At 29.2% G+C, this 55,300-nt stretch overlaps 5 protein-coding genes across 8 annotated transcripts in view; 3 read left to right on the top strand and 2 right to left on the bottom strand.

Annotated features, from left to right (window-relative positions):
• Window positions 1-12,534: 12,534 nt before the first annotated feature.
• LOC106681340 (uncharacterized) lies at window positions 12,535-17,367 on the top strand. The gene is made up of 3 exons (XM_014421614.2): window positions 12,535-12,699; window positions 12,798-12,927; window positions 16,998-17,367. Exons 1-3 carry the CDS (start codon window positions 12,567-12,569, stop codon window positions 17,242-17,244), a joined length of 510 nt encoding a protein of 169 aa, XP_014277100.1. The 5' UTR covers window positions 12,535-12,566; the 3' UTR covers window positions 17,245-17,367.
• Window positions 17,368-22,439: 5,072 nt separating this feature from the next.
• Window positions 22,440-30,542, top strand: LOC106681582 (protein adenylyltransferase SelO). 2 transcript variants are annotated; one of them, XR_010843759.1, is made up of 10 exons: window positions 22,440-22,537; window positions 22,620-23,066; window positions 23,142-23,272; window positions 23,507-23,712; window positions 25,016-25,273; window positions 26,688-26,809; window positions 26,936-27,174; window positions 27,771-27,886; window positions 29,724-30,107; window positions 30,198-30,542. XR_010843759.1 is itself a non-coding variant. In XM_067048649.1 (9 exons), exons 1-9 carry the CDS (start codon window positions 22,518-22,520, stop codon window positions 29,844-29,846), a joined length of 1,662 nt encoding a protein of 553 aa, XP_066904750.1. In that variant the 5' UTR covers window positions 22,440-22,517; the 3' UTR covers window positions 29,847-30,176. The 2 variants fall into 2 exon arrangements, 1 of the variants encoding a protein (XP_066904750.1); XM_067048649.1 differs by lacking the exon at window positions 30,198-30,542 and having other exon boundaries at window positions 29,724-30,176.
• A 559-nt stretch (window positions 30,543-31,101) lies between these two features.
• LOC106681575 (WD repeat-containing protein 91) lies at window positions 31,102-44,850 on the bottom strand. 2 transcript variants are annotated; one of them, XM_014421949.3, is made up of 14 exons: window positions 44,540-44,850; window positions 44,339-44,462; window positions 42,159-42,299; window positions 41,066-41,181; window positions 40,813-40,988; window positions 39,610-39,722; window positions 38,499-38,580; window positions 38,300-38,441; window positions 37,666-37,787; window positions 36,373-36,546; window positions 36,177-36,291; window positions 35,388-35,615; window positions 34,182-34,340; window positions 31,102-31,727 (listed from the first exon to the last, which is right to left on the bottom strand). In XM_014421949.3, the coding sequence occupies exons 1-14, from the start codon at window positions 44,657-44,659 to the stop codon at window positions 31,575-31,577; spliced, it is 1,965 nt and encodes a 654-aa protein (XP_014277435.1). In that variant the 5' UTR covers window positions 44,660-44,850; the 3' UTR covers window positions 31,102-31,574. The 2 variants fall into 2 exon arrangements, with proteins under 2 accessions (XP_014277435.1, XP_014277444.1); XM_014421958.3 differs by having other exon boundaries at window positions 38,300-38,423.
• Window positions 44,851-45,101: 251 nt separating this feature from the next.
• On the top strand, window positions 45,102-51,623 carry Pbp49 (proximal sequence element A Pbp49). The gene is made up of 6 exons (XM_014421547.2): window positions 45,102-45,361; window positions 46,712-46,910; window positions 47,533-47,811; window positions 49,927-50,168; window positions 50,914-51,021; window positions 51,106-51,623. The coding sequence occupies exons 1-6, from the start codon at window positions 45,168-45,170 to the stop codon at window positions 51,248-51,250; spliced, it is 1,167 nt and encodes a 388-aa protein (XP_014277033.1). The 5' UTR covers window positions 45,102-45,167; the 3' UTR covers window positions 51,251-51,623.
• Window positions 51,624-53,543: 1,920 nt separating this feature from the next.
• The window catches only part of LOC106681374 (centrosomal protein of 120 kDa), a 16,213-nt gene continuing 14,456 nt past the window's right edge, over window positions 53,544-55,300 (bottom strand). The window contains exons 17-18 of one of the 2 annotated variants that reach the window (XR_001343233.2): window positions 53,984-54,118; window positions 53,544-53,819 (exon numbers count right to left, since the gene is read on the bottom strand). The gene's annotated coding sequence lies outside the window, so the exon portion shown is untranslated. The remainder of the gene's footprint in view (window positions 53,820-53,983; window positions 54,119-55,300) is intronic. The other variant, XR_001343239.2, reaches the window with a different exon arrangement.

The following is a 55,300-nucleotide window of genomic DNA, read 5'->3' as shown; positions in this document are numbered from 1 at the left end:
TGACAATTTTTAACATAAAAAAGCGAGTTTTTAGTCATTCCTTATTAAAAACTAAAAAGAACTTCTACTTTCAGTATGTTAAAATTTCAGATCCTACTAACAGCACTTTTGCATTAAAGAGCACACATAAAAAATTAACTTTGTGAAGGGAAAGCATACACTTCATCCAGCTCATCAGTTATAACCCAATATACACTGATTTTTACTACAAAATAAAAACTTAACTCAGTGAAACCATAAATTGTTTATCTAAATCATCTAAAATGTATATATTAAATATCGTCAGTAAAAATGATTCAAGTATAATACATTTCTAACCAAAAAAAGTAATGATAGTGTATCGATCAAAGATTACATATTAAAAAATTTGTTTATTTTTTTTTATTTGGCGTTTAAGGTCCTTCTGTTAATCAACATAGCATAGAAAAGAGGGCTTGTACTCCTGGTTACTAACCTATTCTAGCCAGAGTGGAAAAGTCGAGGTTTATTTCGTGGGCCCGCAGAATAAGTTGACCCGCCCAGGGCGGTTTCGAGTAGGAACTTCTGAGAAGAATGCTAAGTTTGTGGCTTAACTCGCTCAGTCATCCACGGCCTAAGTAAATTATTTATGATTTATTTATTTAAAGTAATACAGATTTTTAATGTTCTCCGCGGTGGTTTCTTTCGATGTAGAACAGCCTTTTGGTCGAATCTGGCACCCGGAACTGCTTTACAAGATTCGTAAATTCCTACCCCCTATTTATTTTCTCATTATCCGTTCTTATCTCACTGACTGATTACTTCAAGTAAATCACAACAGCGCTTATTCATCCCTCTATTCTCATCCGCTGGTGTCCCTCAAGGTAATATCTTCGAATCTATCCTCTTCACCGTCTTTACAGTTGACATCCCAACCAATCCTAACACTATCCTCACCACCTACGAAATGTGTGTGCTCGCAGCCAATGATAACCCTTTAATTGCATCACAAACTCTACAATACCATGTCACCACGCTCGAAGAATGGTGCCATAATTGGAGGAGGATCAAAATAAATACCATCAAATCACCTTTACCCTTCGTCGTAAACCTAGTTACTGCCCTACATTATCCTTTAATAATACTACTCTTACTCCTTTAGAACAGAACGATTAACCTGGAATCCTCACAAAAGACTGAAAAGAAACTGCACCTCGATTTCGACTATTACAGCTCTTACTGGACATACGGTTTAAACTTCCAATTCATTACAAAGACTGATCTACATGTCTGTAATAAGGTCACGGAGTTGAGCTTTGACTGAAAAGAAGATTTCACGAGACCTGCTAATGTAAAAACGTCATTAGAGTGCTACCAATGGGTAGTTTCTCTACACGCCTGTATCACTCCATTATAACTAAGATCAAATTGATCCATATGTAACCGACCTAGCCCGAACCAGATATCAATCCTTTCATTATAAACTCCCTAACAATCAAAAGGGTTTCTAACCTTCCTTCTTCTTCTATTCCTGACAATACTCCGAGGTGTCTGAAAAGAAGATGGACTCGAAACCTTCTGGTGTAGAAATATGAGTGCTACCAATGGGTAGTTTCTCTACACGCCTGTACCACTCCATTATAAGTAAGATCAAATTTACTGTATTTATAATATGATATACAGTTGTAAATAGATATTTAAAAAAAAAAAAACAACAACAGTTTTTTTGTACAATATTCATAACCTAAAAATGGATAAAACATGACTTTTTTTTTTATTAATTTTAATTTGAGACAATAATAGGATAGACCGTCTCCTTCAACAAAAGCACCTGTGATGAGCCCGACAACCTCATCTGAAACGTTAGTACGAAATAAAAAAAAACAATTTACTTATTTGAGTGTTAGAATGCAGAACATCTTAAAATATTCTTAAACTATCCAAAAAAATGTCTGACCTATCAGAAAAAAAATGTTTAAATAAAAACTGAAACTTCATTCAGTTCTTATATTTCCAGAATAGATTCTAAAGCCTCGTATACCTTAGCACATCGTATCATGTCATAGGTGATTTATGTTTGCACTTACGGAAACCAGCTTTTTCACAACGCACACACGGCTTCCGAATGTCGTAAGAAAGGAACATTAAGAGATTCGGGAAAGTCCAATTTTTTTTAATGGGATCTATGACATTTGGAGGATTTTATCTTGAAAAGGGTTGCCTGACCTTTTCCTAAGCCGGCCATCCGCACCTCAGGAATACTCCGCGTTGATTTATGATGACCTCACAGCAAAGGCCTTATGGATTGATCCCAATTAGAAAGCCCAAAACGTATGCTTATTTAAAATCGCAAGGGTCAGAGCTGTTCCATCATTTTTCGCGTTTCACTTCCTTTCCACTTATCGGCAACACTAACACAAAAAATATCTAGCATTATATTTTTGAAGAACAGACCAATGGAAATCGTTTTGAGGTTTATTACCATGGTTATAACTGTGATTTGTATTACCATGATTAATGTCTGGTAATTCATTTTTCAAATTATTATATCTTTATAATAAATAACATTTAAATAAAAATATATGTTCATTCTTATATATTCCTTATATAAATCATAAAGTGTTGAACAAAAAAAAAAATGTACTTAAAATTACGAGAACGATAGATTACTTCAAAAATTAAAAACAGGTATTTAGGTGAACTATATGATTCAACTTTCTAGCTAAATTCGACTTACTGGAAGTCTCGCTTCATAACACGATCCAAAATGTTTTCGACTCGGTAATCTTTTTAGTGCTGGGCAAAAAAAGATGTGCCAATATGAAGATAACCGGCAAATTTCACAATATTACGAGAGTTTGGAAAAAGGCTCATCAAAACCAAATAAAAAAACAAAATTTACATAATTCAAAAAGCAGTGTGTTAAGGGAAAAATAGAGAATCAAATCAATGACAATAATTTTTTAATATTCATTGAAAGTTATATAAATAAAAAAAGCATAAATGATCATAAAGAAAATAAAAATTCTCTCTTACAAAAACTATTTGCACATATGTTGAAAAGTCATTTTTTCATCATGACTTCAGATAGACAATTTATTACAAAGGACATACTTTGGATTTTCAATATATTTTGTAACAAAATAAATAATATTGCTAAAAAAATAATAACTCCAAAGTACAAATGACTTTATCTCTTACAAAATAAGTAATTGTTATAGGTAATAAAACATTGCTGAAACAAAATTATGTTATCATAAATATATTTAATAATATATTCGACCATTCGCTTTTATACAAATAGATAAGATCTAAATAAAAATATATTTTCTTTCTTACATATATTTTCTGATTCTTCAGCAAGAGACAGATCGATTGGTACGTGATAAACGTATACTTTCTGAGCTACGCATCAAAAATCCTTAATTTTGTACATAACTTTTTACATATCTGAAAATTCAGGGATTTTATTATCTTTAAACGTTACCATGGCGACAGGGAACATTTTGAAAAAAACTGTACGTAATTCGGTCCAGTAATTCAAAAGTTTATTTTAGACAAAGATTCGCCATTCCCTTTTATATATGTAGATAAGATTTAAATAAAAATATATTTTCATTCTTTTATACAATGTGAATATTTTTAAATTATTATTTCAACTTTCCTTATATAAGTTGTAAAGTTTTGAACAAAAAAATAAAAATTGAACTTAGACTTAACGAGGTCAGTAGATTGCTTCGAACATTTAATACTAAGTATATACTTTGTAGCAAAATAAATAATATTATGCAAAAAAAAAAAATTAATAATAACTCTAAGATACATGATAAGCGCAGGAAATATTATCTATTACGAAATAGGCAGTTGTTATAGGTTATGTTATCGTAAATATATTTGAACGATAAGTCACATTTTTATTTATTGTTTTACGTTTTTGTTGAGCTAATTTTTTATTTAATTCTCTCGTAGTGAAATTAGACCTTTTATTATACTAATTTATTTTAAGATAGAGTTCTCGAGCGAGAAAAGTAAAGCGCTACAATAGTACAAGAGCCCAAGAGGAGAAAAAAGTCAGTCATTTCACCCCAATTTTCGATTACCTTAATGAAAACTAGGTATAATTACTAGTCAAAATTGATGAGTCGGCCAAGTATAGGTAGGGGGAATAAAAAATAGCGACTGTTTCAAAACGTTAAAAATAATTAATTTATCATTCGGAGCTCTATATCTATAAACTACCAACATCAATAGAAAAACTAAGAAAACATTATTTAAAGTAGAGTAAATTTGCTAAAATAAGAGCCCTAATTTACGTTCAAAAGTTCTCGAAATATAGCTGTTTAAAAAGCAGCATTTCATAAAATTGTTGCACAGAATGTACTGAATAATCAGTAGTTACTTAATTTATATTGAAAAATATATATCTCTAAAACCATTTCACGCACAAAAAACGCATGTCGATTAACACACACTCAAATTAAAGCTAGTTCAATGGACTATAAAGTAGTCTATGACCTTTATCTTCGTATGAATAGTAGTTTTCTTGATATTTGCTAAAAATAAATTGATTCATAGTTGATTGGACAAATTATCATTTGCCAAATTAATATTCATAAGGGAATATGATAAAAACTACTACCTCTACGAAGTTAAGCGTCATAAACAACTTTATAGTAAGTTAAATTTCCTTTATTTTGATTGTTGGCAGACATATGTGCGTCTTATGGATCTAGAGATATATTTATTCAAAAATCAAACATTTTATACGAACAACTAGAAATTAACATTTTGTAAATTTATTTTATCGAATATCATAAAAACTACTACTATTACAAAGCTAAACGTTATGAACTATTTTATAGTAAATTTAACTAGATTTAACGTGAGTGCTGCCAGATATCTGTCCGTCTTATGGTTTCTGAAATAAACGTTTTTATAAATCATACTTATTGTCCGAATAGCTATAAATCAATTTATTTTTGCAAACATCATGAAAATTACTATTCCTACACAGATAAAGGTCAACTACTTTATAGTACATTAAACCAGATTTAATTTGAGTGCTAATAGACATTTATACGTCACATAGTTCCTGAGATATAGATTTCTCAAAATAGAATAACTAACTACTAATCTTTCAGCTCGTTTTTAAGAAATGTTGCTTTTTAAAAAGCTATATCTCGAGAACGTAAATAGGGTTAATAATTTAGCAAATTTACTCTACTTTAAATGATGTTCACTTAGGTTTTCTAATATTTTTGATGGTTTTTAAGATATCCAAATGAAAAATTAATTATATTTAAGGCTTTGAAACAGCCGCCATTTTTATTCCCCCTATCTATACTTGGCAGACTCATCAATTTTGACTAGTAATTGTACATAGTTTTCATTGAAGTAATAAAAAATTGGGATGAGATAACTGCCTTTTTTTCTTCCCGGTTCTTGTACTACAAGGGGCGGGCCGATATTTCGGATCTGGCACTAAAATAGTTAATGTAGGATAAAGTAATGTTTAATATCAGCTAGGCCTTGACTTAAGTTTAAAAGTCAAATAGAGAACCATAAAAAAAACTATTTATTTTTTAAATTAATGTTTTCGTATTTACATTGTTTTTATAACAACGATCCGATTTTACTTCCAAAAACATATTTATGGAATATACAGTAAGGAGTAGTTTTATCATCCTGAATAATAAAGATATTGCTATTAGAAAACCTGGGCGTACCTTTTGATGAGCATTAGATTTTTTTTTCTATACTTTCGACTTTATTTTACTACCTTATACAGGAAATAAAATCAACTTCAACGTGTTTGTTAAACATAGATTTAATAATATAATTTTGGTTTCATTTTATATTTTATGTTGGTTAATCATTTTCCAATCAGATGAAGTCACGAGTTTGTACATCTAGTTATCGACACTGACATGTACGTAAACCCAGCGAGTATAAAGGAGGACTAAAAGGGCACTATAAATGATATAATTTCCAATCTGAAGCACTGAGGCATACCGCAAGAACACAATGGTATGCCGGTAACATAATAAAAACAAACTTAGACATCACATTATACAATCATGAATACATTACATCGGAACGAATGAGCTTATGACCTCTCTAGTTCTAATCAACTTATACCAAACATGCCCACAGCATGAACACCATAAACGTCGAAAGGTGATTGTAGTTAATCAGTACATTGATTTATCTTATATCATGTTTATCATACTTATGTTATTATTACATCATAGTTCGATTTATGTTATATCACGTCATGTTAGATCTTTAGGAGTCACATTCAAACCCATCATGCTATTGCTCCCTTATTTTATTAATAGGATATTTCGCTACGATGGGGCGATAATAAATCAGTAATAATAATAATAAATCACACAAAATTGCGTGATGTGAACTGTCAGATAATGTTTGCACAATTTTACTAAAAAATACCTATCTGGAGGTAACCGAATCATACTAAGTTTAGTACGACGTACAAACCAAAGTTTAACGCCATTGAGGAATCACTTGATTTCAGAAGTCCAATCGAGTGAGTTTAGGAAGGAAATCAGTCCTTCAGGAATGATAAGAATATCTCGGGGCCCCAATATATGGGATGGTTGACCAAGTACATTGCGCGCCGATGGTGAAACTTAAATAAAAACTTTTAAATACTAATTTTTTTTTTCAAATGTGGGTAAACTTACCGCAAATATTGGTGGTAAAAGTCGTTCCGTAAACTATGAACTATGAACTAGCTGAATAGGCTATTAGATATACAGATGATTAAGTGAACGTTACTAGAGTATCTTTTTAGCCGATGGTGTTACAAGTAGGTGATGTGGTCAGCAATCAAGCTCAACCGCCATGTTTATTCTGCCAAAAAAGGTTACTCAGTTCTTAGAGGCCGGGGATGCTATAACAGTGAGGTTTTACAACCCTGCAGTCGACCGAGCTCCCACGAAGCTTTAGAAGATAGGAAAGTAATAATAAGTAATGCTAAAAAAGTAAGCTAATATGAATTTAACAGTTTTAATATTGTTTATTTTTAAGGTAATACAGATACCCTTGAACCTGAATGTTTCAAAAGGCTTTTCTCTCGATCTTTTTGATTATCTTTTAGTAATAAAAAATTAACCACATTAAAAAACAAACAACCTCAATAAAATTGGTTATAATAAATAATATATTCGAAATTTAACTCTCAAAATAAAAATATATTATTTTGAAAACTGGACTATTCAAATTTTTTTGAGAATTTAACAGATTCAGAAAGTAATTTACTGACCTCTGTATAACGAAACCTCATTAAAAAAAACTGAAAATTATTATATTAAAGATAAAGGTTTCCTAATTTCAAAAGTAAAAATGACGAGAAGATAATTGATCGTGGATAATATATACGAGGAGAATATGTGTGGGGTGCGGTCAGAGAATAACACAAATAAATTGAAAAACTTGTTTATTTGTGCCAACTGTTTGGCCTGAATTTTTAGACTTCATCAGGACTCAGGACAAAAAACAAGATAACAACCAATGAATAAAGGATATATAGAATTATTAGAAAATAACAAACATAAGGATACATAATTAGTATTAACAGACATAAATAGTAAAATACCAAGAATATTTTGTTTGTTTCTAGAATACTAGAATTTTTTGTTTCTTTATTCTAGTATTTTACTTTATATCTCACTAGTTACATATATTTTCTTTCTCTTTTTTTCCATAACATTAATTTTTAAGGAATTATTATGAAAATAGAATATTCATATTTTTTGTTTCTTTTGGATTATATAACTTGATATTTTTGTTTCCTCAATCCTGTTATTTTACACACATATTTAATTATTTATATATATTTTATTAACAACTTTCATTACTTTATTTTTATTTTGTACTAATATGTACTTACAATATTTTCATATTTATTTTATTAATTGTTCTTTCCTCTTATTTAATTTTTATTGTACTCTTAGCATACAGCCTTTATCTTCTAATAGCACTTGAACTATTTATGTCTGTTAACACTATTTATGTGTTATGAGGGGAGGATAGCACATAAAAAAGGCAATCCTTTCCGGCCTGACACGCCCCACTAAGACCCCCCAGATAGCGTCGGTCCTATATCAGTTTTGAAATATTTGCTTAAAACGAGAAGAGGAGACTTTTAGGTAGTTTAATCGAAGAATATTTAAAAAGCGCCTGAAATTGAGGAACGGAGTGAATCTGACGTATTCCTATGTTAGTTATTTTCTACTCATTCTATATATTCTTTACTCATTGATTGTTATCTTATTTTTTAATACCCTGAGGCTAGAAATTCTGGCCGAAACGTTAGAACTAATAAATACGTTTTTTAGCTTATTTGTGTTCTTCTCTGACCGCACCCCCAACCATCTTCTCAAATATTTAGAAGATGTGCCACATCTCAAAGCTTTAACTTACCTCCTAAAACACATCCCCAAGTTATGTGTAGATTGTTGGGCTCGTATAGAGGTTATCATAGCTTTGGTGGTTTTCGAAGGAAAATAAAAATAAATAAATAAAGACCAGAGAAGGCGAAAATCATGAACAAAAAGTCTTTATTTTTTCATTGCAATAAAATTCGTATTTCAGAGTTCCTCAGGGGTAGGAAAAACGAATATAAATAATGAATTGTATGTTTCATTATTTGTTCTTACCACAAATGAAACAGTTTAACAAAAGACAACACAGTTGTAATACAATGGAATAGATCAGGCGGTCTCAGCATTTCCCATTCTCTACGGATGTTTCTAGTTTTCCTCGTTCCTCCTTTAGCTATTTATAAAATTCTTTAATATTTTGTATTTAACCATCGTTTATTATTGTTAACAATTAGAATTGGTTTTTTTTTTTTAAATAAACAAAACGAAAGATAATTTCGATAAAATCGCTATTAGACTATTTCAATAACGGTAAGAGAAAGCTGATATTAAAGATTTTATTTAATTGCACATAGACATGCCGAGATTATCAAAATATTTCGAGATATTTTTGAGAAAATCGAAAAAAAAAAATGTCTATAAAGTGGCACTTTAGGATCGTTAGATTTTTTCTAAAACGTTTCTGTTACATCCCAGGCATATACATGCATTAAATATGCAATTTCAGTTTCGTATAAACTGTTCACACACATGTTGGATTTTTGAAAAAATATAGCCCATAAGACGCACATATGTCTGCCAACACTCAAAATAAAGGAAATTTAACTTACATACTATAAAGTAGTTTATGACACTTATCTTCGTAGGGGTAGTAGTTTTTATGATATTCCCATATGAATATAAATTTGGCTAATAAAAATTTGTCCGAACAACTATAAATCAATTTATTTTAGCTAATTTCATGAAACCTACTACTCCTACGAAATTAAACGTCATAAACTACTTTGTAGCTCATAAACTTGCTTTAATTTGAGTGTTAATAAATATCGGTACGTTACATAGCTCATGAGATATAGATTTCTCAAAATAAATTAACTAACTACTAATCTTTCAGTACGTCCATACTTTTCTATGAAATGTTGCTTTTTAAAAAGCTATATCTCGAGAACTATTGGACGTAAATAGCTCTATTAGGGCTTACATTTTAGAAAATTTACTCTACTTTATATGATGCTATTTTAGAATTTCCATTGTTGCTGGTAGTTTTTAAAACATAGAGCTCCGAATAAAAAATGAATTATTTTTAAGGTTTTGAAACAGCCGCCATTTTTTATTCCCCCTACCTATAGTTGGCAGACTCATCAATTTTTACTTTTAATTATACATAGTTTTCAATTAAGTAATCAAAATTGTGGTGAAATAACTGCCTTTTTTCTCCTCTTGCGCTCTTGTACTATCACTATATATTCCATATATAGGTAAGTAAAAGTAATAAGATATGACTTTATATTTATTATGTATGTTTAATCGTATTAAACTACTATCATTTACTTATGATATTTTTTATTGAAACTCCTCAAATTGCCTCTATTAATTTTAAAATTATATGAATGACACAGCAAATGGCGGAATGTCTATATTTAAAAAGGATTAGCCATTTGAAAATAATATGGTATATTTTAAACCTCTTTATCAATCTATCTAAAATACATAAAATTTCGATTGATTTTAGTTTTAACTAATAACTTTGCACAAAAAAGTAAACATTAAAAAATATAATTGATTACATATATGGCAGTTGATTTAAAAGCGATATATTACACCTGAAGGTATATTATTATCATAGCCAGCTGCACGTCAAGGGTGTTCACCTTTAAAGAATCGCTCTGGATCCTAACTTTAGGCGGGGCTTGGCTTGTTCTCCTTGGCCGTTTTGCGGGTCGTTTTGTTCTGCCATCTCATCCCAAAGCTACGAGAGTTCTCCGAGCGCTATTTTTCCTTCATTTTAATGTTTAATACATACATAAATATCTTTAAAATTCGTCCTATCTAATATATAAAAATGAATGTTAGTTTGCTCGTACTTTATGCTCAGCAATACCGTTCATCCAATTGTGATGGGGCAATAAGCTAAATGTTCAGGATTTTTCCTAGGGAGACTGATTTTTTCAGTAAAAAAAATTAAGCATTTTTGGCGCATAGTTCAAAAATTATATTATTATTATATTTTCTTCATTCGTTATTATACGCCAATCGATTTGTCTATCTGAAGAATAAGAAAAAAATATTACTGCTCTATTAAATGATTTTTTATTCAATAAAAAATTAAAAAACATAATTAGGATTTAAGTAAAGTAGGTCAATATTTTGTTTTTTAGGAAAAAGCAAATCATATTCGTTTTTAGCGTCGTCTGAAACTCTTAAACACCTTTTTCCAAAGGAATTAAAAATTAGAATAATTTCATCTTTTTTTTAAATTTCAGTGACCATTATTTATATAATCGTTCATAACTCCTTAACACTTTATCCAATTCCTACGGTAATACAACCGTTATGAAGTTGAATGTTTCCTCTTTTAACCTGCATAATTTTGATGTAATGCACTTATAAGGGCGAAATATTGGTTTCATTTTTAAAAAAAATTTACAAACGTTTTATTTTATATCTCCAGTTCTAATTTGTTTAGTTTATTTAATTAGATCCAGTTTAAAAGGAATATCAACTTTATTTCACTCCTAAAAAATATTTTACCACACTTCTATGTGTCAGTCATTCTGACAACGGGACCTTCTCTTGAGTTAGGTTTTTGACCGGGGGTCAAAGTTCTTCATTTTGTGGGACCGCCACTCAATGAAAAAAGTCAACGTCCCAGGCCGGATTCAAACCGCCACCGCCAATAGACATCAAATTGGTAAGACTGTGTCTTAACCACTGAGCTATGGGCGCCCCAAAAAAAAGCAAGTAAATATAAAAGGTTAATGCTCCCTGTCAAGGCATGGTGGCCTCTAAGGTGATTAAGACTGTTCTCTTGTATAGACTGTTCTCTCTGTATTCTATTTATTATATCTATATAACATTAATAAAAAAAGATTTCCATCTCCGACCTTAATTGAAATAACTGTTTACATTATTTTTAAATAATGACTTTTGAAATTTCAGTATTTCACCGTAATAATAGTCAAATTATATAAGACGATCTAAGTTACGTACAACTAACCAGGTTGGCGCACTGAAGAACTTGAAGTTAGAACTAGACCCATTCCAAACTCTAATTTTCAAAAGTCGATGCGAAAGAAGTGGATAAAGTTATACTGGATCATTTTTCGTTAATTTCCAAATTTTCTCCAAAATTTTGCCAAATCGGAGGAGTCTTTTTTAAAATATAACTTTATTATCAATAGTACGTTTATAGCCAAGCGTAAGTGAAAACTTTGGATGTAATTTGATGAAATCTATATTCCAACCTTCAGCTACCGATCCGATGTAATCCATCTTTTGAACTTACTCGTCAGTTTGAGTGTTAGCCTAATGAAAAATCTCAACCAAAAAAAAAAAAAAACCTAGTCCAACACACAAATCAGAAGTTTGCAATTACTCTTACCAGAGTTGAAGAATCTGACAGTCACTGTTATAAGTACAGAATAAATGAGGAAATTAATTCTTTAAAACGGATTAAAAAGTTTCTAGTCTACAACTTCTAATTTTTGAAGATGAATAATGAATGTTATATTCTACTTTTCTAGTTGTATTTACCTTTTATTGTAACCTTTTTTCAAATCTTTAACGATTAAAAATTTAAATATATGAAAGAAAAGATTGATAAATAATAAAGACATTTCTCAAAATATCTGTTAGTTATTTTTAAATAAATGTGTGTAGATGACATTTACTTTTTTCGCAATCCATCACTAGATAAATAAAACAATATGGCACAGAGTAATAGCCGCAATTTTATCATAAACATATAAAAATAACACCCCCTTTGGTACGGGAGTTAAGTTGACTGATATTCCTAATATCGGCACCATATACATTTCTTGGTTGGAGTGCTGAAAGATTTAAACTATTCTTTTTTGTTGATAACTTAAGAATTATAAGTTAAACCAATATCAATAGATTATACTTCTCTTACCTCTTAGGAGCTTAATGGTATAGATCATGAACGGCACACACGCATGTTTTTACAACTGGTAGGTTATATTTATGATTAAAATGTCTTCAGTAAATATGGATAGGACTGCAAGAAACGACCGAAACTCAAATATTTCTGTTAAGAACGACAAGAAAGCTGACAGAAAAAAATACATTAATTACCAATTAAACAATAAAGTCAAAGGTAAGTTTTTCAATGTCTAAGTTTTTAAATGTCCGCGATTAAAACACCCAACAAACCCACATCATATTTTTATATTTCTATACAACTGTTTTTTTCAGTACAACTATGGGAGCAGAGAAGGCAGAAAAATTTCAAAAGAAGATATAATAAAGAATATAAGAGAAACAAATCAAGTGAAGCTATTGAAGAACATACAGAACAAATAGACACTTCAGAAAATAATGGAAGGTAAATTCTGTTGTATTTACATTAACTTAACCTATTTATGGCCACAGATGCCTGCATGCAACCCTAATTTAACATTTCTGTCTTTTTCATTAAATTTTTTTTTTGCTAGCTCTTTATTTGAGATTAATAATTGTTAAAGTTAGGTAAATTTGTTTATTTTTCAACGTAGATGAGTAGTAAGATTTCAATTTCTTGTGCATATTGAGAATTGTGTTACTTCCAAAAAGAAGTAAAACACTTCTCAATATGGACAGGAGCACTCTAAGATTGGTGACAGGTCTATATACAGGACACTTGTCAGTTGAATAAGCATTTCTATAATATAAAACTGAAGATTGGTTGATGAGACTGCTAAAGTTTGAGAAGGATCGCATCTTAGACCCTAAACTTTGTGAGATAGTTAATCATTCTACAATATTGAGATCCGCAAAGACAACTGGCCGCTTTGAGCAGAGAAGAGATGGCTTATAATAGTGCACGTTTTTTTTTTAGGCTGCATTGCAATCTCTCCAGGAAAAAAAACAGAATAAGATTTCAATTTTATTCTTAGTCAATGGGTTACTGTAATTAATGTTACATTGTTTTTAAATTATTGTTCTTCATTTGCTTCTCGGTTCTCCAGGCCAAATTATGGTTTTATTGATGTTAGTGAAATCTATTATGAAAAAAGGTTCTCTAAAGTAAGTAGACCTATTCAAATGAAACTATTAAAATTCGAGAAAAAATTACTGATGAGATGAGTTTGATAGTAGGTCCTGGATAAACAAATTTATCTCTTAGTTTTTGTGAAAAATTCACTTAAAGTTAAACCTCTAATAGCGAATCCCTAAAAGTTATACCAAGTAACAATGTTTATAACACAACACATCTTGCTCCACTGTGCGAAAAACCTCGTTCAGAAAATTTGAATGGCCAAGGCTGCACAATGAGGAAGAATGAAAAATTGACAGTTCCACATTTTTTTTTTTGTTTTAATAATTAATTAATCAGATAAATGAATATAATGCTTCTAGATAAAGTCAGCTACTACTATAGAAACATTTTTTAAACTTGGAAAATTATAATAGGGATTGGAAATCTCTTTGAACCTCAAATTATCGTTTTGTGTGAAAATGGTTCTTATAACAAATTGAGGAGTACATTTACACAATAATGGAGTAGCTGTGGAAAGTTGAAAAAAAAATAGTGGTGACCCCTGTTCATAAGCATGGTTAAGCTGATATAAATGCCTAAAAAAATTACAATATAGCAATATTCTTGATTTCAAATTCTATATTCTCTGAAACCTGTTACAGTCTGAGTACATGATCCGTGTCAATTTAGCAAGTCTTTGATGTGGGTAATAACTTGAACTATTTATTGTACTACTCCAGTTAGGTCACAGCGGTCAACTTCAGTTTGATACACCCTCTCTTATGAGGTCAACTAACCCTCACCGATCCTTTTTGGTGGAGGTTGGGGCTTAAATTTACATGAATACAAATTTCTTGATGGTGTCAGGTGATAACTGAATATAATGGTCGACTGTTTTTCTCACTGTGTTTAAGTGAGTAAACATCTGAGGAATCACCTTTTACTACCTTGTTACTGCAGCGACAACAGTTCCATTTCAGCCTGAGCAGACTTTTATTTTTTGGTGATCCCACATAACAAAAACTTGACTCTCCCTCTCTGCTTAGAATAGAGTTATAACCTAAGATAATCCTCTCCTTTATCAGAAATGACCAGAAAGGGATTAATAAAAAAAAGAGAGTAGACGTCTACCCATCATGTTAGAGTAGTGCCATGGATTAGTACCCAGAAATATATAGAAGATTAAAACTCTAATAAACTAACCTTTTTTAGATGTTTGGGTACCCATGTTGGTTTTAAAGCAGTTATCTACATCACTTACCTAAAAAAAAAAAAAAAAGGAAGAAAATATGAATATACCAAGTGAAAATGTTTATAGTGTTATATTCATTGGGTATGGTTTTTTTTTTTCATTTCTGTGCAAAATAGCACATCAGATTGTAGTGTTTTATATGAACTAGTTGTGTATTATAGTGTTTTAAGATTGTTTCTAAAACCCTCAACCTAATTTTAAATCTTATGAATATGTTTATTGGCTGCCCTCTTCTTCTCCCTCTTCATTGGAAATATATTATGCTTTATATATAATGAAATATCTCGTTTGAAACAGATTTGTTTATTAGTTATAACAAAAATAGCTATATAGTTTCAACACTTTTTTATTATCTTAAGCTCCTACGTTTTAGCCATTCTCAAGGATCTTTCAACTTATTCACACTATTGCAGCCAAACATTGGTTATCACTTTATTGCAGGCTATTACTTTTCACAGTTACACTTATTATAATTATTTAGTTTGCAATTCCCATTTTACTTAATTACTACAGTGAGTAACCTCAATGAAACTTTATTTTATCAAACCTACATTAAAGGAAATTAAGGTAGGTTACTCAACGTAGTGTTGATATAGTAATTATGTTAGTGAAATAGAAATTGTAAACTAAATAATTTATCGGTCTGCAATTCTATATTCTGTAGTCTTCAAAATTCTTCAGTGGAATTATCTTTCTTCGGTCAGAATAAAGAACTTTGATTTTATGTCCCCTGGAATTTTGTTTCTTTTGATATTGTAGATCCTAGGCACTTAGACTTCATTGTATAAATTATCACTGTTTTCTCTATAAACCAATTTTTTTTTTTTTCTAAAGTTATTAAAAAGAATAAATTTATTGTGTGGGTAGATGATAGAATTATGTAAATCATAGAACAATTTAGACCATTGCATCCAGTTCACCTTTCTACCATATTTCATAACCAAGTCTTCCTATCGGTAAATCTTTTTTTGTTGCATATTAGTCCGGTATCATTTTCCAATTTTTACCTAGACAGAGGATTTAATCCTTTCTTCTATCCTTCATCACTTTTTTACTCACTTACTCACTGTTGGGCGCTACAGTCCTTGTAGGACCTGGGCCTCTGCCAACACTCTTTCCCATGCCTCGCGTTCTCCAGCGAGACTCCTCCAATTTTCAACTCCCATTCCTCTCAAATCGTCCTCCAAATCATCCAGCCACCGACGCCTGAGTCTGCCCCTTTTCCTTTTAACTCTAGTGCACCATTTAGCATCCTTTTAGGTAGCCTGCAGGGCTCCATCCTTTCCACATGTCCCAATCATCTTAGCCTGCTCTTCTTAATAGCACAGAGGATATGAGGCTCTCCATACAATTCCTTTATTTCGTCATTGCTTCTGATTCTCCACCTGTGCTCCTCTTTAACGGTTCCAAAGATTTTTGTTAGGACTCTTCTCTCCCAAACCAGTAGAGCTCTTCTATTTTCCTTGGTTAGAGTCCACGTCTCACTACCGTACGTTACCACTGGCCTAATTATTGTTTTGTACAACAAAAGCTTTTCTTTCCAGGAAAGACTTTTGTATCGGAGAGCTTTTTGCAGGGCATAGAAACATCTGGTTCCTGCTACCATTCTGCCCTTAATTTCTACTTCTAAATTATTGTTCTCCGTCACAACTTCTCCCAGGTACTTGAAAGTACTGCAGCTGTGAAACATGTTTTCCCCCACATCCACAATATCTCTTCTCTCCCCGGTCTGTCTAGAGGTTTTCATATATTTCGTCTTTTCACTATTTATACTAAGTCCTAAATCCTGTGCTGCTCTCTTGAATTCTTCTACCGGCCAGTGCTGTTTTGGTTCTCCCTGTGATGACTCCATCATCCGCATAAGCCATGTGTTGTGTGAGCCTGTTGTAAATGGTGCCACCCAGGTTTGTCCTTATTTTTCTAATGGCAACTTCTAGGGCGAGTTTGAACAGTACTGGTGATAATGGGTCTCCTTGTCTTAAGCCACTGTTAACCCTAAAGCTATATCTTTTTTACAGGCTAGAATAAACAATTTCTTAATGCTTCATATGAAGCATAACACTCGAATACTTGAGCTGTTTCTTTAATAATCTTATGGTTTTATCCATTGATCCTCTGATAGGATTTAGAAATTTATTTATTTTAACATTTTTGAAATGAGAATGTTAATTTTTTTATTTTTCAGGTTAGGTATTTTCAAAGCAGCCCAACTTGAAATTCAAAGAAAAAAAGAAGAGAAGAGAAGGCTCTTTCAAGAAAAGCTACAAAAGAAAAATGAAATAGAACAAGCAATTAGTGAATATAAGAAGAAGAAAGCAGAAAAATTCAAAAAGCTATCGAAAAAAACAAAACGTGGACAACCTGTTATGAGAGACAGAATACAGCTTTTATATGAAGAAATAAAACAAAAAGTATCAAATGAAAATACATGAGAAGGAGGAAGGTATAATTGATCTGTGTGGTTTTTATTGCTTAAAGCATTTAACCATTTAAGTATATTGTAAATATATGTTTTTATAATTACTAATTGTAAATAAATAAAGATATGAATATAATTTTTATTATGTTCATTTAATACCTTATTTTAAAATTTAGTCATTGGTGAATTATAAACAAATTCTGCATTGATGGGATTCCAATTAATCACAGTTAACCAATTAAATGTTAGGATTTAAAAAGTACAAAATGGAGTTTAAAACAATTAATTTAAATTGTCAAATATGTTCTGTGATCTCATGCTCCAAAATGTTATTAAAATGTAAATTCCTTTGCTTTTTGACTTGAAAGCTAGTTGGAACCAACATTTAGTTAGTATTTCAACCATTACTGTGTGCAATAATTAAACTTCTGTAAAGGACTAAAGCCTCTTGGAGGTATAATATGAATTATTGTTCATATTTTAGACTAACGTGTACAAAACTTCATAACTACAAGGTGCAAGAAAATCCTGAGGTTTTATAGATTAATCAAAATTAAATTTTGATGCAGATGTTTAAGCTGGTTTAGTAACAATCATCTTTCAAATTGAGCAAGTATTAAAATTATACTAAATTAAAAAATGAAATGAAAATTGCTGGTAAATAACAAATTAAGAGTCCACAGGAATAATGTTTTTAGCTCCTAAAAATTTAACTGGAGGAAATTAAAATTTAATGTTTTAGTTTTAAGTACATAATAAAATTTTATAATTATAACATAAATAGTTTTTTTCCACAAAAAGTAAGTGGAAAATCTACTCATTTGGTGAAAAATAAAAGATTCTTCTTTATTAAGAGGTGAAAAAAATAAATAAATAAAACATTACCTAAAATATAATACAAATTTACTGGACACAATATCACCATTTGATAATACTTCTTATTCCTCTAAAGATTTACAGTTCTAATTTTTACAAAAAAAGTAAAATAATATCATTCTCTGACAACTTGCTGAAATCAAAAATGGTTTCATCCGTCTTCAGATTTTACCGAAAGATAGGTAAATTAATAGAACTCAAGTGAAATATACTTGAACTGAAGAAAGTTTTACTAAAATAGATCTAAGGAAATCTGAAACTGTTCTAAATGGATGGGGTAAGTAAAAGATACATTATTTAACAGTTAATCATCCTTTACCTAGGAGAGAGAAAGCTTGTATCACTTTAAAATAACTGGACCAATGGGCTACACATGTTTCTCACTATTCAACTAAAAATATTTAATTGGTAAATTGAAATTGTATTGGTTGAATTACTTTTGAATGGGTCAGGTGATTTTGATGAAAATTTCAATAAATCTTGTACCAGCCAACCAAAAATAATTCAGAGTTAAATCAACTCAGACATTTTCTGGATAGTGTGAAGGTGGAACATTGGCTGTTGTGATTTCGCACCAACATTTTAGGGTAGTTGGTGCATCTTCTGTTGTATTTTTAAAAATAAATCCATTTTATGTATGTTGTTCTGAAGTATACCTATTCACTTTTATTATTTGGTCTATTATTTTTCTTCATGAATTTCTATATAAGTTTTATTTATGGCATATTGACACAGAGTGTATCCAATGACATGGAAAGAAGAATTTACAAAAAAATTACACATACCTCATCGGTGTTCCTCATCTGAAGGATAGCTGGAAGCTGCAGTAGACATTAGTGAAGTACCTAGAAATGATTTTCTTACTGTTAAATAATGAATAAATGGAACATTAACGTTTCTTTAAAATATTACAGAAATATTGTTCAATAAAATCTTAATTTTTTTATGTAGTCTTTCGTATGCGTATTAAGGGAATCAGAAAACTTTTTTTATTATTAATATAGATGATACACTATTTTTTTGTAACATTTGATATTGACTTATTTTTAAATTAATTTGTCAACTATGTATCAAATTTGTACCTATGTTTATTTTAGTTTTCCAAAGTATTGACTGTAAAAAAAGTTTGTATACTCACTTTCTATATTTGATAAAATATCTTTTTCAAATCCAAGAACTGTTCATCACTCATTCAACAATATAGAACTAATATACGAATACACAGTTTATGAGAAACGTTATTTATAGTTACTTACATGTTTTAATCTTTATATAAAAAAAGAAAAGAAAACAATTTAATTTGCCCAATATATGTTTTAATTAAGTTTATCCGCCCAAATCACCACTTTTACCAACCCTATCAGAATCTGGAATTAGTGAAATGTTAATACAACCAATTTTCATGGGAAAATTGATTTTTCCCATATACAAAGATTTATGTTGATATAAAAATAGAATAAAAATTAAATTATGCTATGATACCCTCTTAAGTCCGAAAAACACAATTTAGATAGGAAAAAAAATCCAGGTATTGTTTTAGGTTGAGGGACGTAATGTTACGTCTCAACCATCGTTTTGAGGATAAAAAATTATTAATTAGTGGAAAGTGTGTCGAATTTTGATGTTCATCGTGTTGTTATGGTCAAAGAAAAGCCGAAGTAAAACCTTAAATTTTGAGGGAGGCGTGTAATATTTTTTACACACACCAAATGTTCTATACACATATTCATGTAATTTAACATATACAAAGTGTTGGCGACATAATACCTAAATGTTTTTAGTGCCTTCAACACCAATCAATTCTGGAATCGTGAGTTTGTTCATTCATATTTTATAAATTGTGTAGAGTAGTAAAAATTCTGATGACGTCCGCATCTGAATTGAAGTTCTGTAATAAAGGAGTTCAAATCGATTGCGTCCGTATCTTGTTGATTGGGACATTAATAAAATTGTCCTTTAAGAGGAGTTCCGTTAAGAGAAGTTTCACTAATTCTATTTGTAGATGAAGAATTATCTGATGTATCTACTAGATGGAACTATTCGAGGTTAAATATTTATTGTTTATACTAACCAAATAGTTGTTTTCTGAATGTTTTTGGAACAAGGTAATTGAAAATTTATTAGTTTTATAGTTCAGAGTTGACCTCAAGTAAGTGGGAATGCATTGGACTTTCCGCTAGAAATAGAAAAACTGGGTTAAGTGTTCTGTCTTAAAAGGCACATTAATTTATATCCCGATTACATTACGGCTTCCTTACCTTTGGTTAAGCTGTTCTATTCTTGGCAAAATCTATATTCGCTATTTCTTTCTCGAAAAATATTAAAAATGTTTTAATAATTTTCGCTTTACATGTTCTTTTTTTCTCCAAATTTTCAATAATAGCAGTAACTTTAACGCAAGCACGCTAGACTGCACAAAATTTGGGAACGTGTGAAGTGAGAGTTGTGTGATGCGCGTACCGCACCAGATTTTGACATTTTTCGTATACAATTCTATGGTGGGTGTACTTTGGTATATTTACAAAACAGGACCTTTTGTGTAAGGTTTTTAGCCTTTATTCGACATAACTAAAGGGTAGTAACGTATTTCATTTTAACATGATCTAAAGATGTTAAAATTCCGGAACAGAAAGGTTTCGACAGGTGTGTTGGCCACCAAGGATATTATGGTTGTTCTCTTGTCTATCTCTAGCTGGACCCTATTCATTATGTCTATATAACGCTAATAAAAAAGTGATTTCCAACCTTAATTGTTAATATAATTGTCCACACTATTTTTAAAAAATAAAATTTCAATGTTTCAACGTAAAAATAGTCATATTATAAACGACGATCTAACTTGCGGCCAACTAATCAGGTTGGCGCACTGAAGAACTTGAAATCAGAATTAAACCCGTTTTTCACAAATTCCAAACTCTAATTTCTGAGCGAATTGGGCCAGAGCTGTTTTCGAAATAAATACTCGTATATGTCAAGGAAAATATATCTAGGCATATGCAAGTGAAAGTAGTGGATAAAATTTCCACTAGACCGATTTCATCCTAATCTCCAACTTTACTCCCATTTTAGGCAAAATCGGCCAAGGCGTAATTGCATATGTATATGCAAATAGGAAACCTTTTTTGAAATATAAGTTTGTTAAGCAAAGTACGTAGGCCCAAGTGTAAAAGAAAGTTGTGGACGGAATTTATTGAAATTGATAAGGGACCATGTTTTGCTTATTTCCAACTTTCCTCCAAACTTGGGCTAATTGGAAGCCTCTTATTGAAATATAAGTTTGCTAAGGAAAGTACCTAAGCCCAAGTGTTCCAGTTCCATAATGAAAAATCGCTTTTCTAACACACAAATCAGAAGTTTGCTATAACTCTTACGAGAATTTAAGAATCTGAAATACACTGCTACAAGGACAGAATAAATGAAGTTTTTCCAACCTGAATAGCAAATGTTATATTTCACTTTTCTAGTGGTATTTACGTTTTATTGTAAACGTTTGTAGATGCCTTTTTTCCAATCTTTAAGATTAAAATTTTAAATATATGAAAGAAAAGATTGATAAATAATAAAGACATTTGTCAAAACTATTTATTATTTATAAATAAATTTGTGTAGATGATGGTTTTCATTCTATCACCAAAATAAATAAAACAATCCTGTGTAGAATACTATCATGCGATTTTATCAAAAACATACAAAAATAACAGTCTCTGGGGTGTCAATTTACCTTCCCTAATAGAGACTGAGAAAGAAATGCGAGAAATGAGGGATAGTAACTGAAAAATAAAATCATTCACATTCAATTAATCATTCTTAAAAATTGTTGGACTTAAAATAGTACCTTAATTGGAGAATGACCGATACATAAGGTTTTAAAATATTACTTTAATTAGAGTTAAAAACAGCTTATATATGTATATATATACATCTCTCTTTTTTTCTTTATATATATACATACTTATGAGATTCGTTTTCATGTAAAAATTTTAGTATAATATAATAGTGACATGGATTGTTCAACATAATTTAAATTTAACTTAATAATATTTTGATTTTTTTTTTAAATATCATTCCTGGCCTCTGATGCTTTGTGTATTTTACAAAAAATAAACACGTACATCCAAACTACGAAATTAATATTTCGTATACTTTTATAATGGTCAACATTATCTGCGTTCATTTTACTTTTAGAGAATCGCGAAAACAAAATGTTCAAGATACCATGCTTTTTCTTTACAACGCTATTTTAATACATCTTTAGCATAACTTTAATACGTGTATCAGCTGAGTGCTCATACCTCTTTGCATTATTAGGCATAAATTTGAAATTTATTTTGTTATTGGTACATTCCAATTAGTATGTTGTTATTTGTACCTTTTGTTCAAAATTTGGCATGACATGTCACTACTGAATAGATGAATTTACAACTTAAAATGTAAATTAAATTGTATTTAAAAATATATACACTTTTAATCCTTTTCAATTATATCTTTTACAAAATTTATGATTTTTAACAGATTTTTTGTACAAGGTTTGAGTAGAAAAAATATTTCGAATTCTCTGAAGTATTTGAGAATGTCTGTTGAAACGCCCAGTCAAAATTCTTTGATTTCTGATTTTAAAAATTTTAAATTTTCACCTCTTAAATTGTTGGATTTGAAAATTGAGACAAACCGTGAAAACTATGTTAGGAGATTTATCAAAGGTGTAATTTTTTCTCATGTCAACCCTACACCATTGTCTAGCCCTAAATTAGTATCATTTTCTGAAGATGTTTTGAAAAATATTCTTGACTTAGAACCTAGTGTTGTTGAAAATCAAGAATTTATTGAGTTTGTTACTGGTAATATCCTCATTGCTTCTTCTACACCAGTTGCTCACAGATATGGAGGTCACCAATTTGGAGTTTGGGCTTCTCAACTTGGAGATGGAAGAGCTATTCTTCTTGGAGAATACATAAACAGGTAAATTCTAGTCGAGTGATTTACTATTGGAATTGATCATAAGTTTCCCCAAGTACCTATAACTTGTATTGGTAGGAAAGGTGAAAGATGGGAACTTCAGTTAAAAGGATCTGGCAAAACGCCATACTCAAGGGATGGAGATGGTCGTGCTGTGCTTAGATCTTCAATACGTGAATTTTTATGTTCAGAAGCCATGCATTATTTAGGTAATTAAAAAAAAAATTCTTAGAATGATCTTTTACCTAAGAGCTTTATGAAAAAAAGCTTTTGAATTACTAAAAACATTAAATTATATTTAACAAAATCACAACATTAACCATGAAAGTACTATTTGCCTTTAAATTTTGTATTTCAGAAGAGTCATGGAAACTTAATTACTGATATTACTTAAAATATATGTTTAAACTTGAAAACGGTTATGTGAATATGTTTTTTTACAGGAATCCCTACGACGAGAGCTGGTACAATTACTATTAGTGATGATATGGTCGTCAGAGACCCACTATATGATGGGCATCCACTACTAGAGCCTGCTGCTGTTGTTCTACGCTTAGCACCTTCTTGGTTTAGGATTGGCTCTTTAGAAATTTTATCCAAATATGGTGAAATAGAAATGTTGAGAGACCTAATTAATTTCATAGTTCAAGTAATAATTTTTTATAACTAATGAATATGCCAATGTTGACTAAAGTAGTGTAGTTTTCATCTATGTACAATGTCTTTAATAATATTTTAAATCAGATATTTCTGTATTAATACTTAATCTATTTATGAATATCATTAAATATTTAAATTCTACCTATTTCTGCTCACAAAGATCTAAATGATTGCATCTATTTAGAAAAAAAAAATCCAAGAAAAATTATTAGATATAAATTTATGAACAAAAAGAATAATGATATTAAATTGTCAACTGTCTCTCAAAGGTTTAAAAAGTATTTGATTAGAAAAAATTTGGGAATCATGCGTTCTGAAATATCTTACCATGATTCATTATATCAATACTTTTATTTGCTACAGTTTTCTTAGTCTTAACTTTTATTTTATGATTTAATAAATATTAATATTATAATTTCATGAAAAAAGTTACCAAGCATATCATATTTCAATCACAAGATACCTGCTTGTGTATGTCTTAAGGATCAGGGCATTAGCGAATAAGGTGTTCCTGAATAAGGTTCGAATCTGCCTGTGATAGATAATTATTTAGCTCTGAAGCAACGACCTCCACAAAGTGGTTATCCTTAGCTGAGAAAAATCCTGGAGGTTGAGTGTGATCATGAAAAAAGCTTGCACAACTGTTGTTCAAGAAATAGTACTTCCTTACGAAGTACATGAATCCTTGACCCTCCATAGATTTTAGTGGTACAGGATTTTTTCTGTGACTTACTCCTAACTATCTATATATGGAATACATAGAAATATATTCTTAATCTAACTGTTTTTATTCTGCTCTACTTTATATATAGCTCCTTTCCTTAATTGAAGATTAGTATGTGATCAACTTACTCAAATATTAGAAAGTGCTTAACCAAAAATTCTACCAAAATAGATTGGCTAATAAACAGTGTGTCTGTCCTACCTTCCATCCCATTTCAGCACTTATGTCCTTGTTGGCTGCAGTGCTTTAATAGTTGTAATAATAGTGATGTAAGGAATTTTAAGTGCTAGTCTCCCAGTCATGTTTTGACTTTTATATAAAAGGAAAGAGAATAAGGGTTTGTGGGTCTCAGGGCTATTGATAAATTATGTACATAATTATGAATGTTTTATATATTATTCTTTTTTAATTTTTAAAAAACTCTTGACATTGTTTCTTATTGTATTTAATGAGATAGGCTATATAATTTACTAAATAAACAATGTTGATCTAGAGTTTTATTAGTTATTGATTAATTAAAAATATTTTTAAATAATATAAGATTTAACTAAGATTATTTTTGTTTTAGGAGCATTTTCCCGAAATAGAAAAAGATGATAACATGATTCCAAACTTGTTACAAAAGATTTTTCGCCTCACTTGTGACCTTGTTGTGAAGTGGCAATCTGTCGGATTCACCCATGGTGTTCTCAATACCGATAACATGAGTCTTATTGGTCTAACGATCGACTATGGCCCTTTTGGATTTATGGAAGATTATGACATGATGTATGTACCTAATCATTCTGATTCTGAAGCCAGGTATTGCTATGGGCGACAAACTCAAGTAAGTTGTTAATTAACCAAGTCCTTTTTAATCTTTTTAATATCAATCATATTGATATTAATTTTCCCTAATAATGAGACTGTTAAGCAACAAGGGATGGCTGATGTTGTCAGTTACTGGCCCTTTAAATGCTTATCCAATCTGGGACCTGTTTCATAATGAAAGCTTTATCATTAGTATAAATACAGGAATACAAGCTACAAGCACTATTTTCTTTCATTATGGATAAAGCTATTATAAGCTATTATAAAGGTATTATAGGAGGTAAAAAGTAAAAAAAGTGAAATAGTGAGGCAGAATTGTATTAGTCAGTGAAATCGTACCAAATACAAACTACAAGAATAATAATATTAGCTTGTACTTTATCATGAAACAGGTTCCAGATCTTTAATATGTTGGACTAAGTGTGGTAACATGCACTGCTTATTGTGGCCTATAAGATAATGATCAACATCCTGCTAAATCAAATATCTCGGTATTAGGAGAATATAATAGGTGACCACCAAGTAGGGTTCAGAAGAGGAAAGACCAGATCTTCGTCCTGAAACATACTCAAAAAACAAAGGGAAGTAGATCAGGATGTGCACACCTTATTTATCGATTTCAAAGCAGCCTATGATTCCGTAGACAAAAACTGTCTTTGGAAGATCATGACTGAGAAGATGACATGGAAAGACTCACAAAGACTCAATTAAGTGAAACAGAGGAAATCAGCTAGCAAGTAAATGAAAATAAAACAAAATATATGATAATAAGCCGAAAAATCCAACTACAGGAACGATCTGTGATCCGAGCCTTAACACATGTAAGAGAAGAGCTAATAGTGAACTGCTTGCAGAGACTGGTCAGTCAATATCTCAAGATACGAAGGCAAGGAGGTTAATATGGGCGGGACAGGTGACTTAAATAGTGCTTGTAGCTTGTATTCTTGTATTTATACTAATGCTTTCATTATGAAACAGGTCCCAGATTGAATAAGCATTTAAAAGACCAGTAACTGGCAACATCGATCATCCCTTATTGCTTAACAGTCCCGTTATTAGAGAAAATTAATATCAATATGATTGATATTAAGTTTTATTTAGCAATAGTAAGGATATTAAAATAATTGGTTTGACCAATCTTTATAAGTGAAACAACAGGTAAAGGATTCCAAATCTTTTTGTTAGTGAATGGTGAGAAGCGATAAATGGGAAAACCGCAATTTCTCATACCCATCTTATTTCATGGTAACTATCTAAGGGATTCAGACAGAATTGCTTGTTTTAAATTCAAAACAAGTATTATTTTTAGATAAAACCAGGCTACTATATGTTTTCCACAAAATTTAAATAATTGCTATGAATTGAATACAAATTGCTGTACTATAAATGACTTCTTTATGAATATTAATTATTTCGCTTTATAATTTCAGATTGTTTTGTTAAACTTGCTAATGTTGACGAAAGCAGTTTCTCCCCTACTTAACCAAGAACAATTAGAAATGGTTGCTAAAATGCTGCAAAGTGAAGCCAAATACACAGATGATAAAATTATGTTAGTTGAATTAGCTTTGTGAAAAGAAAATTGTTGTTTTATCTCATACATCACACATAAATAGTTATATATATTTTAGTTAAGTTAAAATTTTTATAAATTAATTTAATTTTTTCTTTCTTTTAGACAGGTTTTTTCTAGTAAGCTAGGTTTTGATGATAGTCAACCACATCTTGTAGAAACGCTTTTAGCTATGTTCAAAGAAACGAAAGCAGATTTTACAATGGTTTTTCGGGAATTGAGTGAAACTCCACTTCCATTATTAACTAAACCTGCATCCAAGTTATGGGCACTTAAGATGCTCAGCAAGCATAAGGATTATGATTCATTCATAGAAAAATACAAGGAAGAATTGATTAAATCAGGTATGTATCTATTTAAATATATAATTTATCTGCTTAAAAATACATTATCAAAATGGAAAATAAAGTATCACTCTTTCCTGGAAAAGTGGTACATCTGGTAAAAAAAAGTTTTGTTTTTATTATGAAATGGATGTATTCCATAGATATTACTGTAGGCAAGGACATTTTTACGCTTCTCTACTGTTGTCCCAAAACTAAGTAGGGTTATCAAAAAGTAACTACAGCCTTTGGTACAATCGATAGAATACATGGAATACGAAAGAAAATGATTTTTTTTTGCTAGATGTACCACTATTTATTTAAACAAATCAGCAGTATGTTCACTTCACAAAAATATGATAGAAATTATTTTTATTTATATAATTGTAATTTAAGGTCTAAAGAATACGAAAAAATATAACTTGATTATTAAAAAACAAATAAATTTATATTATGATTTTGCTGAAAAATGTTTTAAAGTAAGGTTATAAATTATAAAACAAAATATGTATATAATCTCTTTTTTTTGACTTGTTAGAAGTAATTTTTATTACTATTATAACTGAGCTAACATATTTATGTTTAACCATTAATAAACAAATTAAAAAATACTTAAGGCATCGGTGACAACAATAGAATGGAAAGGATGTGCAAAATTAATCCATGTTACGTACTGAGAAATTGGATTGGGCAACAAGTTATTGACAGATCCACATCAGGAGATTACTCTGAGGTAAGATTTTTTAATTACTTATTTCTTCATAATTATTACTATTATTTATTTATAATAATAACTTAACATAAACATAAGTAGAGGGGAAACAATCTCAAATATAATATGAATTAAATAAAATAAAAATAATTTATAATCTTAAAATTCTTTCTTGAGACTGGCAATTTTTTACTAAATAATTCAAAAACACTATCGAAATTATAGTCTCAAAAACATTTATTTCATTTACACGTCCAACGTTTCGGCCAATTCGGCCATCTTCAGGGACAATCTACTTAATTTACTTTTAGTAAAAAAAAGTGTATAAATAGTGGTAAAAGAGAAATAATTTGACTGTGATTTTTAATGTATTTTTGACATATTAGATATAAATGTTTTGACCTGGGCAGAATAGCCTGTATGGAGTTTTTTAAAATGGTTATATGATATGTCTCATAGTAAATTAAGTAGATTGTCCCTGAAGATGGCCGAATTGGCCGAAACGTTGGACGTGTAAATGAAATAAATGTTTTTGAGACTATAATTTCGATAGTGTTTTTGAATTATTTAATAAAAATAATTGTTAATGAGGTGCTATTGGTTGACCATAGATTAATACGAGCAGATCGTCAGAGGTGTGGTCAGCTAATAAACAAAACCTTGTTTATTTGTCCCGACATTTCGGCCTGAATTTCAGGCCTTCATCAGAGCTAAAAAGAAAAAGGAGATAACAACCATCACTCAGAGAAACATAAAAATAAAGGAAAATAATAAACAAACAAATTTGGAAATATACATAACAATGAATTAAGTAGAAAGTAGTTGATTAATAACAATATATAACGATATATATTAGTTGATTGATAATCATAGAAGATGAAAGATAATATTATAGAAGTAAGAATTATACAAAATAAATCACAAAAAATTAAAAGAAGGATAGTGTTAAAGAAATGAACACAATGAAAGGTGCGGAAGAAAATGTTTATGATGATTAACGGAATTAGCATAATAAGAAAAACAATTTTAATCAACATAATGAAATTTATGAAAGAAAAATTAGATATATGATGCAATGGGCAAGAAAAAAAGTTACAATGGATAAAAAATGTAGTTATATAGATGAGTAAAAACCATGAGTTAAATAAAATAAATATAGTCTGGAAAAAAAAAAAAAAAAAAAGAAAAGAAAAAAAGGAACAAGGGAGAAGAAATATGGAAAATAAAGGAAGAAAGAAATATTAGGAACGAGAGGAAGACTTACATGCTTCGGCTGATTTTCTGACTAGAGTGATTGAATTTTGACTTCACTAATAGAGAGTGGGCTAAAAAATATTTCAGATCTAACGGAAATAGTAACCACCAAGAATGAATAGCCATGAAAGATCATTAAGATAAAATAAGAAAGAAGAAATTAAATTAAGTTAAAATTTAATGAGTAAAATACATAAAATGTGTGAAATAAAAAACTATGAAAATGAAATGTCACAAAATTGTAGAAATATATAATTGGGCTAAACAAATGAGTGATGATGAAGATGAGAAAATGGAAACAACGTGTATACCAAAGGTGACTAGAAAATAATAAAAGGCGAAATTAACATAGAAAAAGGTGGAGGGTCAGTAATATAGTAAGGACTTGTCTAAGGAAAAAAAAAATGATGGGTGCTTTAAAAAATTGAATATTTGGGAATAGGCTAGGGATTGGTTGAGTTGGTCAGTTTTGTTGTTAACAGGGGAAGACTCTAATTGTATATAAATGCTTTCAGGAGGAATTGTTTGTCATGGTTCTTTAATTTTAGTTGCCTTTTCAAAAACTTATAAGATTAATTGAGATATTGTTTCCGATTTTTTTCAGGTGAATGTATTGTTAAAAATTCTAAAAAATCCATTTTCACGACAAGATGAGGCCGAACAGAGAGGATATGCAGGTGTTCCTCCTTCATGGTCTAAATCTCTTTGTTTAAGCTGTTCTAGTTAAAAGTAGAGGTTCTAATAGTTCCGACAAATAGCATTGTTTTATGATTAAGAGGGAGCTCCATGACTTATCTAGTTCTTATGTGTAATAGTAGTCAAGATCTTTTATTTTATTTACATATTTAACTAATATTACTATAAACTATAAAAGTAAAATATCAATATATATGTATAGTTGACTGTAAGTTAATAAGAAGCAAATGGTCTGGGCTGCAGTCGAGAAGGAAGAAATAAATAGTAATAAACTATTTATTTATATAATCATGTACGTAATTATTTATTTATGTTATCTCTTTCTTATAAAACATTAATATATATATATTTCTTATTAGGATATACTGTTTTTTTTCTTCAGCCTAACAGCTCATGTCTTCCTATAAACCAATGCTAGATCTATCTTGGGAAGAATAATACAAATCCTTACAATAAAAGGGGAGAATTATTATGATAATTAAATTTGTGAAAGAATTTTCTTGGGAGTCATGGAAACTAAGAGGTTCATTTTTGTCATGCATGGCCATTTTAATTTCTTCCACTGGCTTCGGAATATCAGGAGCATGGTATATTGGTAGCAAAATAAAACACAAGCACTTTATCAATGATTTTTACCTGTTTATGAAGAGTTTCTATCTATTAAAAAATTGATAATTGTATCTGAATGTTATGTAGAAGTCAAGTTCCAATAAAAAAAATTTTATTTTATTTTAGTTTGGTATATATTATTTTAATTGCGAACAGTCAGCTTCGAAAAAAGAAATATAGGTCTTCGTGTGCCTGCTGACCCTAAACAGAATCTGTGGATCTAGGCCAATTCATCACTGTCCTTGAACCTGGGTAAGTTACGGACCCGAGCATCTAGTGGGGAAAGACACTGACTGGTTATGGAACTATGGACAGTTCAGGCTATTTGTGCTCCCGCAAGCAATAATGTCTGTCAGAACAAAACATCTGGCCAAATATTTCTAAGCTTATGGTTACAATAGAAAAATAAATATTGTAATAATTACTCCATATTTGTAGATTAAAAAAAATGTTTTTCTTTTAAGTAATATAAGGTGCATTTATGATATAAGATCATTTATAAAACTGTAACTACTGTAATTGAGCATTTATGCGTATAGTGTATAAAATTTCAAGTGGATGCCGGATAAAAGCGAGATGCTAAAATAGTAAAACCTTGACATAACTAGTTTTAATTAAAAATGGACTGGAACTTAAATAATAACAACGTTGTTTAAAAACATAATGTTTTATTTAGCATTAGAAATAACACCAAGCTGGTATTTGTTGGAGAAAAGTTATCTCAATGCTTAATAAAGAAGTATAAAAACAATACGCAATAACAACAATAGCTTAAAATGCATATAATCTAATTAAACAAATTGCACGAAACTAACATTTTAATATATATATATTATTAATTTTTTTTTTTTGTGAGAATAAAATAATTTAGAGCTTATTCCAAATAGGCTTTAGATGAGGTAACATGTGATGTATAGATAAAAGTGAAATAACTTTTAAAGTGCTCAAAACGTTTTACGTGAATACTGCCTCGAATTGTATAAATAGTATGTTTTTCCTTTAAGGAAAACCAATATAATAAAATTTAACAATAACATCTAAAGCAATTTTGACTAAAACAGCTGAATCAAATATCAGCTTTAAAATAAATAATAAAATATTCAGCAAATAAATCACAGACAAAAAATAATACAAATAAAATTAATTTTAACTATGGAGTTAAAATTGTTGATATTCTTATGATTCCATCACTGGCAGCAGACAAACAAGTAGCACATTGATTTGCCGTAGACCAATCGCATGCTGTTAGAAGACTTTTGTGATCTCGCAGGTGCAGCATCAACTGAAGACCACAATTAGTTATCTAAAATAAGATGAAAAGTTCGATTAATAACAATATTAATAATATAATAAAAACAAATTTACTTTTTTTTTTCTTTTTTTAAGGAAACAAAGAAATCTTAATTCAAATAAGTTAAATTTATATGTATGGAATTTTTCAGTAACAAAGAGAATATGATAATGATAATAGCAACTATTTTCAAGCCCAATAACTAATGGTGTTAACCTTTATATTTATTTATTATAGAACTGATAAAATTGAAATGTCTAGTTAAGCTTCCTTATAGTAAAAAAACAAATGTGGGGAGGTGCAAGGATTACACAACTTTCATTTATTATCTCTACTCAGGGATGAAATTAATCCTTCATTGTTTCAGAGCAAATATTTCTATTTCACTATGGCAATACTTTTCCATACTAATTTTCCAAATGAGCTTCTCAGTATATAATTTGATTAACTCCAGTTTGAACATTTTTCTGAAAAGTAATTTTGGAAGAAGATAGTTGACCTTATGAATTACATTGAAGGAAAATAGTCCGGGTGGCAGTCAATAAAGGTATCAAAATAGTAAAAGAAAACTATTTATTGTTAACTAACTTTTCGCCTCACTTTACAGAATTTTTTCAGGGCTAAATGAAAGAACAAGGTGTGGTGGCAAGATTATTATTAGATCAACGTCTTCAGTGGCACTAGTCGACGTTAGCAAAGAGACTATTTGAAATGGGTTTGCCACTGTCGAAATTATTATCAACATTTTTATTTCCCTAGTATATTTCTTTTAAATCTATTTTTATTTATAATTCATTTAATGTTTCATTATTTTACATTTGTTTTAGTGGCAAATCCATTTGAAACCTCTCACCATATGATCGATTAATAATTATGAACAATGACAAAACTAGGTGTTTTTTTTTTTTTGTCGTAAAAACAAAACTGAATATTTCTGTTAATAATAATTATGAATGTTTTGTTATATGTTCAAGTGTAAATATTGTTGTGTTGACAAATAAAGAGCGTATCTAAAGAGTCATCTTTATCATTACAACAGGAATAAGCAGTAAAAAAATACAAACATTTTAGAACCAATAAAACATTAAAATAAAAACATTTCAAAACAATTGTTATGTTTGTAAAGTATATAAAAAAGAATTAATAACAATATAAGGTAGGGAGACTGGAAACAAATTACTAATAAAAATAACCAGGTGTGATAAAGGTTCTAAATACAGATCGATACTAATAGATTGTAAGAAGAATACTCATTCGAAATAGTTATAAATATGGTAAAGAGGAAGGTGTAAAAGGTAGAACAGATATGTGAAAATCAAAAGGTAATTTTGATATTATTTCACATTGCAAAATTTTAACATTTTTCTTTTGCAAAAATATAATAGTTAACAAAAATTTACATTCTGCTCCAAACTATTTATTGAATACTAAATTGTAATAGAATCAACATTAAAAATACTAAGAATGATTTTATGAAGTTATCCTGTCAACAACAAGGCTCATCTATAGGTTGAGTGAAATAAACTAAACTATTTAATAACTAAGGGTGTGAAAACATTTATCCGACTGGCAAAACGGAAAAAACCCACTTCAAATGAGCCCCCTTGAACTCGTGTAAGAAAAGATCATTTATTTATGCATTTTATATCATTCTGCAATACCTCCTACAAATTTTCATGTTATATAATATTTTTTTTAAATTCCTCGGCTTTCCAATGTTATATAATACATCTATATTACTAATCTTATTTCCAGGAATATTCATAGCTTCATTTCATAGCTTATATTTATCCATATTTCTTTATGAGTAAAAATATGAGATGGTTGCTTATTTCAAATAAACAAAATTAAATGTACTTCGGAGGAAGATATTATAAAAAGAAACACATTTAAGCCCAGTCTATTTCAATGAGGATAAGACCAATTAATTTTACATTTATTTCTTGAGTTTAATCAAAATTGTTGGCCCTGTTTTTGAGAAAATCCTGAAAAAGTATAAAATTTGTTATACAAAGTAGAACTTCCAGTTGGCATATGCAATTTCAGTTTCGTATAACTTTATTTTTGAGCTAAGCTGACCTAATACAAAAACACAGACCATTTTTAGAGACATCGCTATTTTGGCTTCAGGGACCTCAAAACGTACATTTCAGTTGAATACTCAAATTCAAAATTAATCACGATTGCAATACTTCCCTAAACTAAATATTTCATACAATAGGTAAGTGGAAGAAAAAATTGTCTTTACGGTATCTAAAACACTTTTATATTCTACAAAGAGTTGTAATCTGATCTATTAAGAAACATCTATCACGAAGATATAGATCTATTAAGAAGATATAGTCGACACTCAATAATTCATTCAAATGTGTATAATCAAATAAAAAATTGTATGATATATTAATTAAGATTTCAAAAAAATTAAGTAAATTCTGTATTAGTTTATAAATTAAAAAAAGTAAAAACCTGATAAATGTTGGTTCCATTTTCACCACAAGCTATAAGTACATGCTTCCCATTTTGATGAAGGGAAAAACACTGGGCTCCATGCTGTGTAGAGCAACTCGGTAAGGTAGCAGTCCAAACTGGCTCTGGATTAAGTTGTGCCAAATTATGCCGACAGAGCTTTAAATTGACAATAATTAATTCTTAAAAATATAAAAATAAATATTATATAATGTAAACAAGTAGAAACATAAAATTTCCTAAATAAATAAATACAAATCTGTTAAGGAAAGAAAAAATAAATTACATTTTTAAAGTTATCAACATGTTTTAATTTAAATTATTAAAACTTCACATTCTTTCTTTTAAAAAAATAATGGGAAAAAAAGTAGTTCAGTTTTATTTCTACCAATATATTTTAAATTTAAAAATTCAAATCTAGTGCCTTTTGATTTTCAAAAGTCCACAAGAAATTTTTATGAGTTTCTATTCAATTTGATTAAAGAACATAAAATACGTTATAATCAAATTTATTGAAAGATCACCGATTGACCGCATGTAACAATAAAAGGAAAACGGTCCGGGTGCAGTCTAATAAAAACACAAAAAAGTGATTAAACTATTTATATATTTATATTATACAATATTTATTCTTGCTTAATTTAAGAACCTCTAAATCTATAGAACATTAATGTTATCAGTGGTCACATATAGGTCAGAAATCTAAATTCTCTAAAAATGGAAGAGCTGTGATCGACGAATTGTACCAGGACAACAAAAAAGGAATCACATGCGTAACATAAAAATCTAAGAAAGCAAAATATGCCTTCCAGTCTGGCATGATTGGGTGAAAAATATGGAAAAAATGAAATATAGACCTACCCCTAAAAAGTTGTAAAAAAAAAAAAAAAGATATGAAGGAGGATTAATCTGTAAACAGAGACTTTAGGGTTTCAAACATTTTCAAAGACTTTGGTCTTTCAAATAGAAGCAATTTCTTATTCCAATAGTTTTTTAAATAAAACTAAAAACAGAAACTCCAACCCATCATTCTGTCAAAAATTTAATCATCTCTTATAAAAATATTAAATTGACCTATTTCCAAATAACTTAAGCCATCATTTCAAAACAGGCATTTTTACAAATAATTTATTAGAGCTTTATGTTCACTAGCTTTATCTTTTACACTATTTTTTCTTATCTTACAATAAAACAATTGTTTCATACCTTGTGGTCAGAACCAAACGTATAGAAAGTGTTATGGTCTTGAGCAATATCTAAACCGGCGATAGGCCCATCATGTACAAGACGTTTCTGTAGGCAGTCTCCATTTCGAATATCAAGTATTCGCACTGTACCATCTGAACAACCGGCGATGAGAAGACTTCCATTATGGTTGAAAACAGCACAATTTACGGTCAAATCTGGTCCACCTTCACCCACGCTATAGGCTTGCTAAAAATAATTATTTTAAGATTATTAAAAAATTACAAAATAAATACTCATGCATCCTCATAAGAAAGGAACTAACTACATGTTATAGGAACTAGCATCTTTAGGACATCCTAGACCTTTTTTTTTATGGCCCCCCACTGAGGACGTATACAACCCCAGAGTGAGAGTGTCAAGATTAATTTCTTGGGGCCACCATAAATTTAATACTGAATGAACCATGTGAGATTCGAACCTACAATCTTCTTGAATAAGCACTCTGGGACCCTCACTCTAACCCACTCAGCTATCAGGTCCTTTCTATTTAATAATATAACAACTTTTTTTTTGCCATAAATTTAAAGAGATTTTATTAAAAAGAACTGAAGATTGAGAACAACAGTGCTGCAAGAAAAGAAAAAAAATCAAATTGAACAGCAACAAAACTTTAAAATCATCTGTTAATTAACTAAAATCTTCAAGTGTCAATGCTTGTAAGAAAAACTATAATTATACATCATTATAACTGTAAATCCATTATGACAATAATTACATTTTAGAAAAATCTAAATTAATAATGGTTACCTCTAATTTATGTGTTTTAATATCATAAACAAGTAATTTTGCTTCTTTTTTAGCTTCATTTAAAGCAGTACAGGCAAAATGTCTTTCGGTATGGTTACAGCAAAGAGTTACTATCCTGAAAAAAATATCAAATTACCGAAAACTTCTATTTTTTAAACATTTTAATAAAACTTGATAAAGATTAATTAAATGTTACTTGGAATCTTTTAGCACACTCGTCCCATCAGGAATGAGTTCCCAAATAATTTTATTGTCTTTAGCATCATGAAACCTCAGTATTCCATCTAAACTTCCTGATAAGAAGAACCTTTCACTCTTGAGCCAACACAGCGCTGTGATAGGGGTACTGAAGTGAAAACTAGAAATAATACTGAAAAAAACAATATAGCTTAGTTTCAATCTCAAATAGTAGGATTTATTGTAGTTACTAAACAAACAAAATAATAAACTTAAATCTTTAGGTAATAATAATTGTAATATTAAATTTTTAATGATAAAATGTCGGGGAAAAGGCAGATTTTTAAAAGTAAAAATCGAATGGATGGAAGTGGGAAGTTTGTTTGAGCAAAAATTATATTTAAGAAAAATAAATTAATATTTACGAAAAAAATAATATTTAAGAGAAAAAAAAATTACATTTAAGACAAAATTACTATTAGTGAAAAATTTAAGAAAAAATTAATATCTAAGAATTCAATATTAAAAAAATGTTTATCAATCAAGCGTATGTTCCAACTAAGGATTTTTTTTTATTAAAAGTCAATATAACCACTTTTGGATAGTTATTATTAAAAAATGTTGCAAGTGAGGAGTGTAAACACTTTTATTTTTGGTTGTTGGATCATAACCAACATTTCGCTCCACGTTGCAGGGCAAACATCTCTTGTATGCCTGTATTTTTATAATTCTTTTATATCTCTCGTTATTTTCGTTTTCTTTAATTGTCTAAAACCTTTTGTTATTCTTATTTAATTTTAAACTTCACTGTACAAGTTTTTTAAAATTTTTAATTGACATTGTTCATTTATTTTTACCCCATTGAAGTGTTTGTATCTTTTTTTAGCCCTGATGAAGCCCTGCAATGTGGGGCGAAACGTTGGCTCTTAATAAATAGCATCACGACCACTTTTTCTTTGATCGCACCTGAACCATTTTCCTTTCATTATCACACGCGGTCAATCAGCGATCTTCCAATTTTTCTTTTCCATCTTAATTACTTAAAGTTACTAGTCTAAATGATAATTAAGAAATTATAAATGCCAGATTGCAGTTAGAATGGTGGAAACTAAATATAATATGAAGGATGGGATGATGGAGAAAAGGCAGGGTTTTAGAAGTAAAAGTTGAACAGATAGAAGTCGGGAAGTTTGTCTGAGCAATTGCTTTGATATATTGCAGATTAAAAGTGTTGACACATATATTCCATTTCCATTTCATTTTACATTTAAATAAGTTAAAAGTTACTAGTTTAATGAAAATGAGATTTCACCTCAAAGTTGGAGAAGGAGACCAGACCTTTAGAACACCATCAGAATCGCTACTAGCAACTAATGTGCCATTTACATTAAACTTGCATTGTATTATAGCCACTTTATGTTCACTCATTTGTTCCTAATGAAATCAAAGCTAATAATATTTATACATACATAAATACATAGAAATTATTCATATATTTGTTTCAAAAATAAATTTTAATACTTAAAGTATTATAATGCTATTTCAACTACAGTCTTTTAAAGACAAATTAAATTCTTTTTTACTTTTTCAATTCTTTAATGGACATTATGAGTTTAAATTAGCTCATCTTCAATGATGTAATAATATATAATTCATAATTAAAAAAAAAAACAATCTTAACGTATAAAATAGTTTTAAACAAGAACATATGTGATAAAAAATAGCGATTTTTTTAAAAAATATAACAATGCATAAAAAAATTAAACTATGGTTTAAAACCACTTTATATGTCAGGTAAGTTTTTTTAATTGTGGATTATATACTATAGAATATGAGTTCGAAATATCCAATGTAATACATAATTAAAGAAGTAAAAAAGGGATTAATCTGTCTTTGAAAGAGTATAGTAATTATTCATATGTTTTTTTAAATTAAAATAAACTTACTTGGCTAAGCATCAGAAAATTATCATTCTTAGCATTCTTTTTGTCATTTTCTATAGAAAGATCTCTATGCCCTTTTCGAGAACGAGAATCCAATGAAAGGGATCGTTTAGGGACAGATTCTGCACTAAAATTAAAAAAAGTACTAAAATTTATTTAAAATATCTAAATAATTAATATTTTATGAGTAACATAGTAATACCTATTGCCATATTTTATCCAAGAGGCTTGACTTGCATGGCTCCTTTTGCTAGAATGATGTTTTTGAACTCCACTTGATTCATCTGTTAAAACACAGATTGTATAATATTATTTTGACAATAACAATTTTTAACATCTTGAACATTTCATAATTTTATTAGTGCAGAATATCCTAAATGTTATTCCATACACAGCTTACTCTCGATAATTTGAAATTTTTCCCAGCCCCTTTGTCAGGAATCATATAAATTTACCTATTTGATACCTTCAAAAGTTATCAAATAAAGTGCAGATAGGTTAATAAACAAACACTTGTATTGAAACAAAATATAATCTTTACACACTCCACAAAACAATAGTTCAATTATAAGATTTAAAATAAAATAGCTCACAAAATTAGACTAAACAATGTGCTTCACCACCTTACTTAGGACAATGAAATAATAACAACAGCACCGTAACCTTCCACTATATTCTTTCTCTTCACTACCGATACTTAACACCCTTGAAAAATATTCGATAAATTGAAAAAACAAATTAATGAGTTTTGGTCCTCTTCAAGTTTGGTAATTGGAAGTTGAAGCAATGACATCTTGTTTGCCAATACTTAATCATTTTTGAACCAATTTGAAGTCAAGGCCTAACAAAAATTTTCTTCTTAACATCTGGATTATTTAACTCCTATTTTGAACTTTTTCTTTTGTCTCTGGTGTTTCAAATTATTGAGCCGGTTGTAAAACTTATACTTAAGTCAGAAGATAATAGAAAATAACAATTTGTAACATTTTATTTAACGTAGTTTATTCTACTACTTTAGACAGCATGAAATAAGGTAGGTTTGAGAAATCGCCGGGCTTCACAACAAAACTCACCATTCACTGATAAAAATTTTGTAATCCCTTACATGGTTTTTCCAAGTTTGTTGTTATGCAATTGGACTAAGTGTAACAACATAAAAATGCCTACCCACCTTATTTGATGCTGACTAGCTGATGGATTACACCAGAAACAAATTAGACCACTTTTGAAATGTATGACAATTATTATTAAAATATTCATACTAATAAAAAATATATAAAAAATCAGAATCTACAATAACTAAATCAATTTACCATGAGACTGTGGTTTTCTTCCCAAAATAGGACTTGTGGGAATACCTCCACCAATAGTTCTAATAAAGTTTTTCAATATTCTACCCTGAGATTCACCACTGCTTGGTGTTTCCCTGGAATAAAATGATACTTAAAATAATTTCCTCTGTAAAGGAAAATAAAAAATAAAATATATCATTGAATGTGTATTCCCATAATAAAAGAGTAAAAATACCACCAACTTTTAAAGTTATAATATTAAATACATTTAACCAGTATCTGTAACCAATACCTATAAACTGCACACTCATGTAATTGTTTGATTGGTCAGAACAAGAGACTGGATTTCAGTGCAGTTGAATCTTTTGTTCCCTAGCTTCAGTCAAAAATTGACAGAGATTTATTATTATTATTATCGTTAAAAAATCTTGAAAACAACATTCTATTTGATGGCATATTATGGAGTAACTGAATTTGCGCATTTTTAGATTTTTCTACACGTAATTGTTTTTTTATCATTTTTGGAGTTTTAACAATTAAGTCATTGTTCAATTTAAATTTCTTTTTGTAATTATTGAAAAAATCAAATGAATAACAATTGAAAAAACTAACAATTTAGTTAACTGATTCATGATATAAGCTCAATCATTCCTATGTGGACCACTAATTCTGGTTTGGCCCGGTAATTGTCATGATCTGCACGAGGAGAAGGTAAACCAAAATCTCTCCATAACAACAGGGCTGTTAGTTTACATGTTTTAAAAATATAATTAATCCGATTATAGCATATTTCGCTGTTTTTGGACTAAATACTGCAATTTTGACTTTTGTAGCATAAAATTACATATTTTCAATTTGATGGTTATGAATGCAGTCAGGAAAGGAAAATAGGAAAAATAACCCAATAAAGATGCCTAAAATATAGGGCATATATTTTGTGTCATGCATTAAAATAAAATGATTTGCCCAAACACATGTTTCTTCCTGTACCACCAATTATATTCTTTATTATAATTATGGTCAATATGAATTAAAAAAATGCCATGTTAATTATTAAATATTACTAGCTTCAGGTAAAGTTCAAAAAGTAGGGTGGACAAAGTCAATGAAAATAACATGAGAACTTACTGTTACTAATCACAAAAAAAAGCGTATAATTCAAAGAAAAATTTAAAAAAAAAATTATAAATACAAAATAAATAACATTAAAAATATCAGACTGACTGAGCAATAATATAAAAATCATCCATAATATCCATAGGAGGTACTGCATCTGGGACGATATTTGATCCTTGGCCAAGAGCAGAGAGCTTATGTTTTAGAGCTTCATTTTCCTCTTGCAATCGTCTCAGTTTTGTTGCTTCTTCTTCATAACTAGCCAAAACAGGCTGCGGCATGACCTATAAAGAAGTACTTATAAAATGAACAATTTTAATGTAATGAATTTTCATTTGAAATCAAATGATAACCAACTTACTTGATACATGATTGCCAGGAAATTGTGAAGTGAAACCAAAAAAGCATCCTGCCATTGTTTTGTAAAGTGAACAGAGAATACAGGATGATCTTCTGGGCTCTTGATAAATGGCAATGCTACAGGAAAGTAAACAGAACACTAATCAAATTTGAAAGTGAAAGTAAAAATTATTTTTTTCTTATTATTAAAAGTGGAAATAAAACAAACTATAATTTCTCTTAGTTCCCTCAAAAATTAAATACTCAGCCATTGGAAACAGCTGAGCTACATGAGCATTAGGCTCAAACCAAGTTCTGAGTAAAAAGCATTCAAGATCTGAGGTTGACTTCTATTTCATAACAGCCCCATGAAATGAAAACTTGATCCTCCACTTTAGTTGGTTACCTGTAGATAACCCTCTTCCCTCTATGCCAGAAATGAACAGTTTGGGAGAAAAAAAAATAACACCAAAGAACTGCCAATTATTATTAATAATAAACTAATAATACTTGACACTGAAGCTTTTGAAACTACTATTACTTAAAAATGGAATATGAACAAGGGGAAAAACAATAATCAAGAACTGTTATGTAACAATTCTCATGTTTAGAAGCTTATCTGATAAAAGGAGAATTGAAGAGGCAAGTACACATTACCTCTTGGCTCAATGCTAAGCGAACTGGGTCATATAGTTGTGGCATATTGCTACCACTAAGAAGATATAAGAAAATTTAAATTAAAAATGAAAACACTGGATTGCATGAAAATAATTCAGCCACGCTCAATAAAAAAAACATGGATATATTCCTTTTCGATAAAAATATTCTTAACATTGTGGGGAATGGATTTGTAACCTTTTGATACAGAAGTCTAACTTCAGTCTTTCAAGAAAAAGAAATCTGTTTAGTTTTTATAGGAAATAATTGGAGGGTACTTTTCAATTCATTCTCAGCAAATTAAAACTGGATTTTTTTTCTTCTTATTTCAGGATACTTGTCCTTTTGATATTAAGCCCCTCAATAAACTTTTTTTTCTGTAATGTGGCATAGTATATGTTGTTGATTCATGGTTTAAAATCATTATAAGCTATGAAAAATAAAAATAAAAATCTTACTAAACCAATCCTTCCATTCTGGATGACCCTGAATTTCCGGTGTCATCTTATTAAAAAATTCAACGACTTTTTCTGATTTATTATTAGCAATGGCATTTGCCAAATAAAACTTCAGAAGTGAACTTTCCAGTTTTCTAACTCCTAAAAGAAATAAAAATTAATATAAGTACAAATACAGATTTACTCTCTGAAACATTGAAGTATAGCATGAACAATAATTTTTTAAAAGTGTGTTTATCACTATAGTAACAAAAACTTTCTACCTTCTTAAAGTGGTGAACTACTTTTAACCCTTAACTATTATCGTCACAGTACAATACTAATATACATAAGTGAAATAAAAAGAAGAGTCAAGTAAAACAACATAAAAACATAGTTCTAAGTAGATGAATACATAAAAAAAAAAAAAAAAGCAACAATATTTCAACATTATTCCAGATATAAAAATTAGTAATTTAAATATCTTTGTTTTTCAACTGTCCAGTCTTTAAATTAATTAATGTTACCTTTATAAAATGATTATTACAGAATTTAATAAATTATGAAATAAATAATACAATTTATTATGAAAAACGTTCCTCATATATGAAGAGGTTAGAAGTGAATGGATAGAAGAGACAATTTTGCTAATAAGATTTTTTTTTGTATATCTAGCTGTGACTGAACCAAATTTAGCCTTCAGTATTTACAAAATTGTGAAATTATAAATAATTAATGACGATTGCAAAATTTTGTAAATACTGAAGCATAAATTTGCTAGATAGCAATGAAACATCTTATTAGTAAAATTATCTCTTGTATACCACTACTACAAATCTCCTAATATATATATGTATAATATATAAATAATGAAATTCAGAGGAGAAACTATTAATAGACAGTAATTCTTAAGGTAAAAAGTAATCCATTAAAGAACAATATTAATATTTAAAGCAAAAATACAGTTTAATAATTTTAATACTAATTAGAATTTAGATAGTTCAAAATATTGAGCAAGTTAGTTAAGATGAAAAACAAGAGACACGGAAACTGATTCATGATTTAGTTATGAATTACTGAAGAAGCCATGGCAGTAAAGTCTGGTCTCACTACAAAGTACTCTAGTAGATTTGGGACAGAAAGGGCAATATATTGACCACAAATCATTTCATTTTATTATTTTTGTTGCTCAAGACTTGATTATACACATATAACTAATAAAATAAAGTAAATATCATTTAAAAAAACATTTTATTTTTCTATGCTAAATTTCAAAGAACAAAACAGCCCAATCGACACATGTTAGTTTACGGTAAAATGTTAACAGTGAATTTTTATTTTTCAATCGAACCCCAAATATTAATAATGATAATAAATAAATATTAATTATCATCAATACTATGCGTATGAATAGTCAATAAAAAAATATAAAATTTTAGATTAATAAAAAATTAAACGGAACAGTAAAAAAAAGAAGTTAAAACTGGACACCTAAAAATTTAAACATGATACCTAATATCTAAAAATTGAACACCTTAAGTTAAATCATGGATTTAATATCTTAAGATGAAAATTCAAAAAATTTACATTAAAAGGTTATATATTACATTAAAAACAGCAGTAAGATATGAGATGCAGATAGTTATCCATAGATTAATAAGAGGAGAAGATGATTGGGGGTACGGTCAGCAAGAAAACACAAATAAACAAAAAATTATTTATTTGTGCTATAAGCTCCCTGATAAAGACCTCAAATTCCGGTCGAAACGTTGCCACGAATAAATAATTTTTTGTTTATTTGTGTTTTCTTGTTGACCGTACCCCCAATCATCTTCTTCACTCAATAGTAAGATAATTGATTAACAACCCCAAATAACATTTATACTCAATCACCAAAAGAAATAAAAAATATAGTGAAGTGAAATTCAAAGAAAACATCAACAACCTTAAAATAACAGATAATTCCCTAATTCAACCTTGGCTTCTTTAGTAAAAGATAGGTTTAAATTTTTCATACAGCAATAAAAATTTTCCATCAACAGCAATAATTTCTTAATTCTTTTCTTTAATTTTAGTTTCATTTATCTTCTCAATGGTTAATGGAACATTTGTATCACTATAAAAGAAAGTAGTGGATAATTTGTATTTTAAAAAGATTAAACTATATCAAGCAAAGAATATTATATCTTGTAAACCCTAACCTGGAATAAACTCATATTCCAACTTCGAAAATATTTTCTGATCAAAGTGTGTCCAAAGGTCTCTCAATGACTGTAGATCATAGTTATTAATAAATATCACAAACTGGTCCACAATTCTATCCACCTATTGTTTTAAAAAGAAATCAATGAATGATAAGCATAAAAAGCAATAGATAAAGAAAAATGGAAAATCTACCTTACCCTGAACCCTCTATCTTTATCTACCTTCAATTCAGCATCAAATGACTTTAATGTAATAGTAAATCCTCTAAATAACAAATATTCCCTAACAAGTTCATCTAAAAGTTGAATATGGGCCATCTTATTAGTTACAATTTATTCATACTTCATGACTAAGAACTGGTTCTCAAAGTTAACATTATTTTCTTTTCGTTAAACTTTCTGTTAATCATGACTACATCATAGAAAATAACATTGTGTTGTCTTAAAACGTCAAGACAACATAGGCTTGAGCAGTGATCACTGTTTGTTTGGCAACATGTAACCTTCCACGCTATAGTTCGTGAATGAGTAGTTTTATTGTTATTACGCATTGCACTTTTGAATAATATATGTTTGTAATATTATTTATATTTTTATTGCCCTTCAGGTATTATACGTTAATGTGATACTACACATTAAATTTTAATACTTTAAGTACATTAATTTTTTTTTCATTCACACAAAAGAAGTAAATTAAGATATTATGGTATTATATGATTGACATTTTCTATTGAGAGTTGTATCTCTTTGGAATAGTGGAGGCTCAATCGTTGACATTTGAACATTGACAGTTGCAGTAAGAGTCAAGTCTAATTCCATCGTCAACATGGAAACAATATATATGCCTCGTGTAAATCATCACAATGTTACAGATTTATTGAATTTTAAAAACTACTTCAATGAGTACAATTCAACTATAGAAACCTTGTTCTTAAAAAACAAAAGAAAAAGCTTGAAATTATTTTTAGAAGATCAAGGAATAGGAGAATCAGGACAACAAAGCTTGAAGACGAAATTCAAGTAAGTATACAACTCTTTATGATGGTATTATGAATATTTTCTGCTGTTCATGGAAAATAAAGACTCACTTTTAGGGAATAATCTAGATTTGTCATTTTTGACTTTGTTAATCTTGAGTTATCTAAAAGTTCGTTCGTCATTTAAATTGTGCTATATAGATCTTTTTGATAAACATAACATTTATTAGTCTGAAAACTATGAATTTTAAAAATGCTGTGAGCTGTTTGGTTAACCAATAAATTCCTGCACATTTTAACTTTTTCTGTGTATTATTCTTCAAGTGGATTGTTTTTTCCCCTATGTTAGCATCCCAACATATATTTCTGTAAATCCACTAAAAAATGAATTTAGTGTTCTATATTCTATTGACTAACAAACAGACAAATAATTATGCATTATGATCATATTTTGTTATGTTATTTAGCATGAGCCAAGGGAGTCTAGTTGTGATACCTCTTAACTCCAAAAAAAAATTTGACATGTTTCTAGAATTAAGCATTAATTTGTATTTTTGTTTAAAGATTTTTCTTGTTGACTTATGACCTTCCATAGCTTAATTGACAGTTTACTCATGCCATGTTCATCTGTTATTTTGATATCAACACTAGATAGTTTAGTTATTCTTGAGGTGATTAATATAAATGATGTTTTAGACCATTATTAATGAAAATCCATTACAATAAGTTCAAAATAAAGCAATGTTTCTAGACCTTGCAGCAAATATGAAATTTATCGGTTTAGTTGCACTTTTTGGTTTGATGCGAAAGTTGATTAAGTCTCTTTAATTTCATCAAGATTGCAAAGGATATTGAGGGAGGAACGATGGTCTCTTACGAGATATAAATTGCTTGACACTGATAGCTCATGAACAATGATTGTTGATTGTATGGCAATAACTTAGTGCCAAAAGGATGTGTCTTAATAACAACTGCAAAATTTCATGAATAGAAAATTAAACATGTAGTCAAAGAAACTTAGATAGCCTTTGGCCTGTAAACCTTAAACTAATTTGAATTTAGTGGAATGATAGGAGGTAATAAATGACTAATTTATTTAGATAAATGAAAATTTCTTGCTTATAATATTGATATAAGACCAATATTAGACATATTTTTGTTTTATAACTTTTTTCTTATGTTATTCAACTCTTACTGTTATCATAAGGCCCATGGCTTACAGAAATTCCAGTCTATAAATATGGCTATTTTGGGTTTTCTGTTATTAATAATGCAATTAATATTTATCAAGTTTCAATGTGTATTGATTTATTTATTGAATTAATGTTAGCAAAATATATCTTGTTAATGAAATATATTAATTATTATTTCCCTCTGGTATGTTTCTTTTCAGCGTAAACAATTATTGCTGGAAGAGTACACAAAGTTCTGAAAAATTGGTTTTACCAATAGCTGGTTTTAAAACTGAATTTAAATTGTACAACATTCCTGATGATGCTGAGTTAAAAAGTATTCAAGCATTACGTTCTCGACACATCAAAGATGAAGGGAAACGCCGAAAACTTTTGCGGTATACTGGAGAAGTTAATTGTGTATGTATTAACATTTGTCCTGATTTTATTACCTATATGACATTTTCATTTATATGGCAGCTATAAACCTTAAGGGTTATTGTTTAAAGCACATTAGATGTTCAGGAATTACTAAATCAGAGTCTCCTGTCTGTAGAATGTGAAAATTGCATATTCTCCATGATATATACAGACAGTTAATTCCTAAGTCACTAACACAAGGTTGAGTCCTAGACATGTTTCATCTTATTGGTTGGTATTTTAACGAAAGCAGTTATTGTTCTCTGTCACTCCTTGTCAAATTATGAATCATCTATTGTCAATGTAATACAAAGTTTAAGTTTATTTCATGCTTCAAAGCCCTGACTATAGCTAGTGGGTGAAATAGGAAAATAAAGCTTGTTTCGTGAAACATTTAACTAAATATCAATTTTTAGTTTTGTATTATTATTTATTTAATTTTTTCATGAATCTCAGACAAATTTGTAGGTGAATGTTTGTTTGGGTGAACCAGAAGGACTGGAACAACAGATACTATTGCCCAAACATCTGGTCTCCATACCAAATAGTATAGGAATTTGTTCTGAATTACTATAACATCGAGAAATTAAGAAATGTGTTCTAACTAATTTTCTTTTTCAAGGAAAATCATATGGTTTCTTATGAAGAAGACAAATATAAAGACAAAATCAAGGAATATTCTGACTATGTCTTGAGTGTTCGAGTTTACTTGCCAACTGTTCATTGTTCTTTTTCCAATGCAAGAAGAACCAAACCTCTTCAAGTCAGTCAGGAATTTTTCGTGTATAGCAAACAGACTCTCGACTGTCTCAGGGATAGAATTCTATGTGCTGAAGACTTTAACTCTGCTGAAGGAGATGTTGGTGAAAATCCCTTTAAAATTACCACAATCAGGAATATGGTAAGTTTATATATTTATTCATATTATCAAATTAGTTTTGACTATTTTATGTTGATAAATGTTCATTGTTTTTAATGTTAATATCTACTTATCCTCGTATTTCTATGCCAGTGTTTTAAATTCTATTGAAATTGAGTCTCATGTGGATGATCTCTGGTTTCAACCATTTAATCATGATGTTATTTTTTGTTCCTTAAGCTTTGAAATAAAATTGATTAAGGTTGTGGAAAATAATAAATTTTCATGGTGTCATTACTTCTTTCACCTTAGGAATTTAGATTTAGATATTTGTATGATCTTGATTTTTAAAATTTGCATTTTTCTTTGCCACAAATATAGACTATTGATTTTTTTTTATTACTCTTGGGATAGCTTTTGATTCTATTCCAACAGAGGAGACATAGAATTCTCTTTATAAAAAAATGGCCCTCTATAAACTGATATTGGCAGTATAATCCGTGTTTGAGGATCCTAAGGAAGTAATTCATTTGAATGGAATGGAATCACAACAACTCTTATTTAAGATTGAAGTAGGGGACAGCCTAAGTCCACTTCTTTTTGTGGCATTTATAGGTGAAATTGTCAAATCTGTGAAAATTGTTTTTTCATTTGGATACCCAAATATCCAAATTTGTTTCCAATACTAGTTTCATTTTTCATATTTGTTGATGATATTGTATAAATTCCTGGTTCATTGAACCTTCTAATAGTTGTAGAATGGAGAGAACAACTATAGAGGAAGGGTGTAGGATTAAATTTCGGTGATAGTGAGAAGATATGAAAGTTAGAAGGATGAAAGAGGATGTACGCCTTCTTGGCACTTCTGTAATTAGGGATTCGCCAATTGGAAACCAAGTGTTCCAAGCTAATGCTGTATACATTCAAATTAATAATACTTTTGTTAGTGTTGGTAATACAGAAATAGTCTGATACACAAAGTTGGTTATTTTTAAAAAGACCTCCCTACAAGTCCTTATGTGTGGATCAGAACATTAGACTCTCCTTGATAAGTATATTATTTCACCTGAAATGAGACTTATTAGGTGAGTAGTTAAAAAAATATGAAGGTTTTATATCTAGAATAAAGTCAGTAGTGAAGGTTCTGATGTTCCATCCATAAAGATTACGTTTGAGGAGCATCGAATGATACAGAAGGTAAAATAATATATGAAAGGCCAGATGGAATACAACATTTTGGCAAACCATGAATCATATTTAGTGAAATTGGAAAAAGATAGTTGACTGTATGAAGTAGATTGGAGGAAGATATGAGAAAGCTGTATAGTGAATGTATACAGACACTAAGTAAATAAAACATCTGGCTATGTAGCAAGATGAATGGAAGAAGTGGCTGAGGTGATATGAGCTGTGAACTGAAAAACATTTAAGAGCTAGGATTGAAAGCAGAATTTTTGCTTTCATAGTAGACAATTTCCAAAAATAAGTCCATATTTTTGGAAAAAGGTAGATAAAATTATTTATAATACTAATATTATGGTAATATATTAATTAACTTAAGATAATAAGTAGCTTAATAATTTTAAATAATGTCTCGTCGTAAACCTACTGACTGCCCTACAGTTTCATTTAATGATGTTACTCTTACCCCTGTCGAACAGATCCGCTACCTTGGACTACATTTGGACAAACGATTAACCTGGAATCCTCATACCAGACTGAAAAGACAGGAAACTGCACGTGCAGACTAAATCCTTTGTAAAATCCTCAATGCTCCTAACTTTGTCACAAATAAAATCATACATAAAGAGCTTAATGTTTCCTATGTAACCGATCTAGCCCGAACCAGATATCACTCCTTCCATTATAAACTCTCTAACCACTCAAACCCCCTAATTTCTAATCTTTTATCCTCTTCCATTCCTGACAATCCTCTGAGGCGCCTGAAAAGAAGATGGCCACGACACGAGATCAGCTAATATAAAATGTCATTAGAGTGCTACCAATGGGTAGTTTCTCTGCATGCCTGTAACACTCCAATTTAACTTAGATCAGATTTACTAAATGTATTATAATGTACAGTTGTAAATAGCAATAAATAAATATTAAAAAAATTAATAAATAATGTCAGTAAAAATTTTGTTTCTCTTCTTATAGGATGTCTATAGGTCAGCTATGTTTTTTATTAATGATAAATTTTTCATCGATTCACGTTACCCTGGAAATGTTGACTATAGTGATGTAATTAAGAAATGGGCAGCTGGTAAAAACCTTGATTTAAATGTGACTTTGTCTATGGAATCATCTACATTTAATATGATTAACCTTCGTTTGGGCTATCCTTATCTTTATATGCACCAAGGAAACTGTGAACATTTGATCGTCTTTACTGATGCTAGGTAAGAGAATATCAAACTTATCATTTATTGTTGACATTTTAATTACATTATTATGATTGATGATACATTTATTTATATGTGTGTATTATTTTACATTTTATGTGAAATGTAAAATAATAATATATAATAATAATGTAAATAATATCTCTTTAATTTGTTTTTCAGTACTACTATAGGTATATATTAGGTCTGGTTTTGCTCCTTTTTTGCCCTATTTATGTTTAAATTAAAATTGTGTCCCATACTTCTGTGCATCTCAACTTACAGAAAGCTCCTTGCAATTTGAGAGTAAATACAGAGAAATTAGATTAATTATTTTCAGTTTTGTCGGGGTGTGGAATGGCCCTGACTTCTATACTAAATTTCATTATTGATAGACAGCTTTATTCCGTATTCAATCCTTTTGGATGAATGACAACATTTCTTTTCCTATTAAATTCATTTTTTATATTAAAACTGAAGCATAAATTTGGTTGAGGCACAGGTCTAGAACAAAAAACTTCATCTTCATAAAAATATCAATTTACTTCTAACCCTTTGACCATATGTACATTGTATCCAGATGTATTATTTTAAATTCATAACAATGAAATTAACTTTTCAATGTCTATTGGTTATATCTGTACTTAGTTACTTAGTCTTTTTTATTTAATGTACATCGTTCTTTTCTATAAGAATTGTTTCCTTTGTACATTCCTTTTATTTGTTTTCATTAATTATCTTTCTATATTTTGTATAACTTCAGGTTGATCACACCAAAGGATATCCTTGTGAAGTCGGCATATCCTGTTATGAGATCATATGCAAGTTTGAGAGGGAAGCAGTGTATGACGTGTACTAAAAAAGCCTCCAAGTATGATAGTTTTTTATTTGTACTTTTGTATATTATAAAAACTTGCTTATTTAATACTAATCTTTTTCCTAATTGTTTTAATAGGTTTATTGTGTTGAACACAGAAAGGTTGCCTCTTTCAAGAACATACGTCTGTGGACTTTGTTTGTATCAATATTTTTATATTGGTGATAAAAAAACTGATAACTTCACTGTCTATAAATATTTGGACCGTGTTGCACTTCTCTGATTGTAAATTATGTTGATATTCCTTTCATTTTTTCTGTTAATTTTTATGTATATTTGTTAATATACTCTTAATTATTTATATATGTTTAGTATTATTCAGTTGGCAGCAGGACGCCATTCTTTTTAGTATTATTCAGTTGGCAGCAGGACGCCATTCTTTTTAGTATTATTCAGTTGGCAGCAGGACGCCATTCTTATCAGCCCTGCAAAGTGGGGTGAAATGTTGGTTAACAATAAAGTTTTGATATCTTTATTGACTGCCACCCAGACTATCTTTCTCTAATGTTTAGTTTTAGTTTTTTCTTTAAAAGAAAATAATAATGTATAAATGTATATAATATGAATGTATATATTTTTTTTATAATATAATATAATTGTTTCTTATTTGTTTTTGTTTTTTTGTATCCTCAAATTAATATTGTTTAATGTGGAATTAGTGGTCCCCATTGTTTTATCTTACTTAAGTAGCAATTTATAAATTTTATCATTCTGTCATGCTATACAAAAATTACCTACCAATATTCTTACCTACCAAAAATGTTATTAAACATCTTGTGGTGTAACTACATCATAGTCTTAATGAGAATACATAACCTCAAAGAATTCATACTTTAACAATATAGCAGACTGCTGACAATCAATCCCCTCAGAACTTAATAGACAATTATTATGGGTCTCATCAATGGAACAAAATAGGATTTTATGGAGAATTTCTGAATTCTGCTTAGGCTAAACCAATTCATAAAATTAGGTACATACATTGCACACTGTATTGGACTCAAAAGAGGTTGAGTTTGTTTTTTTCTGAAATTATGTCTCATAAAATTAGAGGTTGACCTATATTATTGTTGGTCTAGGAAAATTTGAGTTAAAGCTAACTTGGGTCTGTTAAGTCATAGTTTATTTTTGTTTATACTTTCTACTACTCTTGTAATCAAGTAACTTTAATTAGAAAAAAAAGGTGTGGAACATTGATTTTTTTTTCTCTTGTTTATATAAATAGAACTCTTCAGCTTAAACTTGTTTGTGTCAGAAACCTATTATATGACTAACTACCTATTATTTTGTTTATTTATATTATTTCAATTAATTTTATTATTCAGAAAGCTTCTAGTCCTTCATTTAGTCCTGCTTATACAGATGTAAATTATAATTTTTGTAAGAATTAATACTATCCTTGAGAAAAACCATAAATAGGAGCATAAAGTAGTGACACACCCAATTTATCTTAGCATTTCAGATTGTTAGCATGAAGTCTTCCCACTTGTGGATAACATTGACTATAGTTTAGACAAGGTATAGATGAAATAGAATTTTAAGATTTATTCCTGAAAAAAATTTCTATTATTAAAAACAAAATATCTTCAAAGTTATCTATTTTGCTCCTTGGAGTATTATACTGCTGTTAACAGGAGTGCTAAGAGGTTATACCTTATTGTTGATATTTGTTTATACAATGAATGGTGATCACAATCCTCATGCTCAAAGCAGAAAACAAAGTAGGTAATTGAAGAAATGTAATATTACGTAAGATGGAAAACTCGAAATAGTTGAAAATCAAGAAATGGTACTGAATTAATTATTCTTCATGAATAATTGCTGTATTTTACTCCAAGATACTAAAGCCCTTAATCAATGCCTCTTGTATTATTCTAAAGGAACTTTTTCCAGAATAAATAAAGAACATTATTATTATAACAAGAAATTAAGAACATAACAAATAATTATATAAGAAGGTATAAGATAATACTGGAATAGTAAGAATGTTCACAAAAATATAACAAACACTGATAATATGAAAAAATAATTTTTGTTTGTTCTTTCATTTTCTTATATTTAATTTTTTTTTTTTGTTATTTTCTTGAAATGTATTCTTCCAATTCTAATATTATATGTTACTTTCTTATATTATAATTTATTTTCTTGATTCCTTTATGTATTGTGTATATAAAATATACATATATTTTTATTAATTTATATTCTATTTTGGTTATTATTTCATCCTGTTTTGTATCCCTAATAAAATCTTGAAATTTAGACAAAAATGTCAGCAAAAATAAAATAAGTCTCAGTTATTTGAGTTTATTACTCATCCACTTACTGTGTCCTCGACTATCTTTTCCTTATATTGAATCTATGGTCAACAATAAACACATCATTAAAAATTATTTTTGCTGTATATGGTTTTGGTAAAACTGTTTTAAAAACCAAAAAGATAGAAAATTAATAAGTAAAACTTATTTTGTACCTAAAAATAGTTTGTTTATTAAAAACCAACATTGTGATACTTATTCTAAAATCATAAAAAAATTATTTATTTTCAGTATTAAATAATTTTGCAGCAAGGGGCTGTAATCCCCATCTCTTTTGTCTCTCTTCAAAGTCCTCTGTTTCTCATATTCTGGGAGTACCATAACTAGCATTCAATTTGAGGAAACAACAGGCATTTTCTCAGAAATATCGTGTGCACCTCCATTTTCTTTTTTTCCATTTCTTCATGTTCTGGTATATGTATGGCGTTTTCCTATAAGAGTTGCTTTGCTATTTTATCAGGCCAGGTCAGTGGTTAACTGAAATCAGGTGGAGGATGATGAAGTTATTATGACCTATCCATTTTTACTGCTTCATAAAATAGATTTGACTAAGTTAAAGGGTCAGCTTTTTATTTCTTGTTGAAAAACTTTTTTCTACTATATTATACGTATTAAATGAATTCATATCAAGTGGATCATACTTGTATTAATTGGTGGAGATATTGATGACTTGAGGTGTAACTAAGAAGTTGCCTTGGGATGTATTACTCTCAATCTTTTGGACTCATCACCTTGACCAAGACCAATATATTAACTCTCCAGAACCTTCTTGCCACCTAGGTGATACAACTTTGAAGTATATATAAAAAAAAGTAGATATGTTTAACTACTCCTATGCCTCTAGGTAGCTTTATTTTAACTATTGCTTAATCATGAAATAAATAAGTATTGGTCATTGTCAAAATCTTACTAGTTATAATCATTATGTTGAAGATGTTCTCTGGTTTCAATAACTGTAGAATTTATACTTTGTTTACCTATAATTATGGAACAACAAAACTAAATGAAAACACTAAATTAAAGGATTAAAACAAATATTACACTTTTCTCTGATGACTGCGCCTAAACGCTTCTTAATTATATGAATTGGATTTGATTAATACCTATTTCATCAAAATTTTACTTTCTAGTTACCTCTCAGAATTCTTGCTCCTTATATCCTGAAGGATGATAATTTGTAGCATTGTATTATTCAATAAAGTAATGAGGTTCAATTTTAAATTAATTCAAATTAATTACAGTCAATTTAAGATTTTTATTTATTTGTAACTGGTTACCAGAGAGAATTGAAAACAGTTATCACAGGTAATTGAACATTAATATATATCTATTCAGATTCTGTAATTATAATATATACTTATAAATTTATAATATATCTTCAACATAACTTAAACTTTTACACAAACAACATTATTAAGTTATACTATTAAATCTTTATGTAATTGCGGTCAGCAAAAGATAAATTATAAAAATATTTAAGTTGATAACATAAAAATTTATAATCTAATACAAACAAATTAATTAGATTGAGTCATTTTATAAATTATTTGTACTTACAAATTTTTTTAAATAGTATTTTTATGTAATAATATTGCAAACTAACCATTTGTGACATATTGGTTTTGATGAAAAACCTGATAATTCTAATATAAAATAACAAGAGAATGAACACTTCCACTTGTGACATAGGAGTCTCGATATCTTTACAGGCCTTAATCCATTTGAGAGTCATGTATTGAAACTACTGCATTTAGTATAGTATATTTAATATAATACATATTATATATTATTATACATATAATATTTTGCCTCAAGTGGATACTTAATTTTTGCAGTGGGGTAAAAAGATAATGAGGATGAATTAAAAAATATATAATGAGGAATTAGATGACCTTGAAAGTGGCAAATTAAATTAAATCAAAAACACATTAAAATTTCTCTAACCTAGATAATAGAGA

Source organism: Halyomorpha halys, unplaced genomic scaffold (assembly GCF_000696795.3).
Source record: "Halyomorpha halys isolate HHAL.00 unplaced genomic scaffold, Hhal_1.1 Scaffold20.1, whole genome shotgun sequence".
Classification (NCBI taxonomy): domain Eukaryota; kingdom Metazoa; phylum Arthropoda; class Insecta; order Hemiptera; family Pentatomidae; genus Halyomorpha; species Halyomorpha halys.
This window is presented reverse-complemented; position numbering and strand designations above follow the sequence as displayed.

What these genes read in the sequence shown, in the direction of transcription:
- LOC106681340 (XM_014421614.2), top strand. Translation starts at nt 12,567, where the DNA reads ATGATTAAAATGTCTTCAGTAAATATGGATAGGACTGCAAGAAACGAC. An exon ending in ATTAAACAATAAAGTCAAAG is followed by an intron (nt 12,700 to 12,797) that starts GTAAGTTTTTCA and finishes TGTTTTTTTCAG; the next exon opens with TACAACTATGGGAGCAGAGA. An exon ending in ACTTCAGAAAATAATGGAAG is followed by an intron (nt 12,928 to 16,997) that starts GTAAATTCTGTT and finishes TTTATTTTTCAG; the next exon opens with GTTAGGTATTTTCAAAGCAG.
- LOC106681582 (XM_067048649.1), top strand. Translation starts at nt 22,518, where the DNA reads ATGAATTTACAACTTAAAAT. An exon ending in AGAAGCCATGCATTATTTAG is followed by an intron (nt 23,273 to 23,506) that starts GTAATTAAAAAA and finishes GTTTTTTTACAG; the next exon opens with GAATCCCTACGACGAGAGCT. An exon ending in TAATTAATTTCATAGTTCAA is followed by an intron (nt 23,713 to 25,015) that starts GTAATAATTTTT and finishes TTTTTGTTTTAG; the next exon opens with GAGCATTTTCCCGAAATAGA.
- LOC106681575 (XM_014421949.3), bottom strand. Translation starts at nt 44,659, where the DNA reads ATGGCCCATATTCAACTTTTAGATGAACTTGTTAGGGAATATTTGTTA. An exon ending in ATAAAGATAGAGGGTTCAGG is followed by an intron (nt 44,463 to 44,539) that starts GTAAGGTAGATT and finishes TTAAAACAATAG; the next exon opens with GTGGATAGAATTGTGGACCA. An exon ending in CGTTTGGTTCTGACCACAAG is followed by an intron (nt 34,341 to 35,387) that starts GTATGAAACAAT and finishes GTCAATTTAAAG; the next exon opens with CTCTGTCGGCATAATTTGGC.
- Pbp49 (XM_014421547.2), top strand. Translation starts at nt 45,168, where the DNA reads ATGGAAACAATATATATGCCTCGTGTAAATCATCACAATGTTACAGAT. An exon ending in AGCTTGAAGACGAAATTCAA is followed by an intron (nt 45,362 to 46,711) that starts GTAAGTATACAA and finishes GTTTCTTTTCAG; the next exon opens with CGTAAACAATTATTGCTGGA. An exon ending in TTACCACAATCAGGAATATG is followed by an intron (nt 47,812 to 49,926) that starts GTAAGTTTATAT and finishes CTCTTCTTATAG; the next exon opens with GATGTCTATAGGTCAGCTAT.